Source organism: Sceloporus occidentalis, unplaced genomic scaffold (genome assembly GCF_023333645.1).
Source record: "Sceloporus occidentalis isolate IW3139 unplaced genomic scaffold, rSceOcc1.0.p SCAF_25, whole genome shotgun sequence".
In the NCBI taxonomy this organism is placed as follows: domain Eukaryota; kingdom Metazoa; phylum Chordata; class Lepidosauria; order Squamata; family Phrynosomatidae; genus Sceloporus; species Sceloporus occidentalis.
Window position 1 is genome coordinate 664,622 of NW_028317005.1, and position 61,131 is coordinate 725,752.

The window sequence follows — 61,131 nt, forward strand, 5'->3', positions numbered from 1 at the left end:
AGCTAGGGATTATGATTTATTTGCTCCTATTCTCTTTACCTTCAATAGATTCTCATCCAGCCCTATATTCACATTGTAAATGTGTAAAACTCAATTTAATTGTACTGGATGATCACTTTGTATTCACCCCATTATCCTGTTACTTCCCCATCCTCCTCTCTTCTGCCATGTATGTATTGATTCATCTACATTACTTTCTATTAGCACTAATGTGCTTAATAAAGTGCTTTGCTTACTGAGGTATAATTTGTTCATTTTCTCATTCATTCTATTTCAGTGCACCCCTATATATTTATTTTGCCAACATTTTAGAGAGATCAAACAAAGTGAAAAAGACTACACTTATACCTGGGAACTTTCTAAATGAACAGCTGAGTATTTGATGTGCATAGCTGACACTCTATGGGCTAAATAGAGACAGAAACTGATAATCTTTCTCTCAAGTCAACTTTTTTCCCTGTCCTCTACCATAACAAAATCAACACACCTCTTCCAGCATTTAAGGTATTAAACCCCAAAATAATTTTATGTCAATAAAAAAAACACAAATTCAAAAAGGTCTACAAAGAAATGTTAACACACACAGATATGTGTTAAGCACAACCACACTCATTCATATAGATATATCCCCACATACACAATGACTTCCATAAATAATAATCCAAGCTCCAACCTGCCAGAGCATCTCTCCTCCTATGGGAACCATGCCACTGTAACTCTGAGCTTCGTCATACAGTTTACGCTGTTAAAAACAAGAGGTAGGAAGCTCACTAATCATACTCTAGAAATGTAGTTATCTCTCTGCAAACACCCCTGCTGCAGGAGAAGAACCTCATGTTCTCAGATATTACCAAGACTCGAAGCTTTGATGACTCAACGTGAATTTTGCAGCACAGCGAGTTTCACAGCAATGTGTACAATTTGCTAAGGACCATGAAGAAGATGACATTCAGTTCAATGTTGCTACAGTAGTCAATAGGATCACAATAGTTTGATGAGAAAATAAATAAGATCCGGAGAACCTTACGTAAGAAGTATTTAATGTGAAAGGAACTACATATCCTGTGAATACTGACAGCCTAAGAAAATGAATCATTAACAAACTATTTTATAGGAAACTCTGAGAATTGAAATATTGTATTGACTCATTTCAAATGAAGAATTCTTCTTTCTGTACTCTGTAGTTGCTATGGTCTACTTTTGATCTCTCCAATTTAATGCACTGGGTGCCCAGCCCACATTCTGTGTTACTTTTGACAGACATAGGGGATACAGAGCCATGTGGTTTAGAGAACATGTCTAGGGGTTCTTTTTCACCCGTGGTACAGAAATGCCTGCCATCAAAAACTGTTAAGTCCTGAAGGCCTGTGAAATTGTGATCAAAAATAGGTTGCTCTCTTAGTTTAATGACTGTACATCCAGTGTCTACATTTGTCTCGGTCTCTTTCAATTGCACACTGTGTCTTGGCACTGGTTTCTGGAGATCATTTTCACTTTGATCACAAGTCTTTTCATTTTGATCTGAGAAGTTGCAGGCCAAGTTAAAAACTTGTTTGAATTTCGCCTCTTCAGATACAGGTAGCCTTTCATGCCCCATTTTTGGGAAAAGTCCCACGAATGTTTTCTGCCGAGCACATGGAGTTACACGTGATACTCTAGCCATTCTGCTGTCCAGATGACCCAAATTTGCCACATTGTTTTCAGTAACCTGTGCACAAGACAAATATAATTTTAAAATCAAATCTACTTGTTAACATATGTATTTTTCAACTATTTATTGATAGCAGTACAGCGGATGCAAATACTGAGTTGTGTTAAAGGTGCTAATCCACCTACCATATTCATTAACACTTTTGGAACTAAATCTACTATTTGACTGTTTTGAACAGTCTGAAAAATGTGCATGTTCAGTTTGCCAGAATGCTTAATCTTCTGATTGAGGTTTATTCATTTAACAATAAACTAACATTGGGTGTTTAGGTGTAATGTTTTAATGTAATGAGGTTTTACTTCAGTGAAAGGGTGGTTGATAAGTGCAATGGTCTTACAGCAGAAGTGGTAGAGGTTAATACAGTGTGTGGGGGGGGGGGGATTTAAACACGCATGAAATAGGAATATAACTACCCTGAATATAACACAAGACAATGAGTGAATAGGGATTGACGTATAAAAGTAGTCAACAAAGGACTGACTAGATAATCTGAATGGTTCATGCCTGTTGTCACATTCTACCTTTCTATGGTGAGGTACAAAACCATTTCTAACAGAACACCCTCTTACCGTAACTGGACCTTCATAATGCATACAGTAGTTGAGATGAGATTTTTTATTTAACCCCAAATACAGCCATGTATCGTGGACTGACATTATGCAAGGCTGGCATAATACATAATGCAAAGATAGTATAAGGGACTGCCTTGAGTCACTTCATTTATTTTTAACTATGCACAAAAAGCTTACCAAGGCTGGCCCTTCATAATGTTTTAACGTTCAGTACATCTCTGATATTTTGCTTTTGACTTTTGCATGGAAAAGTTTATTTTAAATCACTAATTTTAAGCAACAAAATATAATGGGATGTGTTCACCCATTAAAATATACATGATGCAGGGCTAACTCAGTTATTGCTGGAGAAACTTGCCAGAGTAGACCCTCTATAATGTATATTGAAGTAAGGGAGTAGAAACCACAACTCTCCCTTTAGTAAATAAACTCCAAGATGAAGCTATGAGTCACACTTATCTAACCATGACTGAAGTAATGGCACAATCAACAACAATTATTTTGCTATCTATGTTTACTGTTAAAAATTCAGCACTTCCCTACAAATATTTTTCTAGTGAAAAAGAAATAAAATATGGCTTTATCTGATATCTGCCAGCGGATGAAATATGATGCTCTCTACACAAATGACAGGCCCACGGACTCCGCTCTAGATTTGGCAAAGACTTTGTTTTTTGTAAGGCTGAAATGCAAGTAATTACCATAAACAAGATTTTGTTCCCCTCATAGTCTTGTGTCTGCCATCGTGTGTCACTAATGGGCATGCATGGGTAGGGCAGCAAAGGAACAAGCTGGCCTATTGCCTGAACGCCAAACTGAAGGGCACATCTGTCTTTTACTTGCACAGATATCCCAGGGGGTAGTTGTTTTAAAGAGAACTGAACAGATGTGTACTTCGTAGAATACAGTGTAAAGAAGCAGAATCCTGGTTTCTCTGTAACTGCCTCCATTCGAAGAATCATTTCATAAAGTCGCACAGCATCCTCGTAGTTATCAAAGCTACAATACAAGGTAAGTCTTACAATTTCCATGCCATAGTGCACCTGTCTTATTCCCCACACCGGCATGTGTAGATCGAGACAGTAGTAATCTGCAGTAGACTGGCTGAAAGCACATGTTCTTACTTTCTTGGATTCTATGTGCACACGGTTCCATGGATGTAGCTGTAAAAAGCCACGCAGTACAGATACTCTTTCCTCACGAAGAAAAAGTGTCACGGAGATCCCTGGGAATTCAATCCTTTTTCTAGGAGACTTGACTGTGTTGGTCAGAGCTGGCCGCTCTGATACAAGAAAAAGCTGGATATCTGGACATACTCTGTGCAAAAGCTGGTCAACGGCTTGTTGTATTGATAACGTGCTTCCTGAACTGGCCAGCAGATGAACAGTGAGAGGCAAGGTTACCTTTTCATCATCCATTTATAATTTCCTGTGTAAACAAAAAACACGTGTGTGTATACCAATATTCACAAAAGCTATCTATAAGGAAGAAATACAGTTCTGGCAGCCCAGGGGTGGTTGAATATTTTAGCCCAGCCCACCCACGTTTACCTGTGTGGTCAAATGCCAGGGCATATTCTTCCTACATCACTAACTTGACTTCAACATACATGTCATAACCCTTTACCCTACAGTCTCAGGCAGTACTAGGATGGTTTGGACCACTCAGGTGAGATGTGATGGGGACTACATTTTATCCAACCCATATGTGCAATGGATTCATCAGTCCATTCTAGAATAACACACATGCATCATCACATCTGAGCTTTCACTGAAAAGCCTTGGTTAAAAGCATTCCCAATAAGTGCATGTGATATGGCTTCTTGTCTGCCAATAATTTTATTGGGCTTAATCATGTGCGATGCAAAAAAATCTACCTAATTTTATTAAAGTATTCACCTAACTTGAAATCGCCAATTTAAATAAACCAGTCAGAAAAATAATATATGGCATGTGGTTTATTCGATAATACTTAAAGCACTTTTTCAATTATGTTTTCTTTTGTAAGTTGATTTCACACTAAAGTTGATCCATTATATAATAAAAATAACAAATAAAATGAGAAAAAAACACCTAGTAAATTAGTTTTATTTTGAATTTAAAGCAAACTACTGTATAAAAAATGGAAAGTTAATCTTCCTGTTCTACTATATAGGCGTTCACGCAAGCAGGAAGTGCTACTTCCGATGATTGTTTTTAAATATAGATCTAACATGCTACCAGACTTGACTGAAAGAGAGCCAGAGAGTGTTATTCGTGGATGGAATTATATTAACTAATTAACTACTCGATATTCTGTTTCTGTCTCCCCATAAGGCAAATTGGCCATGCACCGAAACCATCCCCAGCTTTTTTAGCAGTGCTGTAGGAGGCAAAAGGGAAGTGTCGTGATGCACCCAATGTTGTTCTATTATTTTCTTTGTAATCTGATTCCTTCTCTTATCATCCAAAGTGCAATTAAGATAGCATGTTTGACAGCCTTAACATTTTGACAAATTAATACCATGTTTTTTTCTCTAACATTATTGGAAGAGACCTGAGAGGTCTTGAAAGCTTGCACTCTAAATCTACTCATTTAGCCCAAAAAATTTATCAACTTGACTCTACTTGTCTCCTGGGAAAAGTTTCAGGTGATGTGTTGCCTTACTGTGATCAGATATGTAGGGCTATAGAGCCCAGCTTTCTAACGACTTGGTTATCAGCTGAAGTAGGTATCAAAATGGCAAGAGGTTTCTCTCTCTCCAGAAAAAGTGAGTAATAAACATTTAAATTCATGCAATAAGGTTATAAATACATTCACGGACAACATTCATATTACAGTGACATCATTAGGTTACATCTGGTTACAACAAGATCCCAAGAGGGCATTCGGCCATCCATAACAAAAAAAATAAACCTTTTAAGGTTTAGTGTACCCACACAATATATGTAATATAACTTTTAACTTTCTTTTGATATTATATAACATCATATGAAAGCACTGCCTGTACTGCATAATAAAAATACATATATTGTACAATAAACAGGTAAAAAACATGGCAATTACAATTGCAAAACAGCTGCCACTGAATTTCATAAGGATAAAATGTTAAATGTTCGAGTGTTCTGTGTGAAGCTTTTATGTTTGCTTTGCAAGCTTTGGTAACAAAAACAGGGCACTCTAAATAGAGAGATTAACGCAGCACGAAAACGCCACTAACCTGTGCTCACAACCATAGCTGTCGGTTTACTATCTACAGATAGTAAGGCAGGAGGATGACTATGCTGTGCTGGTCTTGTGTCTTTTTCTTTCCATTCACTTACTGAGCTGGGAAAGCAATGGCCTCAGAATTTTCTCAGTGATACTATACACTCCAGGTATAAAGCCGACATTTCCAGCAGCAATGTTAGCTGCCTCTGAGCTTCTTTTGTCAGATGTCTCACACTGCCAGTCTTTGTCGCTCCTGCTGATCTATACTATAAAAGGAAATACATCACTTCTTCTAGGAACAATCAGGCGATGATTTTATTGTGTTAGCAGCATTAAATACTATATACTCAAATAAATATAAATAGGTCTGACTATGAGACGACTAAGATCCAGATCCCCCGCAGCTGCAGGGGACCTGGATCCTCCTGTCTCCCCACAGACACCGGTGCGGGGAACTCTGATCTCTGACAGTCGGGGAAGGTCTGCGCGATGGACGCAGACAGGCCCGGACTGGCCATCGGGCACACCGGGCATTTGCCCGGTGGGCCGGGCCGGGGCGGGGCAGGGCCGGATTGACTTAGGGGCTAATGGAGCTGCAGCTCCAGGCCCCTACCTTAAAATAGGCCCAGTCAGGACCGGACTGACTGGGCCTATGCGGCCGTCCTTAATGCAGGGCAAAAGGGGCACCTGCCCCTTAAGCCCGCAGCAACTGCGACCTGGCCCGCAACTCTAGCAGCGGGCCCGCTACTTACCTGGCAGACGTGCGCGAGCAGCGTCTCTTCTACCGCCAGAGGGACGCAGGAATCCAACGGAACCATGTGACGTACGTCACGTACGTCACATGACCCTGCTGCGCGTCTGCTTCCCCTGTGCAGATCTGCAGAAGTCTGAGAGCGGCGCGTACATCATAAGTTCAGGTAAGGGGGTGAGGGAGGCTGTATGGAGTATGTGAGATTGAATGAAAGAATGAATTAATGAGTATATGTGAAGGAGTGAGTGAATGAATGTTTGTGAATGAGTATCTGAATGAGGGAATTAATGAGTATCTGAATGAGGGAATTAATTAATTAAAAGATGCCACAGGCAGGCTGTTTTGGTGGCAAAGTTGCCACAGGCAAGCTGTTTTGGGGGCAAAGATGCCACAGGCAGGCTGAGTGAAACCGTCCATGGAAACCCTCCGGATGCGGGTGTCAGTGTGGCAAAGTCTGTCCAGGTGTTTGTGATTGGGTGTCAGTGTAGCAGAGCCTGTCCTGGTGTGCATTTGTGTATGGGTGTTGGTGTGACAGAGCCTGTCCTGGTGTGTGTGTTTGGGTGTCGGTGTGACAGAGCCTGTCCTGGTGTGTTTGGGTGTCGGTGTGCCTGTCCAGAGCCTGTCCTGGTGTGTGTGTCTGGGTGTCAGTGTGTCAGAGCATGTCCTGATGTGTGTCTGGGTGTCAGTGTGGCAGAGCCTGATCTAGTGTGTGTGTTCGGGTGTCAGTGTGGCAGAGCCTGTCCTGAGGCATGTGTTTTGGTGTTGGTGTGGCAGAGCCTGTCCTGGTGTGTTTGAACACAGAAAAGAACCCCAGCACTCCAATCAGCTTCCAATCCTTAGGTTACTTTATTCAAAGAAAGCAAAACAAAAAAGCAACGTTTCGGCCAAACGTTGCTATTTTTGTTATGCTTTCTGTTTTTGTTTTGCCCTTTTTTCCCTGCTAGCTCCCAGCTTCCTGGGAGGTGAGTGCTGAACTATTTCTTCTTTTTTTAACTGTCCTGGTGTGTGTGTGTTTGGATGTCAGTGTGGCAGAGCCTGTCCTGGTGTGTGTGTTTTGATGTCGGTGTTGCAGAGCCTGTCCTGGTGTGTGTGTCTGGGTGTCGGTGTAGAAAAGCCTGTCCTGGTGTGTGTGTTTGCTTATCTGTTTCCTTAATTTACAGTAGGGACTCTTTCATTTTTACTTATCCAGAGATAAAATGCCCTCCTGAATTTGTAGTGACTTCAGGGGACAAAACATTCAAGGCCCTAAAATCATTTAGTGGAAAAGATAAGGTATTGTGTTATTTACTCTAATATTTTTTTAAAGGATTAGTTGTACTAAATTGTAGCTTCAGGCTTCCCATGTTGAATGACCAAGTATTATGTATATGTATGTACATATATGTTTTTTCATAAAAATGGGCTGCTCAGTCTGAAATGCCCGGGCCTATTTTTTGTCCCAGTCCGGACCTGGACGCAGACAACCCCCGCTGCTAGCCACGCCTCCTTCCGGCTGCAGCGTAAGCGCGTGGGATCTACACGCTGCCCCGGCTACATGACAGGGAAGTCAGAAGCACCGGTAAGTTTGGGGGGGGGGCGGGGGGAGTGTCAAATGGGGGGCATAAGGCATTTCTGGAGGCAGAGTGCTCTGTGAAATGCCTTTTAACCCCCTTAATGCCACTCTGCCTCCAGAAATGCCTTTTTAACCCTCTATACGCCACTCTGCCTCCTGAATGCCTTAAACCTCCCTATATGCCACTCTTCCCCATAATATGCCTTTTAACCCTCTACATGCCAGAGTAGCATATAGGGGTATAAGGCATTTCTGGAGGCAGAGTGGCACATAGGGGGTCAAAAGGCATATCATGGGGCACAGTGGCATATAGGGTTAAAAGGCATATCATGGGCCACAGTGGCATTTAGAGGGTTAAAAGGCATATCATGGGGCACAGTGGCATATAGGGGGTATAAGGCATTTTTGGGGCAGATGTGCATAACTGGGGGGCAGGTTGGAAAATAGAAGGAAATAAAACCAAAATATTTTTCTCAATCATAGCTTTTATTAAAAAAAAAATAGTTTAGATGAATTAACATTTACTGGTAAAACTTTTTTCCTATAGGGTCGTCTTATAATCGAGCAAATATTTGTTTTCCGGAACTAAGAGGCATAATGCAGAAAAAGTAGCTTTGGAAAGCTATTATTCTTATATGGCATTTTGGTATGCCGAGAATGCATTTTTTATATTTAGAAATGGTAACATCTGCCTATATTATATATTATTATATATAATATATTTATATATTAAAAAAATTGGACCACTTGTTTTTCCACGAGTAACAAGGTGCAATAATGAAAGCTGCCTGGTCTGTACAATGTTTAGCTTTCTAACATTTCAGTTAAAAGATCAGTTTACGTAACTAACCAGACCCCATCTAGGTCAGCAAAATTCCTACCGGCTGCAAGTCATCACCATGGAAGAAGCCTCATTGTATTCAGACACCATGCCAAAAAATGTCTTACATCTGCTTTAGACCTTTCAATACCAGAGGGAGATGAACACCATCCCTCCAGAACCAAAAAGGTTTATTTACTTGCTATAACGTATATCAGTAAGAAAAGAAAAAACAGTAAGGAATACAGAATTTCACAGCAGACAAGAATCATTCTATTCTGTTTTTATAAAGTCTCCGATTTTCTATAAGTCATTTATTAAATTAACCTTGCCCTGATAGGACTATCTACTATTTTGCCTTTAACACAAATGCTTTTGTGCAGTTATATTACTGATCTTAATCACTATGCTCCTGTACCTTAGGTGCTCATAGTAATGCATACTTTTTTTGTTCTCCCAAAACTTTATCCCTTTCTCCTTATTTCAATCTCCCAGGCCATTTTCTTATTTCTATCCCTCCATCTGAGCATCTGAAAGTGATCCATTATACGGTTCAGTATTGGCACCAGGATTTCCTTATAACACTGATACAGAAAATTCAATTGAAAGACAGTGGAATTCAAAATCAGCTGTACAGAAATACAGAAATATATATATATAATAAAAAACAGCACAGAAAAAACGCAATCATGCCCTAAAACAACAATCCCCATTCGATGATGTATTATATTTTACAGTCGTTATTTAATACAATAAAGCTGTGTGATGAGACGTGTGATGTGATATGTGTTATGAGGAAACTTTTTGTTCCTTAATCTTAATAAAATCATGATTGGTTCATGTCCCTTTAACCGCCTGCACGTAATGCTCTTCCTGCACCCCGGCACATAAAGGGTTGAACTGCGGTGGGGAGACAAACAGCTAACGAGAAATACACTCCGGTTAGGCCTACACTATGCTAGTAGACGGCCGTGCGAACCTCGTACGTTCAGGAAACCGCGTGTCTGCGTTCCCGGTCCGTGCTCGGTGTACGGGCGGTACATACCCCTTCCATGCCCTCTGGGTCCGGTCTGTCGGGAGATGACCAGGAACGAAGTGAAAGCGTGATGACGTTATGGCGTGTCCGGTTGCCCGGCAACCAGGTCAGAGGGCTCTGCTCTGACACAAAGTAACGCACATTGAATTACCGGCGGCTGTAAATTCAGCCATACCCAAGGGGATGTGCTTATCCTGTCGGTCCGCCACTCAAGAAACAAATACACTAGTATTAGTAGGATGGTACTGTGTGGTGTCCTGCAGTAGGGGGGGGGGTGTAAAACGGTGCCATTTGGCCTGCATTGTAGTTCCGACCTATGATGACAGGAATTCTTCATGTTGTGATTTGTGGCCCACCACTAACGGGAAAAAATATTTTTAATAACATGCTGCAAATCTAACCAATATACCTTTATTGACCCATTGTACAGCGCTATAGAATATCATGGCGCTATATAAAATAATAATAATAGGAAGCACCTTTCACTCAAGCAGGTTGCACCTTGGGGGAAGAAGACTTCTGACCAGTCTTAATTTTTTTTTTATAATTGTTACCAAAACTGCAATTTTAATACATCTTTACTACAAGTGTCCTTCGGAGATAAGAATCTTCCTGTCAGTTGCATCATCCAGGAGCCGCTTATACACTTTTCTGCTTATTGCCGCCATTTTGTTTTGTGGGTCTTTAGTTGCACATGTGTGCATTGCCTTTTCTTTCAATTTAGCTCACAGATGCGGGCAGTGTCACATTCATTGATCTAGTCGAACAATCTTGCTCTCATGGTTTCTTCGGTTTAGGAGATGAACTACCTTTCGAAAGACTTTAATTGGCTGTCTACATCATTTCCAATATTAGAGCTTCGGGTACCAAAAGTAATAACAGGACAACTCAAAATCCTCGGAACAGTTAGAACTGGCTCCCATTTGAGATGATGTAACTTCAGTTGCAAACTACTTGGCGTTTTTCTTTGATCAGGGTAAAGCATACAGGGATATCAATGTTTATCATTCTGCCATCTCAGTGGCATACCTGGGAACTCTCCGGGTTTGACCCGGAGCTCTCCAGGTGAAGCTCCAGCTCAACACTAAGGCTAGGTTTCCACTTGGGTTTTTGTCCTGCATTATTTTCTTGATGAAAAACGCCAAGAAAACTGCCACTGCGTTTTGGCGTTTTTTTCTGTTGTTTTTTCTGGCCTTTTAGCCTTTCTGTGGAAATTGCTTTTTTTAACCTTAGGCAGTTTTTCCAGCCTTTACACGTTAGAATTTTCACCCAGCTAAAAGGGATTCGGATAAATGGCAAGTATCTGCCTCCTCCTGATGTCATTTCCTTGGTAGAGTTCTACTTAAACACGCCCCGGCGGACCCTTTTGTCTCTTTTCCTCTAGGAGGATTGGCCCCAAATGATGGTGCAAATTGTTTGCTGTTGCTTTTGGCACGCAGGATCCAGTTGATGCGTCGACTATGTTTGTTTGTAATGGCATGTTTGTTCCAAATGGTATAAAATTCAATATGAACTTTGTTTTGTGTGAAACTGTTTGGTTCCAGCCTATTTCTCGTAGGACACACAGATACTGGGTCGATCCTCTGCATTGTAACTGTGGAAAAAAAACGCCATAAAAAACGCCAAGGCAAAACCCACATGGCTTTTTCAATAGCGTTTTTTCTCTCCCATAGACTTCTATTGTAGAAAAACGCCAAGATTTCCTTGCGATTTCCTGCGATTTTGAAAAACTGCCACAGAGCCCAAAAAAGCAGAAAAACGCCAAAGAGGACTGAAAAAACGCCAAACAGAAAAACGCCAAGTGGATATGGCATTGTGCGATTTCCTATTGAAGAACAGCTAACATCTGGCTGCAGCGTTTTTTCACTAATAAAACGCCGTGTGGCTGAATTGGTGTTATTATGGGCGTTTTTGCAAAGAAAAACCCAAGTGGAAACCTAGCCTAAGGGCAGCAACTTTCTGAACCTGCTTAATGACCAATTTATGTCACAATTAGTAGAGACCCCAACCAGAATGGATGCTTGTCTGGATTTGGTAATAACTAGCAATGAGGAACTTATCGCAAACATCAAAGTAAGAGAACACTTGGGGAATAGTGACCATAACATGGTTTCATTTGAGATTAATTGCAAAAAGCAAATGGGTAACTACCAAAGCACTTAATTTCAGAAGGGCGAACTTTGACAGGCAAAGGTCAACCATGGAATGTATAGACTGGGCTAAACACAGAGGACAAATGGAATACCTTTAAGCACACATTGCAAAATTACACATTCCAATATATACCTATAGGGAATAAATACAAAAGAAGCAAGTCAAAACCAATGTGGTTTAACAGGAAATAAAAAATAAATGATTTGGCAATTAACCCCTTGATGACAATTGCTGGTCCGGGCACGTCACGGAAAATCAAGGTTTAATGACAATTGACATGCCAGGACCGGCACGTCTTTAAATGGGTGCAGAAAGCGATCTACTTTCGCTTTCTGCACCCAAACGGTGTTGCTGTAATGCCTCGACCTCGAGGCATTCAGCAACGCCACGATCGGCACTAGGGGCCATCTCTGGCCCCTCCCGGGGCGTCAACATCCACCATACATTGTATGGCGGAGGACGCCCGTTTTGAAAGCGTTTAGGAGGCGATCAACGATCACCTTCTAAACTTAAATGGTGTCGCTGGAATGCCTCGATCAGGAGGCATCCAGCGACACCAAACACTTACCTCTGGATAGACTTTGACCGCTCCGGGAAAAAAAACAATAAAGACGAAAAAGTTTGCTAGACGGTCTCCAGACCCTCTAGAGAACTCTGGCTCCACTTGCAGGTTGAATACAGGTACTGCATTCAACCATGCAAGTCAATGGAGCCCAGCTTTCTAATCACAGTGTGATTTGTAAAAATAAATTAAAAAATAAAATTAATAATAATTAGAAAAAAATACTAAAAAAAAAACAGTAAAATGTAAAAATAATTTCCCACTGATGTCACTATCAGGGGAACCTTCAAGTTAAAAAGGCAAAAAAAATAATATATATATATAAAAAATATATTTTTGTGAGCAAGTCCTAAAATTTGCACATTAGCTTAAAACAATTCACGCATGGAAAGAGTTAAAATACTGGCATATTAGATGCCCATGGGGTGTCTACTTTAAAAAAAATGTATGATTTAATGGGGTAAAATGAATTGGCTGGGTTCAACAATGTCCCAAATAACACGGGGGGAAGGATGGCCACACATCTAATTTCCAGTTCGAAAAATGCACACGTACCAAATGTGGCCTTTTAGTTCCCCCAAAAAATGACAAACACATGCATGTGGGGTATCACTGTACTCAGGAGATGTTGCTGAACACATATTGGGGTGTCGTGTGACAGCGGCATCAACCAGGAGCTGTAAATTCATACATAAAGTAGGTGTGTGGGGGAAAAATACACACAAAAAAATACTACTGCAAACTTTGGTGGTAATATGTGTGCATGCAAAGAGTTAAAATACCAGCATTTAAAATACCCTGGGGTGTCTAGTTTTCAAAAATATATGGTTTTGTTAGGCACACTGAAATGGCCCGGCTCAAAGATGTCCCAAATAGGACATGGGCAGTGGATCCCCAAATGCCAAAGTTCAACATTGAAAAATGCGCATGCCCCAAATGTGGCCCTTTTGCCCCCAAACAGCCAGGCAAAATCATTCAGGTATCGCTGTACTCAGGAGATGTTGCTAAACACATATTAAGGTGTTTTATGATTGTGACATATACCAGAACCTGTTAATTCATGCCTGAAGTAAAATGTGTGTGAAAAAACAAATGCAAAAAAAATTACTACCATAAAGTTTGACAAAGGCTGATGGTAGAATTAGTGCTTGGAAAGGGTTAAAATACTAGCATTTGGAATACCCTGGGCTGTCTAGTTTTCAAAAAATGGCTTTGAAATAGCAAAACGCTACCTGTACTTATTGCCCCATAATGTGTAGAAAAAAAGCAAAAAAACATAAAAACATTGGGTATTTCTAAATAATTAGAAACAGTCATTTTTTTCTAAATTTTTCACCATATTTTATACTTTTTTTAATAGTAATATAATATAATATTAGTATAATAATATGATACAATCAAAACAATGTAATCTAAAGAAAGCCCTTCTTGTCCTGAAAAAAACAATATCTAATGTGTGTGGGTTCAGTAAACGGGAAAGAAGAAAATTACAGCTAAACACGAGAAGCGCAGAAATGTTAAAACGGCCATTGTTACGAAGGGTACAAAAAGTAAAATCAGCCTTTGTCACGAAGGGGTTAAGCATTATAAAAGTGAGGGATCAGTAGTATCATTTATGGCATACAAAGATGCCAACAAAGCCAGCAATAAGGCAATTAAAATGGCTAAACTAGAAAATGAGAAACCTATTGCCAAGGAGAGTAAAACCAATCCCAAGAAATTGTTTAAATATGTAAAAAAAATGAAAAAAGTTCAAGGTAGAGAATGTTGGTCCTTTATTTTCTGAAACAGGAAACTTGTTTAGACAGAGAGAAAGCTGAAATCTTAGATAAAAAAGCATTTGTTTATACCAGGGATGCTCAAACTGCGGCCCTCCAGCTGCTGCAGGACTACATCTCCCATAATGCTCCTTCAGCTAAGGGGCTGGCTGAAGAGTATGGGAGATGTAGTCCTGCAGCAGCTGGAGGGCCGCAGTTTGAGCACCCCTGGTTTATACCAAGGAAGAATACATTCAAGAACATATCTTGACCCATAATCCAATTAGTAGAAGCCAACATGGATTTGTGAAGGACAGGTCTTGTCAAACCAACCTGTTAGTATTCTGTTAAGACGTTAGTAAAAATATATAACAGATATATAACAGAAACAGGCTTAGGGGCAAATGTCTGTATTTGGATTGGAAATTGGCTAAAAGAATGTAGAGAGTTGTTGTGAATGGATGTTTCTCAGACTGTACGTAGGTAGTAAGTGGAGTGCCTCAGGGGTCTGTCCTGGGTCCTCTTCTTTTTAATTTATTTATAAATGATCTCCCAGGCTGCATTGAGAGCCATGTCACAGTTTTTGCTGATGACACAAAATTAGGCAGGGTAATTCAGACTAATCTGGATGTTTCTTCTTTGCAGGAGGATTTAGACAGTTGGGGACTGGGCGTGCAAGTGGCAGATGATGTTCAAAATAGATAAATGCAAAGTTATGCATTATGGTGAAAATAATAAAAATGCGAACTATACTATAAATGGAGTATTGAGAAGGATTAAGGAATAATGGTAGACAATAGACTTGACAACAGTGCGCAATGCCAGCAAGCAGCTGCAAGGGCCAATAAGGTTTTGGCATAAAAACATAAAACATAAAAAATGCATAAAAACAGGTATTGATTCACAGGAGATCATCTTGCCTCTTTACATGTCAATGGTAAGACCTCGCCTTGAGTATGCGGTACACTTCTCAACACCAGTCCTTAAAAAGGACATTATTGAACTGGAAAAAGTGCAAAGGAGGGCTACACAATTAATAAGGGGATTGGGAGATACTAGTTATGAAGAGACTAAAAAAGTTAAAATTATATACGCTGGAAAAACTTTGTCTTAGAGGGGATATGGTAACATTATTTAAATATATGCAGGGCCAATATAAAGAGCTTTTCAGTGACCTGTTCATTAACAGAAATGTATAAAGAACAAGAGGTCACCCTCTGAGACTGGAAGAGTGGAGATTTCATAGACCACAAAGGAAGGGATTCTTTACAGTAAGGACAATAAAGGTATGGAATTCACTGGCCAGGGAGGTGGTGTTATCCAATACATTAGATGCCTTCAAAAGGGGTCTCGATATTTTCTTAGAAATAGAATATTTTAGAGCTTCTTGATCCAAGGATAAATCTGATTGCCTTTTGGAGTCAAGAAGGAATTTTTCCCCTGATGGCAGAATACGAAGTAGCTTAATTAGGGGCTTTTTTTTGGCCTTCTTTTGGATCAAGAGTTGGAAGGTTAGGTAGAAGGGTTGAACTTGATGAACTTAGGTCTTTTTTCAACCTTATGTACTATGTAACACCCAAATCCACCGGGTCACGGGAGCACACACCCTGCTCCCCGCCCATTTGCCCTTTAAATGGGGGTATTTCTCACTGACATCAGCGGGAACTCCCACAGATGTGAGTGGGCAGTCCTGGCCGAGTCAAGCAAGGGCAGGCTCTGGGTAGCCGGAGCTAGGAAGTTCTCAGGTACGCTCAGTGGGACTTGCATCTGTGGACCCTTCCTGTTGATGAGTCAGATTATGAGAGGAATTCATAGTAAAGATCTCCTTACCCTAGCTTCAGTACTGTCAAACTTGAGCAATCCATACATTTTCTAATTGGCAGATAATTCTTCCGATTATAGTTCCGATTTGATGGCCAAACTAGCCACAGTATTGTGTTTAGTTTTTTGTAAACAAGTTTCGGGTATCTGTGCACTAGAACGCCTTCAGCAGCAGATATCCTACATAATGCATTCAGGTATGGCTATTACTACTTTATAGCTCATTCTGTGAGAGAAGCAGTTGTTTCAAAAGCCTTTCGCTCACGGGATAGACTAGAGGACATTCTAGAGGCTGCATATTGGTCCAGACACACAGGTTAAAATGGTAATTTAAGGTTCATTTCCCACACCGGTGGCTTTTTAAATTGCAATTAGCCTGTATATAAAAAGTCAATGAGTTTGTTAGCTCTCCCGTGGATGCATTGAGCAGGCTAAATACTAAGCCATGGGAAGCAGAAAAGAACTGTCAAAAGATCTGCGTAACAAGGTATTGGAACTTTTTATAAAGATGGAAAATGATATAGATATTCAAAGCCTTGAAAATACCAGTCAGTATTGTTCAATCACTTATGAAGAAGTGGAAAATGGGGGGGATCTCTTGCTACCTAGACAAGGTCAGGTACACCAAGAAACATTTCAGCCAGAACTGCCAAAAGAATTGTTTGGGATACAAAGAAAAACCCACAGGCAGGGGCGGGCTGGAGGGCGATTTCCCCCAGGCCGCCCTGAATCTAAGTGAAACGGCCCTGCTGCCCCCCCCCACTAAAGTGGCCAATCCGGCCGTGCCAGGGCCGTCTGTGATGCGCGGCAAAAGCCTGCAGCACCCAGGGTGGACCAGCACACCGAGATGCCACTGCAGTCGATACGGCCGCTTTAAAACTCGCAGCTGCAAGACACGCCGGCCACTTTAAAATCATTAAGCGGCCGGCGTGCCTGCACCGTGCCGCTCTGTGCCTCTGTAAGGCTCTTTGTCCCGCCCCTTTGAAGACGCTCAAGGGGGGCAGGCTCACCCAGAACAGCTGCCCGTGACAGGGAGAAGTGCACGTTGGAGGAGAGCGGTCCGTAGGGAAGGAAGGCAGCAAAAAAGTAAGTATTAAAAAAAATAGTTGGGGTAGGTGGAAGGGGACCCATATTCAAAGGGGGGCTGCCTTGGGACAATTAAATCCAAAAAGGGGGTGGCCGGGAGGTATAAGTACACAACAGGGTGGTTGGGGCATCACATAAATCAATACACAAAGGGGATGGGTGGCTGGGGGCAATACACAAGGGTACATTAACCAGTACAAAAGGGGACATCAATACACGAGAGAGGGCGGCTGGGGACATCACAAATCAATACACAAGGGTGTTGGGGCAAAAATTCACAAAAGGGGCAATACACAAGGGTGTGAGGGGAATATATTAAAACCAAAGGGGGGTCCTGGCTTGGGCATTAATACACAAAGGGGGGGGAACACACAAAAAACAAACCAGTAAGGAAAGCATTTTTATATGCTTTGTGTAGATTAACCCATACTGATGCGGGTGTCTGTGTGGCAGAGCCTGTCCTGGTGCGTGTGTTTGGTGTGGCATAGCCTGTCCTGGTGTGTGGGGTGTCGGTGTGGCAGAGCCTGTCCTGGTGTGTGTGTTTGGCTGTCAGTGTGGGAGAGCCTGTCCTGGTGTGTGTATTTGGTCATCTGTTTTTGGTCATCTGTTTCCTGGCACTTTAATTTCTGTAGGAATAAGTATCGTATTGATACAAGGAACTTTAGATAAGATTCTAGGGCTGATCCTGGAGATGGCTTTAACAAACCTAGCAATCCAATGCATTGCTAATTTTTTATTCACAAAGGCCGACAAAGTGGGTATTTGGCCCTTCAGTGTGAATGGGCAGAAGCCCTTGTTTAATCCTTCCTTAAGAAATTCAAGGATCAGATGAAGTAACATCCAAATCTTCAGATATCTGCATGTTTCCTACTCCGCAGTAGAGACAACTTTACCCGAGAGACCTTGCTGGACTAAAAGGTCCCCTTCAGAAACCATGCCATCAGTTTCAGGCTTTGTGGGTCGGGTACAACACTGGGCCCCCTAGGCAGAGGAAAAGGTGGACCTGAGCCATCCTAACCAACTCTAAATACCAAATCCTTCTGGGCTAATTCAGTGCGGCCATAATCACTGATGCCCCTTCCCTTCAGATCTTCTGTAGTAATACTGTAAGCAAAGGCAGTGGATGAAATATATTGTTGTCCGAGCATTTTTTTTTTTTTAACTTACTCCTTTCCTGGCAAAACTGCGGAGTTCTAAAGACTGCTAGGGCTGATGAGTCTCAATTCCAGCTGCGACATTCAGATGGCAGGGTCAGACTTTGGCGTAAACATAAAAGCATGGATTCATCCTGCCTTGCATCCACAGTTTATGCTGTTGGTGTAATGGTGTTGGTGACATTTTCTTGGCACACTTTTGCCCCTTAGTACAAATTGAGCATTGTTTAAATGGGACAGCCTACCTGAGTATTGTTGCTTACCATGTCCATCCTTATATGACCACCGTGTACCCATCTTCTGATGGCTACTTCCAGCAGGATAATGCACCATGTCACAAAGCGCACACAATGAGGTCACTGTACTCCAATGGCCTCCACAGTCAAAAGATCTCAATCAAATAGAGCACCTTTGGGATGTGGGGGAACGGAAATTTGCATCATGGATGTGCAGCCAACTGCGTGATGCCATCATGTCCATACAGACGAAAATCTCTGAGGAATGTTTCCAGGACCCTATAAAAAGTATGCCCCAAAGAATGAAGGCATGAAATGAAAGGGGGTCCAATCTGGTAATTTTTTTTTTTATTTCAGTGCCTTTTAGGATGTAGTTAGCAGAAAAAGCAAACACAATCTCACCTTTACCGATATACCTGAAAGAATCCTGGAAAACCTTTACAAAGAAAAATAAACTTTAAATTATTCACATAACAGGATACTTTATTATTTTTCAATTACTTTAAGGCTATATAAAAATCTGATCCATGTGAAATGACAAACTAATAGCAAATGAACTAGGAGGGGAAGAAAACATTATTGCAGACAAAAATATACCCAGAAGTCATACACAATAACCAGAGTAATTACAGTCAGTGTCCTAAAGAACAGCAGGTATGTCCAGTTGACGAAGAGCCATAGACTAAAGTGAACACTGGTAAACGCATGATGCGAACAAAATAAATTAAAACCCATTCTCCGTTTGATGCCATTTTTTATATAATCATAATCAACCATTACCTACGTAAACCACAAACTTTAAAGAATAAAAAGTGCAGACATTCTTTTAAAGAGCCACTACACCATTATCAGTGTTTTGTATCTTACATAAAGAAAACAATATTTTAAAAAGATGTGCTGAGAATTTTAGCCAACACTGCATACTTTAATGTTATATTGCATTTTCTCCCAATGCAGTCTCACAGTAGGGAGGGGCAATGTCAATGGCTCTCTCTACAATTAAAGCAACACACACATCGTCTATGGATTCACACTGAAATGTCTAACCAATGAAGGCCCATCAACAAGCATCTGTAGCTTGACTGTAATAGGATAAAAAAAGATAGAAATCTAAAAACATCTGCTTTTATTAAACAAAATCTATATTAAAGCTTACAAATTTTTGAAGGGACACTCCAGCCACCACTTTAAGGTATATACTAGCCGATATGTCCCTTTGAATTTATCTGGTGTTCCTTTGGCAAATGCATCCTGCTAAATCGCCCACTTGCATTTTTGAGACATCTATTGAACAATGAACCTAAATACACAGTGGCATCTGTGGGAGAGTAACACATGGGGTTCCTGAAACGACACCATCAGTATATGCCTTGTGAGATAGCAGTCTCATATGATAAACCTGGAAGATAAAAACTAATTTATTCCAGAGCCTCAGGATTTTGTTTTTAATCATGAATGCGTAAGCGTACACAGTGGTGGTCCACAGAAATAAAAAAAACACTAATCTGAAACAATTATGGGACAACTCGTCACAGAATGTTTAGACAACTCGGGATTCCTACACATCCCAAGTAAGGTTCCTTTTTTTTTTTTTCTTATATCTGCAGTACATGTCTTCAGAAGGGTTACAATCACGACTTGCTCAATGAACAGGCAACCGCAGAATTTAAACATACATTATATGATTCCGGAAAGGGCCATCTGGCACAGATGCAATGAAAGCTTTTATAACATGATCTGTATTCACATAACCAAAGTAATAGGTTATGGGAAAAGAATGAAAGACAAAAAGCCCCAACTGCTGAAAACAGACATTATAATGTCATATAATCTGGAAGATGGACCTGGCACATACATGCTTTACATTTTGCCATTTTGATTGTTTTAATTTTTTTTTTTTAAGTGACCCATAACCTTTTATAAATATTATCTATACGCGAGCATTCATATGGCAAATAATCGTAAATGCAATTTACCTAGTTGGTTTAAATATAAAAAAAAACACAACTGAAAGAGTGAACTTCGCAAGAGAGTGATCTTTTCAAATTGAATCGTGCAATCCAAATTTAATAAGGTAACCTTAATTAAAAAGATAAGATATTTAGATGGGTCTGCATGGCTCCACCTCTGCTTTTGTACAACCTGAATTTGTATAAATTAATTACTTCAACATGTTAGAGCCCATCTTCCTCCCACATGATGGGAGTAAATGTACAGTAAATGAGACCTAACAACTCTATAGCAAACATCAAATTGCCACACTGTCTGCTGTGGACCATAGGTAGGCACAGAACGCACCGGTGAGTTGTTATATTTATGCATACTATCGTATTGAAAGCTCATTGATGAAGCTAGCACTCTGTGTAAAAAATCTTATATCAAATCAAGCAACACTCTAAATAAAGAAAACCATTTCAAAATATGTTTTTTGCCCTCCAAAGAAAAAACAAAAACAAATCAACCCTAGCATATACACATAAACAGACGTACACCACCACTAACATTTGGGAGCAGGGAGTAAAATGCAAATAATTTTATTAACTTGACAGGTTTTCTAAATTTTTATTTATTTTTTTGGGGTGTTTATTCTCTCAGTACAGTATTCAGAGGGAAAAAAAATCTGCGCGTTAACAAATCCCCAAAGGAACTGTATATGTGATATCTACAAAAGTAATGGTTCAGATGCAGGAGCATTTCGGCTGTTGACTTTTCTCGTAGGCCCTTTGTGCACGTTCTAGAACACGTACTGTAATTTAATAGGAGATGGCGTTCATATGTTCGTGTAATGATTTAAAAGAACTTCCCAGTTCATGCGAAGGGTATGAAGTCCAAGAGTAAATCAATTTGCAGGACACAATTTCTATGCTACATAGGTGTATACTTTGCGATCTTCAGGTGTTCGTGCTAAATATTCCCGTTCAATAAGTCCTTCAATGCGCTTTTTAATAACAACTGGACTTGGAAGGAACCGGGCCTTCAGCTGCTGTGTTACCTACATTAGAACAAAACAAAAAATTAAATATTTACATTAAAGAAAAAAAAAAAAAAGCCTATTTATCCAAATTTACAAACTATGTCAATAGCATGAAATCAGCATTTAGAAAGAGGTATTTTCTTTTCTGTATTTCCGATTTCCTGCCGATCCCAGCATGCAGTCACGGCATGCTACGCAAATGAAATGCACTCTCCCCAGAATGAGTTTTAGCTATTAAAAAAAAACACCCCAAAAAAGTGCAATGTCCCCACAGAAGTTTTACAATGGCGGGCAGCCACGGGGGTCTACATTTGCTTATATGACCAATTAAAAATACACATTTCCATACAAAATGTTCCTTCATATAAAAGAATAATTAAACCTTTCCCAGCGACATCTTTACTGTGCTAAAGAGGCAAATATTTAAGGGAAAATTTGAGAAATTACATCATCATACCAAGAGGAACAATATGTGTGTGTGTGCGTGTGCGTGTTCAGATGTTATCATCCCACAAAAGCATTCAGGTTTTTGTCCTCTGTAGCCATGGGGCTAAGTACGCAATACAGTAAAAAAAAAATAAGTGCAGTAACCACAAAAAATATCCGTTTTATTACCTCTGCTACCAGTACATTGTGCTGCATTTTCTTTCTAGATTTCATAATCCGAACTATAGCAGCTTCTATTTCGTGCTTTCGGTCATCATCAACCTTTTGTCGTGTTTCTTTCCGTTCCGGGTCAGATTCCCCTTGTTTGGCAGCCACTGGAAAATATGAGAAAGCCATCCAATGTAACAGGAAGTCCATACAGAGGCTCCAGTTCAATTTATGTAAAGCGGTGGCAGATTTCAACAATGAGAAAGAAAGGTTTTGGTACCGGACAACGTTCAGCAAATAGAAATGGAAGTGATAACTTCTGGTTTTACCATTTACTATGTATAATACAGTTTCAATATAACTCCTCATCATATGCACTTCCATTATTCAAAATTTGACATAATGTCCAGTAATAATGGACATTCTCATCAGAACCAGTAGCTACAAAACTCTTCTCTTTTGTATTTCTCTTTAGATTCTCATGCCTGCATTCAAACTACACACCTGTCTGGATCTTAACTCTGTGTAATTTGGAAGTGAACTGGTCATTCACAGTGAACATGTGACCGCTCTCGATTTCCTTGGATTTGGGCTCTTTCGTGAGAACTCGTTGGGTGGGTTTGCCACAGGCTAGGGACTGCAGTGCCCTCACTAGCTCTCGCTCTGGGATGTCCGTCTCCTGTTGTATTTCCTGCAGAGAGAATAGCATTTCAGTGTATTCTGTAATGGAAGCTTCACTTTACTGATGTATACAAGTGGAACAGACAAGAACAAGAAAACCAACATGTCTTCTGTTTCAGATAAAATATCTGAAATGTATTCTGGTAGTTTCATTTTGTTATATTGTACTGTGAACACTGCTGAAAAGAAAAACATAATTCCTGCAAAATGAGAACCAAAAAACACACAAATAAGCAAGAGTTTGTTTTTGTTTTTTACCTCAAACGTATACTTTTCTCTGTTGTTGAAAAGCATTAATATTGTCATTTGAAAGGTGGAGACTTGCAAAATGTGCTTCCGCGTGTTTGAGCCCGTGACCTGGGCACCTCCTACGCCGACCTCTGAGCCATCCTCCTGGTCCAAGAGAGGGAAAACAAACACTCACATTAAACCGCTTCTCTCTCGTTTCACTTTGATCTCCACTGCTGCTGAGTATATAACCAGAAGATAATGCAGTAAATTATATTAAGTGGGAGTAAGTATCCAAATAGTCAATAGTTCACCAGAGCACGATAGCGCTCTAAAAGAAGCGAGTGCTCATTTAGGAGCTGGATACTTACCCCCACTTAATATAATTGAATACACGACTTTCCGTTTCTATAGTTTTTTTTTTCTCTTTCATATCCTGGAAACATTCATCCCCTGTACTCACGTGGATAAAATGAGATAACCTTCCTATCTGTTTATCTAGTTCTGAGACACTAGAATGTGGGAAGCTGTTGTATTGTCATCTGACTGGGCGCAGCATACATCCTTGGCACTTCATCCAAATATTTATTAGTAACTTACGCAAGAACCATTTATTGATTTAGTTTATTTAGAAAGACAGCATTTTCTGCTCACACCTGTCTAAAACCCAGAGGAAAAGGAAGTAGACAGGTTTTGTATCATTATGAATCCCTTGTTATTGCTAAGAAATACTAAGGAATCATCTGGGATCTAAATCTCAGACTGCAATCAACTTAGTATTACATTCGAGACAAAGTTTACACAGAAAAACAAACTACCTTTTTAATAGGACCATAAAACGTGGCATTTAGATCAGCTGAGCCCATGTGGTGCTGCAATGTTAGCTGTCGACCACTGTGTTTAGCAAGATAAAACCTATGAGAAAGAAAAGCATGTTTTCACTTAAACTGTATCACCGATAACTACCGCAAGGGCTTAACACAAGATCCTGGTAAATAGCAATCTTTTAAAAGAACTAAATCTCGTATTAGACATCTCATTTACTGTAATGTCAAATACATAAGCTTATGTTACATACTGAGTTATAAAGATTGAATAGGCATACATATGACTGATCAGCCATAACATTATGACCACCAGCCTAATATTGTGTAGGTTCACCTTTGCCACCAAAACCCGTCAAGGCATGGACTCCACTAGACCACTGAAGGTGCGCTGTGGTATCTGGCACCAAGACGTTAGCAGCAAATCCCGTAACCTGCGAGGTGGGGCCTCCACAGATGCATCCTGGTGCCTTGCGTTCTCCAGGTAAGCGACGCACCCAGCCATCCACATGATGTAAAAGGAAATGTGATTCAACAGGGCAGGCCACCTTCTTCCATTCCTCCGTGGTCCAGTTCTTCTGCTGACATGCCCATCGTAGGCGCTTTTGGTAGTGGACACGGGTCAGCCTGGGCACCCTGACTGGTCTGCGGCTACGAAGCCCACTTTTGATAGGTACTGACCACTGCAAACCAGGAACACCCAACAAGAGCTGCAGTTTTGGAGATGCTCTTACCCGTTGTCTAGCCATCACACATTTTTCCTGCTTCTAACATCAACTTTGAGGACCAAATGCTCACTTACTGCCTAATATATCCCACCAGCTGACAGGTGCCCTGATAAGAAGATTGTCAGTGTTATTCACTTCACCTGCCAGTGGTCATAACATTATGGCTGATTGGTGTATATCAATATCACAAACATGACTTCCATGCAGCCATCTTAACTCCAAAAGTATTACTCTTTTGCCATAATATCTGCCCAAGTAGCTGATTGTTGATAATAGGTTCAGGCAGCTTTTGTAAGGTTGGGGAGAGGGGAAAAAGGATAATATGAGAATAGCTGAATCAGTTTCAGCACACCCAAGGTAAAAAAAAAAAAACCAACTCATAACCTTTAACCAAGTCCCTTCAAAATAATCAATGATCGCCGAACCAAAAGCACAAACTATAGGTAGTCTTAATAAACTTAGTTCTGCTAAAAGTAAAAAATGCTTACCCGGTTTTTTGTTTTTTTTTTACTAGAAACATTTAACTATATGCATTTCAACACAACGTTCCAGTGACTTACAAATTTATATAAGCTTTGCACAATACCTTCTAAATATTTCAAATGCATGTCTAGGAGCTGGTGGGATGTTACATTTTGGTGTGGCCGACTGCGTAGGCCAATAGCCAGTGGTAAGTACTCTGACAGTGAGATCAACGCCTCCTAAAGCAACCTAAAAATGTAAAGTCAGAGAAACAAATTTTGTGTTGTTTTGAGTAGTGACAAGGTAAAAATTTGTAATGAAGCAAGTAAATAATAAGCACCCCTGTGGTCTGTAAATGCTGCCTGAATTCATCCATAGTGGTGTTTGAGATGCTCATGTCTCTGAACATGCCTTCCAGCTTTGATGTGAACTGACACCCACACTCCGTCTGTAAAAAGAGAATAAACTGTTAAAGACACATTCTTTTTTATGGTACTGTCATGGTACTCAATACTGATATTGTATAACGGGGCTTTGATTTTTATTATATAGCATCAAACTAGATTAGCGTGTGGGGATCCGGTTAGAAGGTTCCCATTTTACCGTCTTCACAGGATCCGGACAATATAGGTAGCAAATACATAATCCCCCCCCCCCCCCACTGTGACATCCTGGATTTTTGACAATGTCCGCAAGATCATTTAAACACCAGGCACCGCAGGGGTTAATTTCCCCAAAGTGCTTTTTAGAATGTGTCGATATATTTAACCCTTTAAAAGCCGTCCCCAAACATTCTGTGTGGCTCAGGGGAGAATATCTGATGTGGCATTATTAATTTAGAATGAATGTAATTCAATATTTAATATTCTTTAACTCCTTGAACTGTTAATATATGACATACTGCTGTTAATTCGGGTGTCCTGATGGATATTATATTATCAAAGCAAAGGCATAATGTATTTGTTTCATAAACAAATCACTCTGCGTTCTAGAGTTTCCCCCTCATTTCTTAAGCTTCAAATAAATGAGAATAGAAACGTTTTGGGAGAAAAAATAAATAAAATGGTTCCCTGGCGGAGGCCGAATACTTACGAAAGCAATACCTTACATGTTAAAGTTAAATTTACAAGATTGGCCAACGCACAGTTTGTAAGTCAGTTATACTACAGAACTGGTAAGGGGTCTGAATACTTTTTCAAGGCACTGTGTATATACACACTAGAGTTTCCGCATGTCTTACCTTCAACTTAGAGATCATATTCTTTTCCGAGTCGTCAGAAACACTTTTATTGGTGAGGAGCCGCCTGGCCAAATGTTGCTTGTAGTATCGTTCAAACACATCTTTTTCTTGCATGAATCGGAACAGGACCATTGCCTTATCTAGGATAGATTCAACTTCTTGTTCTGTGAGCTTGAGAAAAATAAATAAATAAATAAATAAAACAAGCGGTAAATCAAGTTTATAGGGTAGAAAGTTTACAGCTGAAGCTAGAGATGCAGCAGGAGCCACGGAGAGCCAGAGCACGGGCCCTCGGGCAGACACGCAGCAGAGGTGTTTATTCACTAAATGATGTATTGCAAGAGGTTTGATATTTTGACTTCCTCACTTCACTTCTCATTATGAAGGACCAACACTGGCAAGTTTCTCCAGCAAGATGGGCTGAGATGGCAATGTTTAATTAATTAAATGGGTGAAGACACTTTGTATTATGTATCATAAAATCGGGCATATTCCTCCAGAGTCCAGCCAAATTCTTCTTACAGCAGAAGCTCATTGGGGTTGGACATCGATAACATACAGCGAAGTTAAAACCACAACTCTCCCTTTGGTTCGGCATCTTAGTTCGGCTCTCCAGCGCATGCTTATGCCCTAGCAATTAGACAACTTGTGAAATCTGTCTTTGCCCACCGGACACATTAGTGAACAGCTTGTTTGGGCTACATAACTAGCTTATCCAGTAGGTTGAATGATAATGGCAAGATACATAATGAGGGGGTGGGGGGGGGTGTTATTAACATATAATTCAGTAAAGCCTCCAATGAAAATTCTGTAAGTCATCATCATTTCTCTTTTCCGTGCCGTTCCATGTAAAATACTCTGAAGAACACACGGCAATTAAGTATACCACATATAGGCAAATAAATAAGGATTATTTCTGGATGTAAATGGATTGCATGATCAGAAACAGCATGGGTTTACTACAAGTATATCTTGTAAAGCTAACAATTTTTCTTGACTGGTTGACTAAAATAGCAGACCAGGGAGGACGTGATGATAAATGCCTTACTGAAATATAGTATAGGCTATGACACTGTCTCTCAAAGAAAACTTGTAAAAAAAATTGCAATCTCTGGATGCCAAAATATTTGAATGGATAAAACAACGGTTGGATGACAGGAGACTGGTTATTAATGGGGTTCCTCAGGGATCAGTACTGGTATGTCTTCTTACAGATGATACAAAGGTCTGGAACAGGGTGGCATGCGACTTCGGTAAATTAGAAGAATGGTCGAGAGCGTGGCTGCTGCAGTTTAATGTAAAATAATGCACTTGGGACATAAAAATCCCGCGGCAGAATATGGAGATGGGCAGACTGCTCTGCTAGTGACAACCGAAGACAGGGACTAAGGAGTAATTATTTCCGACAACTTTAAGGTAAGTAGATAAAGAAATAAAGTGTTTGACAAAGCGAGCAGGGTGCTAGGTTCCATAGCAAGAGGTACTGGTAGTATTGGTAGCAGGAAGAGGGAGGTCGTCGAGCCAATCTACAGATCTCTGGGTGTAAATGTATGTACTTGGCCACTTGGTAAGCGAGTCTCATCTCAGGTCAATGTAGCGCAAAGCATCAGCACAAAACATCTTCATTACAGATTACTTTTTATCTTTAAACCATCAGCAGATGCTAAAGCTACGAAGACAGGTAATAACATGCACTGACAGATGCATTTCTTTTAATTTACTATTGCTCAGATTTACTTTTCTCTTTCAACAGGTACAATGTAAACATATGCCCCCCCATCCAGTCCGTATAAGTGTCTACATCATTTTTACACCTCCCAGCATCAGCAAGAGTAAGCATTTTGTATAATAAACTAAACCAATGTGGTTACTGCTCTGATACTTACCCCTTTGACTCCCTTTTTAAGCTTATCATCGATAAATAAAGAAAGGTACTCAGGGGACCTAGAGTTGAGATTAAGAAAGTACTCAAAATCGCCGGCAATTGTTTGCTTGAAAAGGCGATCGTTGCTGAACGATTCCTGGAGAAAGCGGTCAAAGCGGCTTTTTAAGTCGAGAAGCCCCTAAGGAATAGAGGGAACAGCAAGAGATTTTAGTTAATATTTCCAATCCATAAAAGTAATCAACTGTTTAAAATGTGTGAAACTGAGCTTTGTTTCACGTTTTAATGTTTGTCATTTATGCTTTTTAGAATATTTTCCAATCTGTGTTTATACGGCTGACACGCACTTTAATTCAGAACTTCCGAGCTTCTACTAAATAGAGACTAGTATCATTTCTAAGGTACTTGCCAATGAAAAATATTACATGGGATAACGTAGAAGGCGATTCCCCTGGGAAATATAATACTAGGGCTAAATAAGAATTCATAGATTTTCACACCGCTGTGATAAATACCACAAAAATGGTGCTTGCGCATCTTTTCATGAACACATTTAAAGATTTGCCTTTTCCCTACATTAATTCAGGTGATGAAACATAAGCTTACTGGCCAATCACAATGTGTTTATTTAAGCAGTTAAAGGGACAGTATACTGACAGCACAACTAAAGAAGTAAACGTGTTAAAGTACTCCGAGCACTTTAATATGCATACTTGAATGAGGGAAATGCGCACCTACCTGAGGTAGAAGCTGCCTTCCTCCTATGTGGGCCAACAATACCTTCTGCCAAACAGTCAATGGGACTGCTTTCTGCGCATGCACACAGGGATCTAAACAGATGCCCAGCTGCAGTATTTGCTAAGCCAGTGCTGGAGCTGACCGGAGGTAGCAAGTGCATGGAGTTGTGTACCTTCACGGAATATAGCTGGTGGTGGGGAGAGGGGAAAATACATATGGGGGTATTCTGCAGAATCCCCCAGGTGTTTGCAAGCGAGACACAGGGAAAATCTAAAGGGAGTACTGAGCTATCAGCGTTGAAGTGAATATGATAGCTGGAGTGTACCCTTGATCGCAAAAACACCAACACACTGAAAGCACAATGAACATAACTTTAGCCTACCTGGATATAGTCGACTGGGTTCTTGCCTTCACCCTCTTCAGAAACCAAGGCTTTTCCTTGTTCTCTAAGATACAAACTCATACACTCACACATTGTCTTCAAGCCATTGGGAACTCGACTGAACAACTTGTACATGCAGGCGAGATCTGTTAAAAATAAAATAAAAATGGTATATTAAAATATGTTGAAACTGAAACAAAATATTCTTGGCACGGAAGAAAATGTAATGGGTTTTCTAAATGAAGAATACCTAAAAGAATAAACACGAAATGAAAGGTTGTAATAATAAAAATTTCCCAAACCTATTAAAACATTTTTGGAGTGATCAGTTGTCCCTCTGCAGCATGTACGGTATAACCTAAGCTTTACACAACTGGGTAAACATTCATTAAAAGGAGCTCCCCAGCCATAGCGTTATACCCTTTTATTATTGTAAAGCCACCGACTAGATTATAAACTCGCAAGAGCAGGGCCCTCTTCTCCTTTGCACCAATTTGTTACTGTATGTGTTTCTAAATTGTTCTAATGAATGTAACAGCGCTGTGGAACCGACCGGCGCTTTATAAATAAATGTAATGTAAGGAATAAATATGCAACCTGTTGCTAAACGTCTGATAAGAACCATTTGGCCCATCTAGTCTGCTGACTATGTAAACATAAAGAAAAAAAAAGGTGCAAGTTCCCCTTTTAACACAATTCAATCTCTAAATATCTATGTGGCAAAATATGGCTTCATCTGCATGGCTTGAATGTTGTGTCAATCATAACAAATGTCTTGTATGGTTTTACATACACTCACTGGCCACTTTATTAGGTACACCTTGCTAGTATCAGGTTGGCCTTCATTTGCTGCAGGTTTCTTGGCTGTGCATCCATGATGCGAATCTCCCGTTGCCCCACATCCCAAAGGTGCTCTATTGGATTGAGATCTGGTGTCTGTGAAGGCCATCGGAGTTCAGTGAACTCATTGTCATGTTCAAGAAACCAGTTTGAGATGATGTGAGCTTTGTGACATGGTGCATTATCCTGCTGGGAGTAGCCATCAGAAGATAGGTACACTGTGGTCACAAAGGGATGGACATGGTCAGGAACAATACTCAGGTAGGCAGTCCTTTTTAAATGATGCTCAATTGGTGGTAAGGGGCCCAAAGTGTGCCAAGAAAATGTCCTCAGTTTCCTGTTCTTAGCTGACATGAGTGGCACTCGGTGTGGTCTTCTGCTGCTGTAGCCCATCTGCTTCAAGGTTCAACGTGTTGTATGTTCAGAGATGGTATTCTGCATACCTTGGTTGTAACGAGTGGTTTAGTTACTTTTGCCTATCCGTCATCTCGAACCAGTCTGCCCATTCTCCGCAACTCCCGCTCACTGGATATTTTCTCTTTTTCAGCCCATTCTCTGTAAGCCCTAGAGATGGTTGTGGGTGAAAATCCCAGTAGATCAGCAGTTTCTGAAATACTCAGACCAGCCTGTCCGGCACCAACAACCATGCCATGTTCAAAGTCACTTCAATCCCGTTCCTTCTCCATTCCGATGCTCGTTTTGAACTTCAAGTCGTCTTGACCACGTCTACATGCCTAAATGCATTGAGTTGCTGCCATGTGATTGGCCGATTAGCTATTTGTGTTAACAAGCAATTGAACAGGTGTACCTAATAAAGTGCCCAGTGAGGGTATATATATGAAGTCAAAAAGCATGTGTGTGTGTGTGTTTAACATGTGCAAGCCTACCTTCTGTCTTCCCATTTTTTAGCATATGAACTAGCCCAGAGTTCTCCATCTCCACTATGGTTTTCATGTGTTTAGAGATGAGTTCCCTTTCTACGACCTTTACAATGGGCTCCTCTGTAGACTTGTCTAAACAGTGCATCACTCTTTCAATTTCTTCATTTATTCTAGCTTCTACTTTCTTTATATACACGGATGCACTATTTTCAGCTAAAAACTTCTGGCTCTCCATCTGTGAGGAAGCAAACAGCAAAAGCCTTCATGAGATAAAACCTACAAGCAATGCAATCTAACAATCTTACAAGAAAACAGACTAAGAAGCCTTCCCAGAATATACTTTAGAGCGTCTAGTTATAATAATAATATTGAATATATACGCCAACGACAATACCACGTGTGTGCAAATAGCTTTTCTTTAATTGAATTGTCTAACATAATACATAGGCCCAAAGCATTAAATAAAAACAGTTGCACTGCTATATAGTGGTCTCCCAGATCATAAGTATAATCATATTATTGATATTCATATTTTTTATTATTAGTATTAATAGCAATACTATATTAATATTTTATTAGAATCAATAATCATAGCGGCATTTTAATTGGGAAATATTTAGGTTATATAAGTTGTCTCACCAGTAAAAAACAAAAAAAAACCCCATATATATATATATATATTACACATACAGACTATATTCACACATATATACAATACATACACACAAATATGGCCAGTTACTGTTCATTTAAATGGGAAGCTGGATCAATATAGAATGCATAATTAGTGAGAATATCTTAAGATTCATTTTTTGCAGCACTGAAAATGACAACATAAATGTTATACATAAGTATTACATAAGTTATACATATACGCTGTTCCATTAATACCACTACAAAAACACGTACACATGTCGCACTAGGCAACACTGTTCTCGAAAATTACTTATTTCAATATCCTGAAACAGGTCTTACCTGGAAGAACTCTGCTGACATTTCCAAAAACGGAGCCTCAAAATCTTCTTCGTAGACTGACCTTCCTTCCAGCCCAAGAATCATTAACATCTGGCAAGCGTTTCTTATAGCACCTCTGTCACACAAAAAAAAAGTTCAGGAGTCAGACAGATTATTTCAGGAATAAGAAAGGGACTCCATAATACAGATCAGTATAAAATAGTATTGAAATGTAGCTCAACTTTTGGGACCCATGGCTCCCGGGACCCTGAGATTTGTCTATTCGTTTACACTTGATAATATTTCAGTAACCTTGTAGATCACTACAAGGCAGAATTGACGTTTTACATGAGCTTTGCCAGACAGGACGCGGAAGCAATTCTCCTGAGCAGCGCAAAATCATGACAAAAGAAATTTGCTTCACCCAGAGAGCTGAAAAAAAACCCCACAGACATTCTGATCTGAAGAACATACCTGTCCACCACTTCTCCTTTCCGTTCCCTCGCAATCATGTCCAACAAGGTCTGCCTCAGGTGGTCTCTTATACAGCCATAGCGCACGACCTGATCACGGAATATTATCAGTCCCAAATTGTAGACATTTTCAACATTGTTCTGCTGAACATATACCCGATCCTGGAAACAAAGAAAGAGAAGCTCATAGAGTACATGAAATCAAATGCTATGGCAGACTAACTATTTTGGCCATACCCAGACAGACATTTACACGGTGGAACAGATGCAATCTACCAGCGTTTGTTTCTGTCAGGAGTAAGGAAGTATGCATACTAGTACATAGTGTTCTTGTGAAACAATACTTCTGAATTACGTGCATATTAATCAAACGCATATAATACTAAATAAGTCATCCATATAGGCATTTCGTACTTTTGATTATACTTTTCAAAATGTTTTTATGTGGTATTCATTCTTCGAGCCCAATTCTGGAGGTCTTGACTTCTGTTTATGGAAGTAGTCACGTTATTAGAATTTAAATGGGGCCAAAAAAAGTCTAAGCATGGTAAATAATGGGGGATAAACAGATTGTGGTCATGCTTATCACACTATAAAATGTTTTATATACAGACACTTGCATCCTAGGGCTATATATAAAGCATACAATTATGGGCTCGACAAATCCCAGGCGCCAGGTCGCCATGGCAAATAGAAATAACTTTCTGGTGCCTGGGAAGTATGCCTGGTACTGGTGTATGAGGCCCGGTCTGGCCCCCTGCTTGGTCAGTGAGTGTGTGTTGTGTTATATGTGTGTATATTTTATGTATAGTGGCAGAGTGTGTGTGTTAGTGTACGTTGTTGGATAATATGGTCACATGTATAAGAGTGTGGTAATGTGTAAGAGCGTAATGGTGTTGTGTGTGTTACTGTGTGAGTATGTCAGCATATAGCGTTAGAATGTTTGTGCATTAGTGTCTGTTACCGTATGGTGTTAGAGTGTGTGTCAGAAAGAGTACGTTTGTTACAATGTAGTTAGCCATTCATATTTATCAGCTACTAAGTTAATATATTGATTTAAGTTTATGAATATACATTTGCCAAATATTGATCAATACTTTTTTAGGGCTGAAACAACGAATCGATAAAATCGATAATAATCGATAATGAAAATCGTTGTCAATTAATCATTATCGATTAATCGAATCGATTTTTATTGATTATAAAAAGAGGTTTTTTTCAGAGCAAATGAGATCGGATTATAACACCAGAATCCAGATCCCCCGCAACGCTGCAGGGGACCTGGATTCCCCTCACTGTCGGCCGGTCTCTCACTTCCGTCTCTCTCCCCCCTCCCATACACCCCTCTGACTCCTCCCCCCTCCCATACATCACTCTGCCTCTCTCCCGACTCGTTACTGATAAGCACTTTCACTGCAGCCTCAGCGTAAGTGAAGGGCAGTAACGGAGGCTGGCTGTGCGCATTGCGCAGACCCCCACCGGCTGACAGAGAATCATCCTCTGTCACCCGGTGGGGGTCCGCATCGCACAGACAGCCTCCGTTACTCACCTTCACTTACGCTGAGGCTTCTATGAAGCTGCAGTGAAAGTGCCTGTCAGTAACGGAGCCGGGTAGAGAGGCAGAGCAGTGTATGGGAGGGGGGAGGAGTTAGAGTGGTGTATGGGAGCCACCCTCCCACACACCACTCTGGCTCCTCCCCCTCCCATACGCCACTCTGCCTCTCTACCCGTCTCCCTGGTGTCTTGTGAACCTCCGTTGCTGACAGGAGGCAGAGTGGCGTATGGGAGGGGGGAGGAGGCAGAGTGGAGTGTGGGAGGGGGGAGGAGGCAGAGTGGAGTGTGGGAGGGGGGAGGAGGCAGAGTAGAGTATGGGAGGGGGGAGGAGGCAGAGTAGAGTATGGGAGGGGGGGAGGAGGCAGAGTGGTGTATGGGAGGGGGAGGAGCCAGAGTGGTGTATGGGTGGGGGGGGAGGAGGCAGAGTGGTGTATGGGAGGGGGTGAGGCAGAGTGGTGTATGGGAGGGGGGGAGGCAGAGTGGATTATGGGAGGGGGCAAAGTGGTATATTGGAGGGGGAGGAGGCAGAGTGGAGTATGGGAGGGGGGCGGAGGCAGAGTGGAGTATGGGAGGGGGAGGAGCCAGAGTGGTGTATGGGTGAGTTATAGTGGTGTATGGGGGGTATTATGAATTTCAGGGCATATAGGGGGTATAAGGCATATCGATATTAGGCATATCAGGGGGGGCATAAAACATATCTGGGGGTAAAAGGTATATCAGGGGGCTCAGTTGCATATCACTGGCATATAAGGAGTATAAGGCATATCAGGGGCACAGTGGCATATCAGGGGGCACAGTGGAATCTGGCATATAAGAGGTATAAGGCATATATGGGGGCAGAGTGGCAAGCTGGGGGTCAGATGTGCATAACTGGGGACAGTTTGGTAAATAAAAAAAAAATGTAAACAAGGCTTTCTTCTCAGTTTTTATTAAATATGAAAAATAGTTAACATATGAATTAATATTTACTAATAACTTTGCATTAAAACCTAGTTTGAGTTCTTGTAGCTTTTATTATTAGGTCAGTAAAATAAGAAGGTGAATAGAGAGAGAGGCCATTGCAATAAAGAGATGAAAGTGTAAATTGTACGTTTTTTATTACATTATTTTAAATTGAAAAAAAATTGCATTTTGTTTATCCGATTAATCGAAAAAATAATCAGCCAACTAATCGATTATTAAAATAATCGTTAGTTGCAGCCCTACTTTATTTAAAGCTTTTCTTCTACTTGTTACATATATGTTGTGAGATTTTTATCACTGTGCAGATCACGGTATAGGACCACCACAATACCAGATAACAGATGATCTTTTAGGTGTTGTGTCTGTGCCAAGCAATAGCCCCAGGCATCACTAAGTATCACAAGCTGTGCACATAAGAGAATGCTCTGCCCATCTTTTCGTTACTTACAATAAGCATTCGCTTATTTAGATACACTGACTTTTTAAGAACAGAAGAGTCATCTTCTGGAATTTTATGAATGATATAAATTACTACGGGGAGTAGAATGAGCCCCCAGGGACTCAGACAGCAATAAGCAGTCAATGAGGAGCAGGAAAGTGATCCTTCCACTGAAATCAATGGGAAGCTGGGGACTAAACAAACCCCCTGCATGCAGCATTCGGGAGAGCCAGGTCCAGAGCCGACTGCAGGAGAGTACCTCACGTACAGGGACATTAATTCTCCTGCAGGGCATTTAGTTGGGGGAAACTGCAGAATCCTCTGTGCATTTGCAAACCACACTACACAAAAATGAAAAGGGACCACAAACCTATCATATGAATTAAAGTGCATAGGATGACTGAAGTGTCCCTCTGTATGTAGCCTCAGGGCCGGCCCAAGACAAAATGCCGCCAGGCGCGAATTTTAAAATGCCGCCCCCCCCCCTTATCTACCCTTCCTCTCCCTCTGTCCCTGCTGCCCTCCCCATTATCTACCCTTCCTTCCTCCCTCCCTCCCTATTATGTACCCTTGTACTTACCTTTCAGCAGTCCTGCGGCGAGTCTCCCTGTTCGGTCTCGGTGCCGGCTTGTAATGCTGAGCGCCGGAAATGAGGTAATCTTCCGGCACTCAGTATTACAAGCCGGCACCGAGATCGAACAGGGAGACTCGCCGCAGAGGAGAGAGAGATGGGCCCCTTTCTCTCTCTTTTGCTTTATAAAAAAATAAATAAATAAATAAATAAAGGGGCTTTAAAAGTGCCGCCTGGAGCGGTTGCCCCACTCGGCTCCATTGTCGGGCCGGCCCTGTGTAGCCTCCAAGACAAGTCTACGAGCGCCATAACTGAAACCAGATATATCCCCCAACCGCTGCTTTGTGCAATTTTGGAATACCAGTAGGGCCGGGCAAGTAGTCTTGATGTAGAAGATGGTCTGTGGGGAGCATTGCAGCCTTGACTCCATATATTATCACACTTGTGTCCAGTTCTATTTAATGTTCCTGTTATGCATTCTTTCTCCAAGCTTTACACTTTTTGTCCCCTTTGCAGTTCAATGTTTACTGCGTTCTTCATAGGAAAACCCCTTCAGGGTACGCCATCCAACAAATAATATATCTGGGCTCATTAATGTTTCATACAGAGCATTTGGATGACAAAAGGTACTTAATTGACCTTCAGTATAAAGTCCAAAAGATTATGAAGCCATAGCAGAAAGCAGTTGGCGCATTCAAGGCATCCCATGCCACTGCAGCAGCTATGCAGAAACAGCAACCCTTTAACAGCTAGACAATATCCTACACGATTATTTCTCATCAGTTTATGTTTGGTAATGGACAGATTTCACAAGAAATCAAGACGTTTGAGGGTGTATGCAACGATAATGCTTGGTCAGTAAGGTTCTTTCACTAAAGCCTCGGAATAGGTTTGTAAAGGAAAATAGTATGTTCTAACAGACAGATATAAATGTAAGTTCTGTCACACACATACTTCCAGAAAGCAGGTACTTGGAAAAACTCACCATATACATGAGAATGTCTCTAATCATCACCATGGCCGTTTGGTGGTCATTCCAAGCTTGATTAAGGGTCTGCAAGAAGTTGTTGTTGAGAGAATTTAACACATCTTCCCGGACCTGTTCCACAAAGGAAAAAAAGAAAATATGTGGACACTGCGTACATGCAAACTCATGAGTGGACTAAATAAGTACATAAAAGTGGCGTTCCATCAAAAATTACATTTTTTAAAAGCAGTTTTTACATTTACAAGTTCACTGTAACTTGCTGTCCAGCTGTCTGTTGTCACTATACACTACTTATATGCATGCAAATAAGCGTCAGATCTTATATAAAAAGTAGTGACGTTTCAAAGGACTGCATTATAATCTCGCTCAGCCTTCCTCAATTGTACAGTTTAAAAAAGATATATAGATATATATACACAGACACATTAAACACATTAAATGAGGTGTATTTCTTCACCTTCCCACTGGGGAAGACACATTGAAATAGTATGGCTACGAGTTACTATTACGTCTTTTCTAAATTAATGTAGAGAAGGAGAAAAGTGGTTTTCTTTGATTAAATGATAAATGCAATTTTAACAAAAGCCATCATATACCCCACAGCTGTAGCAATCCAGCGAACTGTACAATAAGATTTTTGGGTTGGTATGGAGTGAGCCACAGATATGTTAAAAGGGGATCTCCCACCAGTCATTTTTATCTCTAGCATCAAATTAGCACATTTTCAGATTTCACTTTTTTTTTTTTAAATCAATTTTTTTTGCATATTATGTTTTCAGGCAACTGCATACTAGTCACTTGTATGCTTTTTAGCTCTGTTATCATAGCCCAGTCTACTTAGACAAATAGCCACAGGCAGCATGATGAACCAGGGTAAGAGAATGGCTTGGTCTTAATCACCAAGTTGCACACTCTAATCACTGGAAGACTATGGCAGAATAGACTACATTAGCATTGCCATAAATAATCGACACGGGCAGCAAAGAGGTGTGATTAAGGAAGTTTATTGGAATATTGTGTCCCTGACAGCACTACTAAAGAAGAACGCAGGTTAAAGTAGTCAAAGAGCAGCCTGGAAGTAAGCAAACAAGGTGAAGTCATATCTGTTCGCCTGACATATCGTGCACAGAAAATAGCTAGGAAGGGACCAAATGTATATGGAGATGCTGGAAAATCCCTGATGCATTGGCAAGGGAGACACCGTGCAGATCTAAAGGGACCATACAGCAAGCATTTGCATTAAAGTGCTAAGATAGCTGTGGTGTACAGTATAGAGCACAGTAACAGCTGTTTCAGAGGACTGAACTCCACATAGTGAAGAATTCAATGAAACGTTCATTTAAAGCAGGGCTCGACAAACCCCAAGCGCCAGAACACCATGGCAACTAGAAACAACTTCCAGAGTTTTGCAGCAGGGCTACCATCCTGAACCTGGCACCCTATGCTTTCCTGGGGGGGGGGCGTAGAGTAGTGGCTACCGTGAGGCTCCCAGCACGGTCCCGTAGGGGGGTCTCACACCAGTTGCCTCACCATGCCCCTGCAGGAGAGCGCCGGGTTCACGATGGCAGAAGATAGACAGCAGCGAGGCTGGTCTCCACGAGGAGAGGGAGGGTGAGTGTGTATACTATAGTGTCAGTTCATCTACCTCACTGTAGCACCAGATTCTGTGTGTGTCCATAGTGTTAGACTGTGTACTTTTATGTATGTGTAGTGCTAGCCAGTGTGTGTGTATAAGAGTGTGCTGCTAGAGTATATAGTGTTTATGTTACAAACTCGTGCTAATGTCATACTGTATGTCAGCATATAGTGTTAGAGTGTGTGTATTAATGTGTATGTACATGAGCATAGAATGTTAGCGTGTGTGTTACTGTAAGGTAATGCATGGGGTTATGTAAATGTATGTTAGTGTATGGCAAGGCTTGACAAACTCTGGGCACCAGGAAAATAAAAATATGATTAGGAAAGAAAGAAAAAAAACTTTTTTGGTTGGCTTCTAGATGCAAATCAAATTTGGCGACCCCTGAGACCATAATACATAAAGCTTTCCCGTCCTTCCACCCATAATCATATGCTGCACACTAATCTCAGCAACTTTGTTGATTTCTTCTGCTCCCAGTCTGCATTCTATGACACTATACATTACTTACCTTTACAACCGTTTGGATTTTCATCTGGTGTATACATTTCTAAGCACCAGGCTCCTTTAGAAGATATTTCCGTTGACTAGTTCTGTCCTTGGATCAAGCCACTATACTCAAATAAGGTATACACAATTATTTACAAAGCTCACACTAAATGGCTGGTGGGAAAGCAAACCTTAGCGGTAAGTAGGAAGTATCTGACACACATGTATGACCAGGCCTGTCAAGGACAGCCGAAAGCACAACAGGAACGCCTAATGGTAATCTACTGAAGTCTCGAATTGCTCGCAAAGGCATTAAAAAAAAAGCAATTAATAGAAATAGAACATTTGTAAAATCCATACATATAGTACTAGCCAGTTTTCCAGATGAATAAAATGTAAGAAGCTGTATGATGACTGTTGTTGGTGTTCCTCGGACACACAAATCATGGGAATAAGAGGCCTTTTACATTTACCTTGTTAATGAGGTGTTCTGTCACCACTTCCCGTAAGCCGGTATATAGTTTCTCCCCGTGTTTGTGGAGCACCATAGTGTATGCGTTCCTATACAGTTCTTCGAAGCTGAGCCCGCTGTTGTTCTTCCGCTGAATCTCTTGTATTGCATTTTTGAGAAGATCCCAAATGCTGTTTACGTATTTCTCATCCATGGTCATCTGGAACACAGAAAAATATTACGACATAGCATCTGAATATAAACAAAAGAAACTGCAAAATAATCACACACCATATACTTAAAACGTGCTTAAGCTTCTGCACAGAATCACAAAGGTCATAATAATCTTAGGTGTAATCAGTCAAAATTAAGCCAACAGGGAGAAATGGCATTTTGCTTCTTACACACCTTTTTGGATAAATACATGGATGAAATAAACATAAATGGTCTTTATTATTCTTTTTAAATCAATGCAGCAGCTTACATAGTCACATCACGTGTAGTTATTTTACACAGAATACGGATATATATTATATTATACACACACAGTCTCACAGTATATTTCCAGTTTACAAGTCCAGTCGCTCCTCTTATGTCATCAAAATGCAGCCTCTGGAATTCTAACACTACAATGAACCGGTTTTTACATTTTAAGCTCCTCAGCCTTTTTAGCTTATTTTGACAATATGACCACTTTAAGTTGCTGCCACCAATTCAATCCTTAAAAAACCAGGCCAATTTCTAATACAAGATCGTTTTAGGGGAGTCCAAATTCCATCCCGTTCTACATTTGCAGCCACTTTTGAGAAATCCATTGAGTCTCCGGTGACCGACACACGCTTCCAAATCACGTCAATGGATGGAGACGCAACCAGAAGCAGCCACGTACACAGTCATGAAAGTACATGTGTTTTTACATCTAAAATAATACCGCTGTATACAGCTTGTAAAAAATTTCTGTGTGAAACCCTAGAGAGCTGTTTGATTCTGCCCCTTTCCAACTGACCCATTCAAACCCTGCCACTAGGGGCGAATGGATGCCAATGCCTGTGCATACAAACACATGCGCGGCAGACTAGAGGCTTAGATCTTCTTTGTACATTGCTGCTGTATCCGATGGTGCTTTGCGATCAGAAAGAAAACAAAAGCATCTAATACTCAATTGCACCAGAAGCCTAGACATCGCAGATGAGCTGCTGAATCCGCCATAAGGAGCCAGCAAATAACGGTCAGCAGCTACTATACACTATCACCACAAAGCTGCTCACTGAAACCCTGAAATGAAAACATCACCAAGTAAACAACAAGTCTCTCGTGATGCAGGCGCACTGCATTTTATTAAACAGTGACCTACCAACCCGATTCTTAATGTGTGACAGAGATCAGACGCTAGCGAGCTGCTCCGTGAGCACCGTTAAGGGGAGATGTATCGGCGCCAGCAGAGATTGCTTTCTCCAAACAATGCTCTGCTAAGCAATTTCGGTAACTCGTCTGAACAGATGGCTTGTTCCCATTCATATTCAGGTCTGAGCGAGAACGGAATCTTGGGGGAAAAACGAGAAAAAAAAAACAAGAATTTGAGACAAGCTGTACAAATCAGAGCTGGCAAAAAGTTGCTTTCCGTTGCCCTCAAATAACTGGCCATTCAAACCCAATCTGATACGAAAGAGAAGAGAAAATCCCATCAGCGAGTATTATCGTGAAGACAATGAATCTAATCAGACAGCGCTTTATGCGTCATGCTGCCGGCCTGATCATCGTGCTGCCGGCCTGATCATCGTGCTGCCGGCCAGATCATCGTGCTGCCGGCCAGATCATCGTGCTGCCGGCCAGATCATCGTGCTGCCGGCCAGATCATCGTGCTGCCGGCCTGATCATCGTGCTGCCGGCCTGATCATCGTGCTGCAGGATGGCTGCTGGAGTGCGTTACAGCGATGAACGACTTCCAAACTGCGCTGTAACCAGCGACGAACGACTTCCAAACTGCACTATAACAGGCATTAGAGAGGCTTTAAGAAAAAATGTCGGTGCGCTAAGCTAGTCTCAGGCTCAAATAATACAAATGTATAATATGAGGCCTACCAAACAGTGTGAGCATGCTGCAAATACAGTGTGTTGGCTGTACAATGTATACAAAAAACAAAATACTGTCTGCGCTTCTCACCCTAATAAGGTTGGCAACAAATATATAAACATAATATAAATGAGAGGCTTTGCAGATTCATTGCATGGAAGGAGTTGCACGTGAAAAGAAAACTAAAAGCACATCATCCCAGATGAGACAGACATTTCCATGGCTCCTTACCATGAATATTACATATCAAAACAAATGAAAACATGAAGATTGCACTAGTCTTAGGTGGTGGTTCTAAAAAGTAGTAAAACAAACCAGTTTGGTTGTGAAAAGAGCTGTTGGGGGAAGGGGGGCTGACACTGGTACTCATCATCACGTCCTGCTGGCCGCACTAGCAAATTCCATCTATGTATGGTACAATACGATTAAACAGAAACGTGTGTGTGTGTGTGTGTGTGCGCGCGCGCGCGCGCATGTATGTAGGAAGTTAATTGTTATTAGGAAGACTTTGTCATCTTACGGACCCATCTACAATGATGGAACTACAAGGCCACCGTTACCAATCAGCAGTCACACATGGCCAGAAATGCCGTTTGTGACAGGACTTCCTAGTTTTTTTTTTTTTTTTAGATCTCCCAGTGTCTTCCAATTTTTAGCAATTTTGCTGTGATGGCAAGTGGACCTGCGTGGCTAGTTAAGGTGGCACCGACTCGGAGAGATACCAACAGGTTCAATCCTGACCATGCTTGTGCCCATGAAATATTTGTGGGCTTTTGTTGGAACCGTTTACTTATGCAGTCCATCCATATCCTCTTTATTACATTGGACACGGTTTGCCCGTTTTGACAAACTGAGTACAGTAACTTCGAGTGGTTTGCCCCTACTGCTTGGGGAAAAAGCATTAGCAGACAATAAATCACTGGGAGCACAACTTAACCAGCGGTGCTACCTGCCGGGAAGAACCAGGTATTTTTAAGTGAACCAACAGTGAATGACGCCATAAGTGAACTTCACAACTCTTATCTGTCCTGAAATTCATCCTTCTCCTAAACCACCTTCCAAAGGCAACTAGAACCAAATGGCTTGACCAGAGAGGAGCAAGTAACTGTACATAAAGGGAGAAAGAAATATTCAAATCCTGACAACAAAGTTAACATGTCTGCTTTCAGTGATAAACATATAAAGTGGTTTAACCCCTTCGTGACAAAGGCTGATTTTACTTTTTGTACCCTTCGTGACAATGGCCGTTTTAACATTTCTGCGCTGCTCGTGTTTAGTTGTAATTTTCTTCTTTCCCGTTTACTGAACCCACACACATTAGATATTGTTTTTTTCAGGACAAGAAGGGCTTTCTTTAGATGACATTGTTTTGATTGTATCATATTATTTACTAGTAAAAAAAGTATAAAATATGGTGAAAAATTTAGAAATTTAAAATTTCTAACTTTTAGTTGAAAAATCTTTTACTCATCTATAAAAGGTAATGAAAAAACCTGCTAAATGGATTCTACTATTTGTCCTGAGTTTAGAAATACCCAATGTTTTTATGTTTTTTTGCTTTTTTCTACCCATTATGGGGCAATAAGTACAGGTAGCGTTTTGCTATTTCAAAGCCATTTTTTCCAAATCTGGTCATTCTTCCCCCCATGTGCCATTTCGGGTATCTTTGAACCCGGCCAATGCAATTTACCCCATCAAATCATATATTTTTGAAAACTAGACAGCCCAGGGTATTCCAAATGCTAATATTTTAACTCTTTCCATGCACCATATCTACCACCAGTTTTTGTCAAACTTTGTGGTAGTCGTTTTTTTGCATTTGTTTTGTCACACACATTTTACTTCAGGTATGAATTAAAAGGTTCTCGTTTATGTCACTATCACAAAACACCCCAATATGTGTTCAGCAACATCTCCTGAGTACAGCGATACCTCACATGAATGATTTTGCCTGGCTGTTTGGGGGCAAAAGGGCCACATTTGGGGCATGCGCATTTTTCAATGTTGAACTTTGGCATTTGGGGATCCACTGCCCATGCCCCATTTGGTACATCTTTGAGCCAGGCCATTTCAGTGTTCCATTGACTTGCATGGTGAATGCAGTACCTGTATTCAACCTGCAAGTGGAGCCAAAGTTCTCTAGATGGTCTGGACCGTCTAGCGAACTTTTAAAATTTGTTTGTTCCTGTTACAGGGCAGCGGCCATCTTGCTTGATGGCGAAGATCATCGGCAGCTGCGGCTGCGACCGCTCTCCGGAGCGGTCACAGCCCATCGAAAGGTAAGTGTTTGGTGTCGCTGGATGCCTCCTGATCGAGGCATTCCAGCGACACCATTTAAGTTTAGGAGGCGATCGTCGATTGCCTCCTAAACGCTTTTAATACGGGCGTCCGCCGCCATACAAAGTATGGCGGATGTTGACGCCCCGTGGAGGGGCCAGAGATGGCCCCTTCGTTCCGATAGCGGCGTTGCTGAATGCCTCGAGGTCGAGGCATTCAGCAACGTTTTTTGGGTGCAGAAAGCGAAAACAGATCGCTTTCTGCACCCGTTTAAAGACGTGCCGGTCCTGGCACGTCAATTGTCGTAAAGCACATGCTTTTCCGTGTTGTGCCAGGACCGGCAATTGTCGTTAAGGGGTTAATAAGTATAGAGAACTGTAAAAACAGAGCAGTGACAGACCCGCTTCTATTGTGTTCACAAAAAGCCATATTATCAGATGTAAAAAAAAATCTGAACTAATAACGCTTAAGAAATGTATTAATTAATGCATTACATTCAAAACAATGTTATCCATCTCCAAAAAAGTAGGAGGATTAACTTCATCAGAGATCTTTGACAATGAAGTTCAAACAGGGAAAAGAAAAAATGTCGGTGCGCTAAGCTAGTCTCAGGCTCAAATAATACAAATGTATAATATAAGGCCTACCAAACAGTGTGAGCATGCTGCAAATACAGTGTGTTGGCTGTACAATGTATACAAAAAAACAAAATACTGTCTGCGCTTCTCACCCTAATAAAGTTGGCAACAAATATATAAACATAATATAAATGAGAGGTTTTGGTTATATGAATTGGCCAAAGCATAATTAAGCTCACCCGCCACTTCAACGTCAATTCATATAACCAAAACCTCTCATTTATATTATGTTTATATATTTGTTGCCAACTTTATTAGGGTGAGAAGCGCAGACAGTATTTTGTTTTTTGTATACAATGAAGTTCAATCAAGATAGAATTAACTCCCTACTTGTTATGGAAGCTGGATTCCCCGCTTCGGAGACAAGAAGGGTGCCAGTTTTACTGAAAATGATCTCACAATGATGTTGTTACAGGATAGTAGCAGTAAAAAACACCATGCTCATCGTTGTCTGTTATTCCTCGCCTAGTTGCTGCTGTCGCACATGGAGAATCATTTCTTGGCTAGATATCAGACCATCATAGAGAAAACTCTGGCAGATGTACGAAGAGTTTTTTTATTGTAGGCCAACTAGTAGCTCATGGCTCAGAAAAGCCAGGTTACAGAAGCGATACTGTTGGCATAAAACTAAGAAATTTAAGTAAAAATCTGTCGGAACTTAATTGCTCTGAAAATCAAATGAAAATTACCTTGGTCGCATCACATTACGTCTGTCCCCTAAAAACCAAAACGATAAAAATCAACGCTGCCATCACGAAGAATAAATGTACTGCTCTAATTCCTGATAGACCCGTGCTTACACGTTGTATCTGAAAAACTTCGATGTCTTTAACCGCGCCATTTTCTTTGGACCACGAACTGTGATTTGCTTAGTTCAACAGACGGCTTGAGATTTTACTAATATCACGTTTTGCAATCTGTATGTAGCTGAAAGTCACCCTGTGTGGGAGCAGCCAATGTCACTTTTTCTCAGTATCTGCACAATAGTCTTCTATGTTTATGTCACTGATTGGTTGGTGTAGCCTTTACAGGAGTAGGCGATGAATGTGGAGAGGATCGGATGATGCCGGTCTGAGACACAGATCTCAGCTTCAATGATTATAGTCCCCCTTCTGCACAGGAAGGCTCGTACCTGCCAAATACGAGGAGATGCCATACAATATGTAGCATGTCTATGCATTAAATATAAATGGTGGTCTTCTGAGGAAAACTGCGACTGCAGTTACTTTGCGTGTGGAAGCACGTATCGCCCTGATTCACAAGGACAAGATGCAGACGCTGTCAAAGTCAAACGTCCCCAATTAAAACAAGTACACCGTTTTCCATCGTCTCTTTACATGTTAAGACGCAGCCAAGCTTTCATACACACAAAAAAAACGAGCAAAACATCTGTGTATTAGCTGGAGGTAAAACGTCCTCTCTGGGAAAGCAGAACGGGGAGTGAGAATTGTTGGATGATGCAAAGTGAATTCTAGCCTGCAGCTCTGTATGAGCGGCTACATGCAGTATAACACCTTATCAACTCAGCGTCTAACTATGGAGACCTGAAAACACTCTACAACACAATACTAACAGCTCTCATACATATTGATTGTATTTACTAACCCATACGTTTGCAGAAGGGTTTCAGCACCCTGATTGAGTGTGTTAACGGACCACTGCAGTGTCTCATTAGGAGGAGAATGACTATATAATGAATAGTCAATGCAGGGAGATTTCATTAACTTCATGCCTGTTTCGCCCCGCATTATGGTGGGCAATTCAGTTTACTACAGAATAGACCCACTGGGGATAGTCCTGTGAAATGCATTGCGAGGACAGGTAAATGACATTGTCAGCTTTCCTGCACGTGGCGTCTACATCATGCCACGGCGGCAGTTTATTCATAAAACTAGAAGTCTGCTCGCCAGTTTGCAGTTTCAGGTCACCAACCCAACCGGTTGATCCTACGGGAAGTTTGCCTCGTATAGCGCAGATGAAGCTCTCCAAAGCTAGCCTTTCTTAATCACTTGTCAGGACAAACACAAAAATGATGATCCATACATAGCACATCCCGCCAACTGTTCACAAAAGACGTTTTGCAAACATTTTCATGCCTACTGCTTGTGGATTATTATGAGGAAAATTAGAAACATTGATTAGAAAATGGATTCGTATAAAGCTCTCTTGGCGAGGTCATGCCTTTAAGATCGGAAATGCCCAATACAATTTAAAAATAGATTTAAGGTAAATTCGGTCTAAATTGACAATGCCAAACACTTTGCATTATTTTGCTATCTGTTTGATCAGTCAGCTGTTTAGCATAAACCAACAGTTCATTTCTTGCTGCTGTCTATAGGTGACGGCTACAGACACAGTTCTGTGTGAAGAACCAGGCGCTATAATCCGATGCGGTTTATATCACATGCCGACATGACCAAAATACACAATCCCAACTCCCTGATTACCACCGATTGAGTATAACCTCACTGTCAGCCTTCCTTAGAGTAAGCAGTTTTAGAAGATATTCGGCCTTGCACCGAACACCAGAGTTCCTTAGTATATCTGAGCTCGAGAGCAGTTTCTAATCTCCTACAATTGTGTTTATTGAAGGTTTATTATAGGGCTGCAACTAACGATTATTTTAATAATCGATTAGTTGGCCGATTATTTTTTCGATTAATCGGATAAAAAAAAACAATATGCAAATTTTTTGTTTATTTAAAATAATTTAATGAACTGGATGTAAAAAAACAACTTAAAATTTACATTAACATTCTTATTTTGTTATGATGTAATAAAAAAACAATATTTTCAAAGTACAAGAACCCAAACACAATATTTATGAAACAAAATAACCCCAAACATTCTGAAAAGAGGTGGACTATTACTGTTCAAGAAACTTTGCCCCAGCCCTGGCACTTTGCACCCGGCACTTTGCACCCGGCCCTGGCACTTTGCACCCGGCCCTGGCACTTTGCACCCAGCACTTTGCACCCAGCACTTTGCACCCAGCACTTTGCACCCAGCACTTTGCACCCAGCACTTTGCACCCAGCACTTTGCACCCAGCACTTTGCACCACCCCTGGCACTTTGCACCCAGCACTTTGCACCACCCCTGGCACTTTGCACCCAGCCCTGGCACTTTGCCCCTGCACCCAGTCTCCAATTCTGCCCTGCACCCAGCCCTGCCCCCACACTCACACCCTGCACCCACTCTGCCCTGCACCCACACTCACACTCTGCCCTGCACCCAGTCTCCTGCCCTGCCCCCACACTCACACCCTGCCCTGCATCCCCACCCCCACTCTGCCCTGCACTCAGTCTCCTACCCTGGCCTGCCCCCCCACCCCCACTCTGCCCTGCATCCCCTGAAACCCCACCCCCACCCCCGCGAACCGCTCTGTGCGAATGGAGCCACACGCAACTAAAAGAAGGCGGAGAGTGCAGAGCGTGTAGCGGAAGCGGGGAACGCTCGCGGAGGTAAGTAAAAGGAGCCGAGTGCTCCAACAACGAATCGATCACTCGATTAATCGATAACGGAAATCGTCGACAACGATTTCCGTTATCGATTATTATCGATTTTATCGATTCGTTGTTTCAGCCCTAGTTTATTACAATCACCCGACATCAGCGCACGTTGGTGAATAAGGAGGAGGATAGGAACTGCACAGAATATTTAGGTTGATGTACTTTGAAAAGGCTCAAGAAGCTCAGAATAATCCTTTATACAAGAAACACTGGGGTAATGTATAAAAAGCTGGTGGCAACAACGCAGCGATCGCCAGCACAGTCAACTGGTTGATATGGGAAGTCCATGATTTATCACTATTTATCCAAATCGACCCAAAGAACAGTCATTTTCCAGGCCAAAGCTGCCCGATTCATGGCCACTGGTTTTTTCAATCCTTTTCGGGCATGTTCCTCTACGCTTGGAGTGAAGAAGCCAACAGGATTAGCACGTTAGGAGTAAGGTGTAAAGACACCTGTACCTCCCTAAAATCTAATGGGAAAATATTACACCAAACCCAGGCTTTTGCCCGAGGCAGGGTGATAAACCAAAAATAAACAACTCCAACATCAAGAAGCAACTGGGAATTCATTAAATAGACTCTTAAACTTCACTGGTCCATAGAAAAGGGGATAGAAGAAGCTCTGCTCTTCCACTGCTGGAAGAGGCCCGTCCGCCTATGGAATATATTTTTATATACACACACACACACACACGCACGCACGCACTTTTTGTTTCCGCTTTAACAGAGCATATGAAACACAGGCATTCATTAAAAATAAAACTGTATAGGATTGTTAGAAAACAACACGGTTTTACCAAAAGGTTTAATTACCTGGAATATGTGGAGATTACTTACATTATTGTGATTAGGAAACATTTTCCTTTTATGAAAATTCTCAACTACTGCAATCTTAAATCTAAAGTATCCATCCGGTCGAGGGTTATAATTATTTCCATAACACAATAAATAGCACCAGCACAATTCTTCCGTCTCGCAAAGTGTGGCGTCATTGCTAGCGATGCTCTAGTTGGCTGTTAATAAAACACTGAGTCGCGTATTAAAACATTTATGGCTTCTGCTTCAATCATCCTGCGCCTGCGATTTTAACTTTGGTGAATACAAAACCGAACCCAAAGTCCTGGTGTGTGTGATATATATATATATATATATATATATATTATATACATATACATAAATACACATACACCCCTGCCCTCTGGTATACTATAAACCATGCTGCGTAAAGTATAAATATTGTTGCCGAGTTCAATTTTTAATACATTTATAATATACCTGTATTTATTTTGATAAGAAAATAAGCCGTAAATGGGAAAATCTACAAAGTTATTATTACATCTCGTGCTACAAAAGAATAAGGTAAAGCTGAGCGGTCACAATGGGGTATGCCAACGGGTCACAGAACTCCACATCCGTGTAACACCTGCTATATTTTATGCTAGAATAAACAGGGCCCTTCATCTTACAAACTAATCCAAAGTGTCCAGAATCCAGAATTGTGTGGGGATTCGAACGAGATCATCTACACCCATCCTAATACATAAACCCAGTCTTAAGCAATGTTTTTCTAATAAATAAACCAGTCCTTTTGTGTGATAAGGTCTGTGATTTTATCCCACCCGCTATATCGGACGTCTTTTCAAACTCCGTCCAGTTCATTAGTGACAGAATCTGCCCTATTCATGTTAGGGAATACCTGCCGCTAGGTACAGTCACGCGACACAAGAAGACTTCATGGATAAGGTTTTAGAGGTTTTTTTTTTTATATGAGAATCTTACGCATCTAAAGAGACAAACATCTGTCACAGGGTTTAGATCTAAGATTATAGCAGCTGAATGGCTGGACATTTTTATACAGCCCGACATTCGTGGAAGATGAATGTTTAGGACACTAGTTATGGACGCATTAAAGGGGGCAAAAATCATCATAGACACATTCCTATTAAACATATTTATTTAATAAAATGTGCCCAGCGCAGTCCAATAATATATAAATCTGCTCTATCTTTTTTCATTTCCAAGCTCTTATTTAATGAATTTTGCCCCTTGTAGAACTGGATGAATCAAACAGAAAAGAGGCAACTGCTTCAAAATGATTTCATTCTTCTCTTTACAACGAGACAGAGATAAGACTAAAGTAGCAGAGTACAGTCCGTCGTCGTCGTCATCGTGTTTACACACCATGTAATACAAGCTTAAAAGCGGGTTTCTAAAACTCCTCATGATGCATAATCCATGTTTAAAACTAGTTTTGTTTGAAAGCAGAGCAGAGACGTCATCAACAACTTACAGCTCTCGGGAAACAGTGGACACGGTGAGGTTTATTAAATGAATGAGTCCTTTATCCCGTGAAGAGTTTTCTGGTGTGAGTCTTCTATAGCATGTTGTGGGCAATAGGTATCTATTGCCCACAACATGCCCACAAATGCCTAGTGTACTGTTTGGGCCATTAAAGAGAGAGAGAGGGGGCAATTACGGTCACTGAATTAGGGAACTAAGAAGCAGCAGTCTATGAAGTCTTGGGCACTGATGATGAAGCAAATGTCTTATTATTGGGCCTATGAAGAAATGTAGGCATTAATCCTGAGGCATCACCAACGTGGTTTAAGAAGTATTTCTGTGTGTGGATGTGCGAGTATACACCACTAGCTGCTCCAGTGTGCACTTGCACAGGAACGCTAGAGGGTTTAAGGGTCTAGAGACCCAGTTCTATCCCGACAACTATCGGCTGCTTAAAGTGGCTAAAACCGGCACAAACAGAGCGCGGAGGGGGTGGTGCGCTGAAGGATCTTCCAACGATAAGCATCTTTTTTTCCCTTCTACAAGGAGAAAATGCACATTAATGCATATCGAAGTACATACAAAGTTCTTTAACATATATGCCTCATTGGTGCAGCTGCCTGAATACATTTGTCCCTTTAAAAGTGTATGTACATATTTATGTGGATTTCTCATATTGCTTTCGGCATTTATTATTCTAAAGTAGGGCTGCAACAACAAATCGATAAAGGATTCCGAAAATCGTCAACGATTTTCATAATCGATTAGTTGAATCGATTTTTATCTATTTATAAAATGATGTTTTTCAGAGCAAATGCTCTGAAAAACTCCCTTCTATAATCCGATCTCAAATAGAGATGGGATTATAACTCTAGAATCCAGACCCCCCGCAACGCTGCAGGAGACCTGGATCCTCTCTGCCACCCGGTGAGGGTCTGTGCAAAACGCGCAGACATCCTCCGCTTCTCCCCTCCACTTCCGCCTGGGCTTCTATTACTGAACCCGTCGTCACGTGACCTTCCGGTGCGGCTTCCATCATGGAAGCCCCAACGGAAGCGGAGGGAAGAAGCGGCTGTCTGCGCGCATCGCACAGACCCCTACCGGCTGCCGGAGAGGATCCAGGTCCCGTGAAGTGCTGCAGGGGATTTGGATTTTAGTGTGCGATGTGCGCAACCTCCGCTACTTCATCTCACTGCCACTTCCACCTGCCCCACCAGGGGTTAATATATCAACAGAAGAAAAACAGGACAAGTAAGCAGCACTGGGTGAGTATTATCTTTATTTTTATGCTCATTTGCCCTGTGTTCTTCTGTTGATATATTAACCCTTGGTGGGGCAGGTAGAATTTTTGCGGGATCTATTAATTATGTGCATCCATTAATTTGTGTTTTTTTATTTTTTGATGTCTGTAATATTTTATTTATTGTTTATATTGTCCATATATTTATATTGTATTGTGTATTTTTTTTGTCTATATTTACCGTATTTGCTCGATTATAAGACAACCCTGATTATAAGACGACCCCCCAAAATCTGAATATTAACTTAGGAAAAAAGAAAAAGCCTGAATATAAGACGACCCTAAAGGAAAAAAGTTTTACCAGTAAATGTTAATTCATGTAAACTATTTTTTTTAATAAAAGCTATGATTGAGAAAAATATTTTTTTTGTTTTTATTTCTTGTATTTTCCAGCCTGTCCCCCAGTTACGCACATCTGCCCCCAGGCTTGCCACACCAATATGGCACTGTGGCCCATGATATGCCTTTTAACCCTCTATATGCCACTGTGCCCCATGGTATGCCTTTTGACCCCCTATATGCCACTCTGCCTCCAGAAATGCCTTATACCCCTATATCCCATTCTGGCATTTAGGGGGTTAAAATGCATATTATGGGGCAGAGTGGCATATAGGGAGGTATAAGGCATTTCAGGAGGCAGAGTGGCATTAAGGGAGTTAAAAGGCATTGTATAGAGCACTCTGCCTCCAGAAATGCCTTATACCCCTATATGCCACTCTGGCATTTAGGGGGTTAAAAGGCATATTATGGGGCAGAGTGGCATATAGGGAGGTATAAGGCATTTCAGGAGGCAGAGTGCTCTATTAAATGCCCCCTTAACGCCACTCCAGAAATGCCCTATGCCCCCATTTAACACACACACACTCTCTCCCCCCCCCCCCCCCCTCCCCTCCCCTCCCCTCCCCTCTCTCCTCTCTCCCCTCTCAGCCCTCTCTTACTGGTGCTTCCAGCCGGGGCAGCGGGTTGACGTCGCCTTCTGCTGCAGCCGGAAGGAGGTGGAGTTGGCAGCGGGGGTTTGTATGCGTCCGTCGCGTATACTTTCCCCAGCTGTCAGAGATCAGAGATCTCTGACAGTCGGGGAAGGTCTACGCGACGGACGCAGACAACCCCCGCTGCTAGCCACACCTCCTTCCGGCTGCAGCGGACGTTGTCTACGCGGATCGCGTAGACGTCAACCCGCTGCCCCGGCAATACAGCAGGAAGCACCGGTAAGTGTGTATGATGGGGGGGGGGGGGGTGAGACAGGAGGATCCAGGTCCCCTGCAGCGGTGGGGGGATCTGGATCTTAGTCTCCTAATCAGACTCTATTTGAGGTCTGATTAGAAGACGACCCCGATTAGAAGACGAGGGGTATTTTTCAGAGCATTTGCTCTGAAAAAAACCTCGTCTTATAATCGAGCAAATACGGTAATATAAAATATAAAAAACCTATTTTAGCGATGTTAGTTTTTCTTATATCAGGGGGGCATAAGACATATCAGGGGGCTATAAGGCGCATCAGGGGGCACAGTGGCATAAAGGGGCTATAATGCGTATCAGGGGGCTCAGTGGCATAAAGGGGCTATAAGGCGTATCAGGGGGGACAGTGGCATAAAGGGGCTATAAGACGTATCAAGGGGCTATAAGACGTATCAGGGGGCACAGTGGAATAAGGGGCTTTAAGGCGTATCAGGGGGCACAGTGGCATCTCAGTGGCATATAGGGGTAAAAGGCATATCAGGGGGCATGGTGGCATATCAAGGGTAAAATGCATATCAGGGGGGCACAGTGGCATATCGGGGCGCTATGGCATATATGGGACTATAAGGCATATCAGGGGACAGAGTGGCACATAGGAGGTATAAGGGGGCACAGTGGCATCTCGACATATAGGAGGGTATAAGGCATATATAGGGGCAGAGTAGCATATAGTGGGTATAAGGCATTTCTGGGACAGAGAGGCAAGCTAGGGGTGAGATGTGCATAACTGGGCAAAAATAGTTTACATGAATATTTACTAGTAAAGCTTTTTTTTGGTATTTTTGGGGTTCTTGTTAAAATATAGCTTTAATTATTATGTCAGTAAAATAAGAAGGCAAATCGTGAAATGCCATTGTAAATTATAAGTTTTTAATTTTAAATAAATGAAAAATTTGCATATTGTTTTTTTTACCAGATTAATCGAAAAAATAATCAGCCAAATAATCGATTAGGAAAATAATCGTTAGTTGCAGCCCTATTCTAAAGTATATCAAATACTTAAAAAATGCAAGAGGAACACACACACAAAGTGTGAGGTCATTGTTATGGCACTTTTTCACTTGTCATAGCGTGCAAACCGCTAGGATGTCACAGTGACACACATGGACGATTTATGGAGAAGATAAAAACCACATTTTAGAGCTCAAGAGGGATTTAGCCAGAAAAAGAGTTTTTGTCAAATGAGATCTAATCAGATGACAGCATTTCCCTGACAGAATTTGCAGCCATTCTTCCTCCACGATCAACATTTCTTGCCACCGATTGGGAGCTTCAAGCAGCCAATCAGCTGCAGGGTAAACTTCCACTGAAATGTGTGTTATGCATGCAGCACTCCCAAGAGCCAGAGCTTACTGGAGGCAAGTACATCATTTTTAGGGATATACATTCAGCATGTATGGGGGGTCTGCCATATGCCCCCCATGGATTTACAAAACAGCACACAAAAATTTAGTGACCACAAACCATATGCATTGTGCAAGTGCACATAACCGCTGGAGAGAGCCTTTAAAGTTAAAAAAAAAAAAGTGGCAGACAGTCTAGGAATTAGAGAACTCAAAAAAGCAACGTGTGAAATCCTGGCCATTTAATTACTTAGCCACGGCGTGAGTGCCATTATGGCTGGAATTGCAGAAGTTAAAATAGAAGCCTATAAATAAATGTAACAGCGTGTCTCGGAGCACACAAAATCATCCCGGGGCACTTCCAATACAGTTCAGAAAATCCAGAAACCCGTATGGATAGAAGAATTCTACCGACTCCCTGTATGGCATCCATAAAGAGTGCTGCCACAGAGTGACTTGGTTGTGGTGTACAAAGCCACCATATAACACACGGGAATACCTTTTACAATCCCTTCGCGTAATATAGAAAAGCAGATAAAAAACAAGTGAGGATGCACGGATTGAGGGGCTACACCTGTGTAATCTATACGACGCAGATCATATGCACTGCATTCTGTCATACCCCAGGTGCAAAGGAGTCACACGTGTCTCAATGCAGCACCCCACCAGCATGGAACGAACGCTTAACGTAGGGAAACATCTTTAGCTCTATAATGTGCTTTCATCCGAACGTGTTTGAAGAGCTGTATATTCTACATGAAGAGGACTCGTTTCATGTAATCTCACGATCTGTACTGGGCCTGTTCGAAATGTAACTGTTAGTAGCATCCAGATTTAAAGAGATAACAGCGGCCAGGGAAAGGCATCGTTACGAAGCACCACATTCTCAATGCTGTTAAGAGCCTATAATTTACAGAAACCCCGAGTGAGCATCGGGGATACACTAGATTATTTTTTTCAGATGTCACTTGTAAAAAAGCAAAGCAGAAAGGGGCAATGTTATCTATTGGTTCCTTACAGATAGGACAGGGAAATATAAATAACTGGAGTTGTCATAATATAGTAAACAGAGCTATTATGTTAACACTATATTATAAAAGAAATAATGCATTTAATTCCCCTGTTAACATATTAAAATAAACGGAGAGCAGCTACGAAGCTACTGTACACAAGGTAAAAATCTAAATGTTCATTCGGACATAACCTAACCATAACCGGGGCGTATATAGAACAATGTTCTCCAGAGCGTCGGGCCGTCAGACGGGGAAACACGAGCAGACAATAAATGCTCGTTACCACGCCATAAAGGACAACACCTCAGAGAATTAAAGGAATTATGAATCAGATCTGCTTTCAAAGGGGTTCGGAATCTATTCATTTTTAATTCAGACTTCTCCCAGCATTACGTTATTGTATCTAAACAAATTAACAGCGAGGGACCAGTAACACCTCCACCAACGGCGCGGTGACCTGTTTGCTTGTAAGGCGGCAATTATAAAATGGAACTTAGGGAAAATATATCTAAATTAAATAAGAACAATACTATTACTGAATAGAAACATTTTCTGTTAAACAAATAAACAGCTATTTATGTCTGTCTCCCCATCAACGTGTACCCAGCTAGCACAAGGATAAGAAGAGCCTACAGACTAGAACATCATGATTCTCCTACAACGCTAATCAAGAAGAAAGATTATAGTCTTTCCAGAAGCCAGTATTTTAGCACCCGTACAAAAGCAATCTACCTTTATCTGATACCAAAACGTTATTCTAGTAGGACACTTAAGGTATTTTGGAATTATGGTGCTTAATAAGTGATGCATTAACAGCAATTCTGAAACCCGGGCAATAAAAAGAAACGGCTGCACCCAGATCTTCCTAACTGCCTGTGTTATATGAACGTTACTCGACGTATTCAAATAACCGGCAATGGCACGCTCCGGCATTAACGGATCGTTTCTGCTATCTCCGAGTTACACTTTGAGCGCTAGAAGGTAGTCAGCAGATACGTGCGGCTGAGCCAGTGATCCGTAGTTCAGAAACCTCAGACTACAAGTACCTGCGGCATTCACTGAAAAAGGACAGAACTAGACTGAACTACTTGTGTCAATACAACAGAACGTATGTAAACCAGAGCGGGCTCTCTCTCTCTGCATGTTATTTACATTGCGCACAAACTTCCTCAAAGTGATGCAATATACGCACAGTGTGCTCACCAACACAAAAACAGCAACTACTTGCATAAAAATCTGTTCCGTTAGCTCCGCACACACTAATCCTCCATCACAAACGGATCCGTGTAAAGATCAGTTCTGATGTAATGGTAAATGGGTCACAATAAGCATAAGAACCACAGAACGATCCCGACAACCGCGCAATTTAGTCATTTTGTACAGGAGCTGCTCTGTCCGCAAAGTTTAACTTTGTGTCAAAGTTTATGTTAAGCAATTTGCATCGGTTTCTTCGCTGAACCCAACGTAAGGTCCACAGACCACCGCTTATTTTCGGAGTGGCTTGCACCACCGTTCAAAAGTTTTGGGTCACTTACATGTTTTCATGGACAACATAATTGCGGAAGGGGTCTCTAACGGTTAATTAGCCTTTTAAACTTAAGCTTGGATTAGCGAACACAACGTGCCATTGGAACCCAGGTGTGATGGGAGTGATAAAAAGTGATTGTGCAGCTATGAAGATATTCCATGAAAAATCAGCCAGCTACGATAATCATTTACAACATTAACACCGTCTGCGCTGGATTTCTGATTCATGTTATGTTAACAGACAAAATGAGCTTTTCTTTCAAAAACATGGACATTTCTAAGTGATCCCAAACTTTGGAACCATGGCGTAGAAGTCATTGTAACTCCATCCTGACACCTGCGTTATCTTTTATTTGTAATTTACACAGCGCATCTTCCAATGTATACATTCCATAGGATTGACAAACTATATACATTAAGTATCGCAGTCTTACACACTGGGATTCACTATTCGCTCTATCATCTACCCGGGAGATAACGCGATAAAACAACTCAACCCCCAGCCCTTATTAATGCAGCTTGTCATTTGTTGGGCAATTGTGCTTTGTTTGTTGTCACGAGAGCAGACAAAAGGCATATCATCCACTGCTGTTGAACAACTCCCTTCAGTCCCGTCCTTTAGGTGGCTGAGAATGACAGGAGTTGCAGTCACACAGCTGTTGACAAAGTGCATTACATGCAATTTGAAAATGTATAGGAAAATCTAGATATTGTGGCGCCATCTGTCAGCGCTGCCTACGTCATATCTACCCCAAACACAGTGTGTACCTTATTCGAGTGTTTATCTACCCCCACCCTGTGCTATTACCCCGCCTCTCCGTTTTGCCCCCGCCCTACCTGCCCCCAGGCTATTCCCCCCTGCCACTCCGTGCGTCTCTTACCGGGAAAGCCCGGATCCTCATCTTGGTATCCTTACGGCTCCCGGGGGCTTTGTTTAGGTTCGACATATCGGCAGCCGCTCGTCCTCTTTCGGCCCCGGGGCCCCTCCTTATCTCCCCCCGGTGGGTGTAGGTGTGAGGAGGCCCCGGGCCCGGCCTGTCAGCGACCTGGGGGCTCCTCTACCGACCTATGGATCTCTTCTATTCCGTGAGCTCCGATGTTTTTTGTGCAGCACAATGCTGAAAGCCAATATACTCAGCGCTGACTAAACTCCTCCGCGATGGCGGACAAACATCCCTCTGAGCTCGCAGGGCCGGTGGGAGGAGCGCGGTGGATCACGCGAGACTTCAACCCTTCCGTTCCCTGTCAGACCTTCTTCAACATCTTTATTAACACGCTGAAGAATTAACAAAGGGAGCAGAGCAGTAACTAGACACGTTCTCTTTATGCTGATTGTAAGAATATCCTGGGCAATAAGCGTGAACCGGTCCTCACGTAGAGTCAGATGCACCAACTCACTAATAGAGATAACCAATTGCTCCAAATTATCACAAACTCGTTAAGATATAATGGTCTTCTCTATTAAAGGCGCTGTTTGATTAACCAAACAAATAAACCTTTGCGGATGTTATTTTCAGATGAAGGTTTAGTTACGCAGAACACCACCCACTGATACAGCCCACATACTGAAGAGCCGTGTGACGTGTATATGTGTCCTGGAAGCAAGGCTGGTGGCCCTAGTATGGGACAGAGTGTTACCCGACCACACATCCCTTTTGATTTTACAATCAAATAGTGTGTGATGGGGGGGTGACATGCAAAATTGGGGGCCCCTTTTACCTTTTATTTATATAGCGCCAGCAATTTACACAGCGCTTCTTACAGTCCATACATTCTGACACAACTAGAACTGACAGACTAAGACAAACCCACACAGTAGGTAAAGGCAGCGCTGCTCGCAAGAGGGGATGGGTGTAGAAAGATACAAGATATGGAGAAAGAGGGACAGATAGTGCTGTAGATCAATATGGGATTACTGGCAGATAAGATAACCTAAATGGCGTGGGTGAGGTACCACTGGGTACATGTTTGCATGTAGCGGCAAAAGTGAAAGAAGCTGCTGAAAATGAATGCATTAATTGCGTTGCAAGCTGTTGGAAGCTCCTCTTATCCTCCTCTTATGCAGTCAATTTTGGCAGCTACTGGACAGAACAGAGTTGTACTTTGAGCATTATTGCAATCTAAGGGCTTGTTGGAGTGTATTGCACAAGAGGTAAAAGTGCCCTTGTTAGAGATGGACCAGCCACGCTAGTTTAAGTAGCAGGAAGGGCGTTAAGGCGTAAGTTCGTAGGCGTCCTTAAAGAAGGGGGTCTTGAGGGTTTAGATTATTGGATGAGTGGAGAGACTGGTTAGGAGTGGGGAGATGTAAGTTAGGGAAGCCCTGTGAAGGGCTTCGTGCTTTTGCACACGGGCAGTAAGTGAAGAGACTGACAGAAGGGAGAGGTGTAAGTAAAGTGATGGGAGAGGAAGACAAGTCTGGCAGCAGCATTTATGGTGGATTGTAGAGGGGTGAGATTGGTTCAAGGCAGGAGATAATGAGGGCATGGACAAGAGCCTAAGTGGCATCTTGTGTTAGGAAGGAACGAATGCCAGTAATGTTTTTAAGACGGGTCAAGGGTGGCACCGAGGCAGCGAGTGGGAGGGGATGGGTAGATGGTTGCATCATTGACATTGAGAGAAACTCTTGAGAGAATCTTAGCATTGGCGGGAAAGAAGAAAAGAAGAGAAGTGTCACGGAGACCAAGATTTTGAAGAGTTTGAAGGAGAAGAGGATGGTCCACAGTGTCAAAAGCAGCAGAAAGCTCCAGTGTGATTAGAGTAGTGGCCCCTTGATTTAGCAGTGAGGAGGTTATTAGTAACTTTAGTAAGAGTGGTCTCAGTAGAATGTTGAGAGCATAATCCAGATTGATGAGGGTCAAGTAAGGAGTTGGAGTCAAGAAACTTAGTTGGGTATAAACAATTCTTTCAAGAAGCTTGGAGGCGAGAGGAAGGAGAGAAATGGGACAGTAGTTGGATAGATCAGTCAAGCCCAGTGAGGGCTTATTGAAGATAGGTGTTATGGTAGCATCCTTGAAGGAGGATGGGATGGATACAGTAGATTGAAGATGTGAGCTAGGGTAGGGACAAGAGTAGATGAGAGAGACTGGGTAAAATGAGAGGGAATGGGATCAACACGTGGTTGGACAACAGAAAAGAAGAAGAGCATGAACCTCATCTTCAGTGACAAGAGAAAATTGGTTTAATGTAGAACAGGAAGAAGTGTTCTGTGTATTGGAGGCTGCGTAGTCAGAGGGAGGGCAAGGACAGGAGTGAGGCTGAGCAGATATTTCACATCTAATGGTTTCAATTTTATTATTAAAGTATGTGGCAAAGTCAGAAGCAGAAAGGTTCCGAAAGAGTTGTTTAGGATTATTAGCAGATTTTAATTTCTGTTCCAGGGTATTTGACACTTCCTATTAACTGCTAACCTGACCTGTGTGCAAGTATTGTATGACTGGGAATTCTCTGACGTTTCTTCTTAAATGCTCTTTATAAAAAGCTAAAGACACCTCCACTTTTTTATGAAATCCAGTTAGCAGGAAACAAACTTTAAAGAAAAGGATAATCTTTCAGGCAACAATGGTAAATATTAATAAGTAGGCTACACAATGATTATTGAGCTCCTGTGTCTCAACATGTTTCCCGTTTGATGATACCCTGTACAGACAAGTTAAGAGATGACTTGTTTTAAAGTGCCATATTACATATTAGGATTTATACAGAGGTGGAGACTTGCACTGAAACTTTAATTAAATTTCATTGTAGATGCTAATTGCAAGTCACGTGAGTAGGACCGGCATAAGGTTTAATGAGTCACAATTGAAACGAGTCAGTTGTAGGTTGGGCATGTAATATGAAGTTCAGGGGTTAATGTCTCTTTAGGAAATTGTTACATGTGCACCCTAATTCAGTAAGCTCAAAGAACGTAATAAGGAATAATTTCCAATATAAGGTTTAAAAAAGATCCCCGGTCGTTATTTGCACTTTAATGGATATGATAGGTGAGTCTTCCTTTTAAGTTTACACTTTGTCCTTCTTGCAAATGAATAGGTGGGGGGGATTCCACAAATGTTGCTCCTCGCCATACACACACTGCCGTCCAGGAAATGTGTTTGACTCAACACACCTCTTGATTCATAGTCTACTTACTACCAGTCAGCTCCAGCGCTCTCTAACAAGACCCCCCAGCCAATCAGTGGCACAGATTGTCAGACCAATGAGAAAACGGGGAGCTGTAGCTTATCCATGAGGTAAGTGTTATCGTTTTAACCATTTCAAAGTAAAGTACTTGCACAGTCAGATTTAATGGTTCTTTCTTTCAGTGCCTCTCATTCATAGAACATTTAAGGATACCATTTAATGTAGCTTATAAAGATGCTGGAATAACCAATACAGACCAAGAGCTGAGGGAATACCTTTTTACTTTATTGATGGGATGCCGCTGATGAACTGTGTACCCTTTTAAACTGATCAAAACTTAAAATCTGAATTCCACAGCAAAGGCATGCCAGAGCAAGCACTAGAATCTGTAACAGTTTAAATATTCTGCTACCCCACTTTGCAGCACAGCTATCA

General features: G+C 41.4%; 2 protein-coding genes across 3 annotated transcripts; both read right to left on the bottom strand.

Moving 5' to 3' along the window:
• Nucleotides 1–1,150: 1,150 nt before the first annotated feature.
• LOC149300235 (protein FAM124B-like) lies at nt 1,151–3,701 on the bottom strand. Its single transcript, XM_089485253.1, has 2 exons — nt 2,985–3,701; nt 1,151–1,708 (listed from the first exon to the last, which is right to left on the bottom strand). The coding sequence occupies exons 1-2, from the start codon at nt 3,699–3,701 to the stop codon at nt 1,151–1,153; spliced, it is 1,275 nt and encodes a 424-aa protein (XP_089341379.1).
• A 17,560-nt stretch (nt 3,702–21,261) lies between these two features.
• Nucleotides 21,262–57,524, bottom strand: LOC149300236 (cullin-3). Of its 2 annotated transcripts, none has more exons than XM_089485371.1 (15): nt 57,459–57,524; nt 36,795–36,908; nt 32,284–32,444; nt 31,831–31,945; nt 30,862–31,090; nt 29,135–29,280; nt 28,019–28,195; nt 26,133–26,303; nt 25,233–25,340; nt 25,017–25,141; nt 23,697–23,793; nt 22,909–23,043; nt 22,474–22,660; nt 21,991–22,136; nt 21,262–21,393 (listed from the first exon to the last, which is right to left on the bottom strand). In XM_089485371.1, exons 1-15 carry the CDS (start codon nt 57,522–57,524, stop codon nt 21,262–21,264), a joined length of 2,109 nt encoding a protein of 702 aa, XP_089341497.1. The 2 variants fall into 2 exon arrangements, with proteins under 2 accessions (XP_089341497.1, XP_089341496.1); XM_089485370.1 differs by lacking the exon at nt 57,459–57,524 and adding an exon at nt 39,396–39,593.
• Between the last annotated feature and the right edge of the window lie 3,607 nt (nt 57,525–61,131).

Bases quoted from the DNA above. Each gene is read 5' to 3' on its own strand.
- LOC149300235 (XM_089485253.1), bottom strand. From the start codon at position 3,701: ATGGATGATGAAAAGGTAACCTTGCCTCTCACTGTTCATCTGCTGGCC. The intron at 1,709-2,984 runs GTAATTACTTGC...TCTTGTGCACAG, and splicing joins GGAACAAAATCTTGTTTATG to GTTACTGAAAACAATGTGGC.
- LOC149300236 (XM_089485370.1), bottom strand. From the start codon at position 39,593: ATGACCATGGATGAGAAATACGTAAACAGCATTTGGGATCTTCTCAAA. The intron at 31,946-32,283 runs GTATGTTCTTCA...TTTGTGTGACAG, and splicing joins AAAGGAGAAGTGGTGGACAG to AGGTGCTATAAGAAACGCTT. The intron at 23,044-23,696 runs GTAGTTTGTTTT...CTCTTGGACCAG, and splicing joins TTTATGGTCCTATTAAAAAG to GAGGATGGCTCAGAGGTCGG.